The sequence below is a fragment of the Mesoplodon densirostris genome, chromosome 10, assembly GCF_025265405.1.
Source record: "Mesoplodon densirostris isolate mMesDen1 chromosome 10, mMesDen1 primary haplotype, whole genome shotgun sequence".
NCBI lineage: Eukaryota > Metazoa > Chordata > Mammalia > Artiodactyla > Ziphiidae > Mesoplodon > Mesoplodon densirostris.
Genome location: NC_082670.1, coordinates 68566212 through 68631023, shown reverse-complemented (window position 1 = coordinate 68631023; position 64812 = coordinate 68566212). Strand labels below are relative to the sequence as shown.

The 64812-nt window shown below is 42.8% G+C and overlaps 2 protein-coding genes across 2 annotated transcripts; both read right to left on the bottom strand.

Annotated features, from left to right (window-relative positions):
• Positions 1 to 11631: 11631 nt before the first annotated feature.
• Positions 11632 to 12690, bottom strand: LOC132497156 (C-C chemokine receptor type 5). The gene has a single exon (XM_060110133.1). It carries the CDS (start codon positions 12688 to 12690, stop codon positions 11632 to 11634), a length of 1059 nt encoding a protein of 352 aa, XP_059966116.1.
• A 10948-nt stretch (positions 12691 to 23638) lies between these two features.
• Positions 23639 to 24760, bottom strand: LOC132497112 (C-C chemokine receptor type 2-like). Its single transcript, XM_060110054.1, has one exon. The coding sequence runs from the start codon at positions 24758 to 24760 to the stop codon at positions 23639 to 23641; it is 1122 nt and encodes a 373-aa protein (XP_059966037.1).
• Positions 24761 to 64812: the final 40052 nt, after the last annotated feature.

Here is a 64812-nt window from a genome sequence, read left to right as displayed (position 1 = left end):
CTTGTCCTGCATCATCAGGTGTGGAAAGGCTGTGGAAGTGGTGGAGTGACAGGAATGGTTGCCTGTGGATAGCCTGAGTCTCCTGTGGCCATGCAGAGTGTCCAGAACGTTCCGTGAGTCTGGAGTTAGCTGCAGCAGTCTGTGCGGGGCCTGATCCAGGGTCCTCCTTGCTGAGGCTGGAGGAGGGTTCTCAGCCTTGGCACTGCTGACAGCTGGGGTGGATACAGTTTCGTTGTGGGGGTCATAGGGTGCTGGGCAGCACCCCTGGGCTCTTCCCAAGCTGTAACAACTGGAATGTCTCCAGATGTGGCTGGGTGGCCCCTGGAGGAAAGTCATCCCCTGGTTGAGATCCACTACACTAGAAGAATCAACCATGGGAGTCAGGGGAAAGGGGAAAAATTTTTGGCAACGGAGCACCGAGCAGAAAATGAATTGTATGCATCCTGAATTTAGCTGAAAAATCACGGAGTTGGATTGAACATGCTAGGAAGGATGGAATGGAACTTTGTGTTCTGAAACAAATGCAGCTCAGAATGAGGAAAAGTATGTCTGGTTATAAAATAGTTTCATTCATGCTTCTGAGCATGGGACCTGTTTTAACCCTGATTTGTCAGAAGGCCCTCCTTGGTTTTCAGGCTTTCGCTGAGCCATCATCACTGCCAGGAAGCCAACTCTGACAGCCCAGCACTGGGCTGGGAAGCCCTCCTCGGTGATGGAGCATGCCTCACTCTATGCTGTACAATTGTCTGTTTACTTCTCTGGCTCCTGTCTCTAGACTCTTATATCATTCCTTGAACACAGGAACTCACGCCCCATTGTGACCCTAGCACCAGCACACTAGCTTCTCTATAAGTATTTTTGGATATATAAATGATTAACTTAAAATGCAAATCCCCCGAATTAGTGACACTCTTCCACTGTAATCTGTTAGTTACCCTGTGCTGGGTGAAAAATGGGAGAGGAGGTTTTGATAGAGGAGGAAAACTATGCGGTGGGGGACAGCACTTTAAGAGGGGCAGAAGGGTTCACTTTCCAAAAATGATATTATTTTGTAATTAATATAGATCCCTTAAAAAAGCAGTTTCCAAAAGGACAGAGAAACACTTTGGGGTCTTCCCTGGTGGTCCAGTGGGTAAGGCTCCGCACTCCTAATGCAGGGGGTCCGGGTTCGATCCCTGGTTGGGGAACTAGATCCTGCATGCATGCTGCAACTAAGAGTGCACATGCTGCAACCAAGGAGTCTGCGTGCTGCAACTAAGAGTCTGCGTGCCACAACTAAGAGCCCGCATGCCACAACGAAGAGCCTGCCTGCTGCAACTAAGACCTGGCACAGCCAAAATAGATAGATAGATAGATAGATAGATAGATAGATAGATAGATAGATAGAAACACTTTGTAGTGAAATGCCTGGTGTCTTGGTCACCTTGGGTTGGCTGTAACCAATCACTGTAGACGGGGTGGCTTAAACAATAGGCATTTATTTCTCACACTTCTGGAGGCTGGGAAGTCCAAGATCAAGGTGCCAGCAGGTCTGGTGTCTGGTGAAAGCCTCCAGATGTCCATCTTCTCCTTGTGTCCTCACAGGGGAAGAGCAGAGAAAGAGCAAGCTCTCCTGTTTCTTTTATAAGGGCACTAATGCCAATCATGAGGGCTCCAACCTCATGACCTAATTACCTCCCAAAGGCCTCACCTCCAAATACATTGGAGTTAGGATTTCACATTGGGGTTACATTGGGGTTAGGATTTCAACAAATGAATGGGAGGGGGATGGTGGTGGTCACAGACATTCAGTTCACAATAGCTGGTGAACAAATATCTGTGCATCTGTGGATGAAACCTTCCACTCAACTGGAAAAAGAAGGGAGCCGCTGGAAAGTGTGGTGTGGAGAAGTGCTTCTGCTGCACGTGTTGGGGAAGCAGGGACTTTTATGACTGTATTGTCTGTATTCCTGAAGGCGCCCTATGTGCAAACAGAGAGCCACTCAGGCTTACCCAGCAATGAAGGGAAGTGCTGGCAGATTCTTGGGGGTTGATCACAGGAGAGGAGGAATTGCCAAGCATCTGGCCCTGGGAAAGATGTGACCTGGGGCAGTTCTGTCTTGGGACAGCCTCCCCCTGCACCCCCCACCAGGCAGTTATTGGTACTCTCTCCAGGTCACTGCCTGCTGCTCTGGGGCCCAGTCATGGTCATCATCTCTGGGAGCAGGATCTGACTGGCTCACCTGGGTATCATACACCCAGACTTCAGTGTAGGCAGGTCGCTTCTCTAATTTGTGTCCACTGCAGTGCCCTTGAAAGACCACCAAAGGCTGGCAGGGGGGCTCTCTAACTGATATGACTGCCCCGAGCCCAGTGCTCAACACTGACATCACAGTAATGGTGACAGTGCACCCCCTGTGTGGAGCGATGGAAGAGCTTGCCCCAGCCATGAGGTGTCTCCCCAGGGAATCACATCTGCAGCTCAAGAAGCCTCCAGATGTAACAACCAATTTGAAGAAAATACAGGGCACAGAGAAACGTGTTAAATGGCACCCCAGGATGCAGTCATTTAACTGAAAGTACAGAAGTAGAGCCAGACATTGAGGGGCATTTAAAATATTAGAGAGATGGCATTTTAAGTTAGTAGGAAAATTATTTAACAAATGGTCTTGGATGATTGTGTGCCCCCTGGGGGGCGGAAATGTCTTAGATCCCCTCATCACTCCATACTCCAAGATAAATCCCAGAGAGAGCAGTAAAAATTATATCTAAAAAAAAAAGGAAGCCAAGAAAACACAGAGTCTTTTGCAATCTCAGAGTGGGAAAGGCTTTTCTGAACATGCCACAAAACCCAGAATCCAAAGAAAAAGTAAGTTCACTTGCATACAAATAAAATCTTTCTGAATGGCAAACAACAACAATAGCTAAAATTCTCTGAGTGGCTGTCATGGGACAGTTAGTACATGTCACATATTGCCATATGCCAGTTAATATATTTATTTACTCCTTAGAACAATCTGTGGGGTTGGTATTATCCCTATTTCACAGATAGAGAAAGTGAGGCACAGAGAGCTTAAGTAAGTTTCCCAAGATCATAAAGTGAAAAGAACCAAGGTGTAGTATATTGTACTAGCATTTGTGTAAAAGTAGGAGATAGGGATGCAGAATTTGCTTATATATGCAGGAAATATCTCCTGAATGATAAGAATCTGGTAACTTCATTGCCTCTAGGATAGGAAACTGGGGAACTGGAGATAGGAGTGGGAAGGAGACTTTTAAATTATTCCCTTTGGTACCTGCAAACTAGAGCAAGAGGAGAGACAGGGAAGTTACAAAACCAGATCCAAGAATTTGGAGAGCCTGGGGCCTTGTCTGCAGGTGCAGACATGTCCCCACCCCTCCACGACCTGTGCTCAGGACAGTGATGCTGGACAGTAAGGAATAAGTACATTCTGTTCAGTGTAATCTACTTAAGGAGGCGTAGATACAAGCAGAAGGTGGTAGACAGGCTCTCCTTATAAAATGGCCATGATAAAAACACTGGCACTAAAAGCAGAGAGCTTTAGATGTCTGGAAATAACTCTGCTTCCATGGAAACCTCATTCCCTGGGGCCCATGTGATCCTTGGCTTTTCTCACCCTACCACCTCTAGTTTGTGACGTTCCCTGAGTCTCTCCTTTTGACCTACAGACAGACTTTTTCTGAAAAGCAAAGTTGGTGGGGTCTAATAGTGTCAGGGGTTTCCCGTGGCCAGCAGAAAGGAATCCACACCTGAGAGCTGGACACAGACATTTCGCAAGTAGGCACTCAGTAAAGTTGAATTAATGAGTAATTGGGGAATGTGGAATCATAAATAGCTAATGCACTTGGGTAGTATGTTGGGGAGACTCCCGGCTCCCCATCACCTTGTGTTTTGCTTCTGCTCAAAGGCAGGGCAGAGGGTTTGCCCAGGGGAAGCCTGGCGGGGACACTTCCTGGTCCTGCCCTCTCTGTACTGGCCACCACTCCTGACCTCCCTTGGGAGGAATGCCCACTCCCCCCACACTCACATAGTCTGTATATCTGTCTATCCATCTACCTATCTCATTGGCCGTGCCACTTGAGGCCCCTGGCCTGTGCCTTGCTCTCGGTCACCTCTGCGCACTTGTTCCCTCTCCCATGACCACCTAAGGAGCTTCTCAGCAGCCCTTGCTCAAGTACACATTGCCTCCTGCAGGCTCCCTTCCCCGGGCCCTTGTACTCGGGCTGGGAGAGCTCACTCTCCTCCCTGTACCTCGTTCACAGCGCTCTTCAAACACCAGGTCACTTTGTTTATTTGCCTGCCTTTCTCTCTTAACAGCGAATCTCGTGAGGACAGACTCCCTTTCATGGAATGGTTACTGTCTTGCACGTAGTAGGCCCTCCACAGATGTTTGTTGAATGAATGAATGAATGAATGAATGTTGAGCTGCAGACAGTTAATGCACAGCTGAACGGGACTAGAGAGACCTCCCTCACTTCCCATTTCCCCAGGTTTCTGCTTCTGCTCCACGGAGGGCAGAGCCTCTGCCCAAGTCCCCTCTCCCTCTCAGGGAAGGGCCGACGGGGACACTTATCATCCCTCTCCCACCCCTGACTGTCCCAGCTTCCATGGGAGGAGAGTGGGCCAAGGGTCTCTTGATTGCTCCCCTTTCCCCGGGCTCACCTGGGGGTGAGGTCCCAGATCTAGATGGAGGACAGTGGTGAGAAACCCCATTGCCTTCCTGTCTAAGCCACATCTGCCCATGTTACTTTGCCAGAGCTCATTGTACATTCAATATTTAACCTAGTTCTTGATTCTCCTTGTGTGTAAGCTTCTGTCAGAATCCCAGAGGCAGGGGAGGGGAGTTGGCCTGCCACCCACACCTCCATCTCCCATTTTGCTTTGAGCTACAGGGTCTGCATCCAGCCAGAATTACATTTTCAGGTTAATTACCCTTGAAAGGCTTTTCAAAGGAGATCCATAGGTCGAATGGATTGAACACAATGCCATAAAGTTGGGAGGCCATTTCCATCTATTACTGTAAATCCATGGTGTTTGATTTCACACTCAAAAGAGCCCTCTCAGGTCTGCAGTGCTTCTATTCCACTACAGAAAGTGAGCTGGATTGCCCACCATGTTGAAGAGCATTCTTTGGGGGTGGGTGGGTGGGGTCCTAGTGTAAAGAGCAAACAGCCATTATTAGGAAAGCAGCCGACAGTTACAAGAGAGTCTTTCTGTTTGCCAGGTACTGCGCTAAGCCATTAACGTGCAATTTCTGTTTAATCCTCTGAACCAATCTGTGAGGTAGGTATTATTATTAGCCACATATTACAGATGAGGAAACAGGCTTAGAAGCATTTAGTAATGTGCCTAGGAATTTAAACATAGGAATCCTTGATGCCAGTCCAAGTGTTACTGATATTTATGAGTATCTGTTGTATGCCAGACTTGCACTGTCCATTAATATAGCCATTGGCCATATTAAAATTAAATTAATTAAAATAAAATAAAAAACCTAGTTCCACAGTCACATTAGCCACATTTTGCACTAGTCTGGTGGCCGCTGTATTGGACAATGCAGATACAGAGCATTTCCATCATTACAGAAAATCCTACTGGATAGTGCTGGTCTAGACACCATATCCCAACATAATTCACTGGTGGATATTAACAGTACCCCAAATTACAGGAAAGGAATCTGAGATCCAGAGTCTTTAAAAAGTCACTTCCACAAGCTCCCACAGTCTCAAGGCTGGAGCTCAGGTCAGTCTGATTTTTTTTTTCCTTAAATATATATATATATATATATATATATTTATTTGGTTGCATTGGGTCTTTTTTTTTTTTTTTTTTTTTTTTTTTGCGGTACGCGGGCCTCTCACTGTTGTGGCCTCTCCCGTTGCGGAGCACAGGCTCCGGACGCGCAGGCTCAGAGGCCATGGCTCACGGGCCCAGCCCCTCTGCGGCATGTGGGATCTTCCCGGACCGGGGCACGAACCCGTGTCCCCTGCATCGGCAGGCGGACTCTCAACCACTGCGCCACCAGGGAAGCCCTGCATTGGGTCTTAGTTGCAGCAGGCAGGGTCCTTAGTTGTGGCTCGCTGGCTTCCTAATTGCATCATGTGGGCTCCTTAGTTGTGGCAGGTGGGCTCCTTACTTGTGGCATGGGAACTCTTAGTTGCAGCATGCATGTGGGATCTAGTTCCTGGACCATGGATCAAACCCGGGCCCCCTGCATTGGGAATGTGGAGTCTTAACCATTGTACCACCAGGGAAGTCCCAGTCTGATTTTTAAATACCTGCTCTTTCGTCTACCAGGGTCTACTTTGTACCCTGCATGAAGGAGTGAGTTAACCAATCAACAGAGCCCTGATTTGATTATATGTTAGAAAAAGTCATAATTTTCTTAAAAGGAATTTTTGAAGAATATTAGGTAAGTGGCAGTAAACACAAGTAGAGGAATTTTAGACTAAATAGGAACAACTGCTGTTTTAAAACTGTTGATTTCTCTGCAGAATTATCATTGCCTCACCCAGGGTTGACAGGGACTCCCAGAGTTATCTGGTTCTTTGGATATAATGCTTTTTACTGTTCATGGTTAAAGGTGGGGCTCACTGGAGGGAGGAGGAAATGAGGGGAGTATTCTTTTGCCAACAGAAGCAAAATCTATATTCACTTGTAAACCATCTCAGCCAGACCTTTTGTACATGATGGACTTGTTCTCTGTTGAAATTGAAGCCGTCAAGCTCAGCATGGGCACCAGACATCCCACTTTCATTTACTTTTCACTTGGAATGGATGGGTGAAAACATACTCCAAAACCAGAAATGAAAGCGAAATATTTGGAGCCTCAAATACAGATACTTTATATTGCCAATTAAGTCTAAATTTACATGCTTTTAAAACCAGCCTGGGGGAGGACAGAGTCAACGCGCCGTTATGAGAATTGAGGATCTGAATCCAGAGTCTACCGGGCCCACATGCCACCCACTTCCAGGCCAGGCAGCATCCTCCTCAGACATCAGCCATCTCTCGAACCTGCTTTCGGTTTGATGGGCTGTAAGCAAGTGGTTTTCAAACTTGGTGACACTTAGAATCACCTGGGGAATTTCTGAAAGTCAAAACCACAGGCCTCATTGCAGACTGATCAAATCAGAATCCCAGAGATTGGCCAGATCTGTAGGGATTGGCCCTGGGCAGCTGGGACCTTCCCTGCAGGCATCAGTGTGGCCTCCACTGATGCTCCTCTTGTTCTTCACAAATAACAAGAGTGAGTTGTGCATCATCCACCCCGAGCTGCTGTGGAAATACTTCTTGTCCACAACAGGAGTGGTGCCAGCAGAGACAGATTAAACGGCTGAGTGTAAAAATGCCCCCTGTCTACATTCTCTGTGGTCAAAGATGACTGCTGGCCGCCCTGTTTGTTTACTGAGTGGCCACAGGGGGGCAGTATAGCCCAAGGTTCTTAATGGCTTTGAAGGGCTTCCCATTGAATTTAATGTGAAAAACATGTTTAAGTGTGTGCTTTAAAAAACTAGTTAACCACTTTAAGAAAGGAGACAAAAAGAAGTTCCTGAAACATGACAGAATCACAGTGACACAACTTATTCTCAAAGTAGTAACAATATGGAGCCAAATATAAGTAAGACTTGTAAATATGCTTACAACAAATTAAGGAAAATGGAAAATGTGGCACAATTATGACATATACATAATGCAATATATTAAAGTTTGACAGTATTTTGGAAAAACACAAGCAAGACTTTTATAGTGAATTTTATTTAATTGCAAAGGAGCTATGGAAATGCCTCTTTTTGCCTCTTCTGTCCACCCTCGCCCCTGAGGGTTATAGGAGCTCTTTGCAAACCCTGAACTGTAGGTAAAAGATATGTTATCAGACTATGAGCCAGAGCAGTTAGGAAGTTCAGGACTTGTTCTCTGGCTCACATCTCACTTCAGTGGTGTCTGATGTCTTCATTAAAAGGGTTAACATTTGAATGTTGATGTTCATGTTGGGGAGTCTGTCCTTCCTTCAGATAGAAAGTAAATGACTTATTAATTTAATCAGTAGAAATGCCAGTACATTTTAGTTTAGTCAGAGCTGCTTCTACTGAGAACCCTTGGAATATAGATGTCAACAGAATCCTAGTTTATGAATTTGCACATTATTGCTCCCTGCTAAGGACGTTTACCTTTTCTTTGACTTTCTCCATGGCACATACAAAACCCCCTCCTTGATGGGGCCTCTGAGTTGAGGCAGTGAATGGAGTCAGAACCTGCAGGCCATAATGAGTTCACACTTGTTTGTGGATCTAAGGGATGGGCAGAGAAGAGGTGGACAGAGGAGGGGCCTGCAGAGCAAGGGGCATGGAGGATCCAGGCAAACGAGGGGTGAGCATGGGGTATGCACCCTGGAAAGGCTGCAGACACTTTGGGTAGCTTTTTCTTCATGTTAACGTTGGATTCATTTTTTCAGAGGGAAAGAGGATAAGAAGTGCATGCGTATCAGCCATAAAAACGGACACTTTCCAGTCTCCCTGTGGCAGCTGCCTTTGTCATATGGGGCAGGCCTGCCTTCTCCCTGGCCCTTCCCTCTGCTCTCAGCCCTCTTCCAGCCTTCATTGGTTCATGCCTCCTTGTATCCTATGAGTTGGAAGGAAGGGAGAAGGGAGAAGCTGTCCTAAGGACCAGCTCCAGCTGTCCTTGTCTGCTGCTCATTTCACAGACCTGCATGTAGGACGCTGGCCAACTCTAGAGTCCACTCTGGAAGGGGAAAGGAGAGCAGGGGGAAAACCAGTGTGAATGTGCCTGGCCAGGTCACCTCCACATGGAGCACCTGTCCTCCTTGAGGGTGAGAGACACGTTCACAGAAGTTCACGTGGGCACCGTTGCCATCGCTGAAATTACAGCCAAGCTTTGGGAAGAGATTTTAAATGAAAGAAAAGTAATCTTTATAGCCACCACCCTCTTCCTCCTGCATTATGTATCTGTAACTCAAGACTGCAGATAAATGACCAGGTTATGACATTATATGTCTTCTTCATTTTCAAGCATAGACAGCTGGCATATGCTGAATCACACATTGATTTTTTTAAAAAAATATGTCAGTTCTTTTGCTTGAGTAGAATTAAATTTGAAATTTAAAAGTTTTCAGGGTCAATTGTTCAGAATCACCACTCTGGGAAGTAGCATCTTTAAAAACAAATTATTCTGGCAATTTGAGCCACGGAGATGGTTAACTTTTAAAAATAATTAGAAAAATAATTCTCAATATATGTGTTTGTGTGTGTGTATGAAATTTTCCAAAACAGCTACACAAAATGCTCTCACAAGTTTATGTGCTATTTTCTAAATGTAAACTTGGCTGAAAAAACAAGAATACAGTCAGTTATTTTACAGGGTTTTTATTAGATACATATTTTCTTCTAAGCAGTTTGTAACTTTCTATATATGTAAGAATGTCATATACATGTATATGTATATGTGTATATATACATACATATGTTTATATGTATATACACACACAAAGATATCAGAATGTTTGAATTGACTCATAGGTGAGGGTCATGTGTCATATATGCACTCTCAACAACCTTAAGGGCAAAAGAAAAGGTCCTTCCAGTCACTTCCCATTGACAGCCACAACCCTCAAGATTCACATTTTAGAGCTGGAGAAAAATCAGTAGTACTTCTTATTTTGACACCTTAGTCTCCTGAGGGATTCTCACTCCTTTACATTTTCCCACCTAATCTTTACAACTATAGTCTTAGCTACCCCTGAATTCAAAACAATCTTAGGCATATACAAAATAACATAAGTAGCAACTGCAAAAAAATTTTAATTCTCCCTTTGAAATGAATAAGTCTCTTAGTGTTTGGATATGCTTTGTTTGGAGATGGTGCCTGGAAGGTGTATCTAAAGCCTCCACACTCAGCCTGAAACACAGAGATTAGTAAATTGCACGTTTTGTGGCTTATAAAGCTTGAGGCAGCCTGTTTCCAAATGAGTGTGTCCTTCTTCCCTTTGTCTATTGATAGTTAAATCCGGAAAACCGTAAATAGTGGTACGCCTGGCAGGCAGAAAGTCATTCAGTCTTCTTGCAGCTCTTGGGGACCTCTTTACTCAGTGCTTAGAAAGCTCTGGATTTTTATTAACTATGTAATCAGTCCTCACCTAGATGTCATATCTGACCTAAAAGTGTTCCTGGACCTCAGGCTCGTGCATTCGTAAATCTGGTGTTTCAAAGCCCCCTGGAGATGCCTCATGATTCAAGCCTGGATGGGACGGACTGCTCTGGGGGCAGGAGCAGTCAGTGACAGGCAGCCCAGGGTCTGTGTGCCTAGGGCTGTGTTCAGCTCACAGACCACCAACTTTCTCTTCCACCAACTCCTGTTTTGACCTAAACCACCTCCTCCTTCTTGGTGTCTCTTTTAGGGCATCTCTGATGCTCGCATGGAATCTAGGGGTTCACTCTGACTCTTCTCTGCTCCTCGCCGCCAAGCCAAATCTGCCCCAACTATTGCTGACTCTCATCCTAAATGCTGTGAGAATGCATCCTTCCTTCCCATCTCCTGCGCCTCGACCTGAGTGGAGCCTCCTCACTCGAGCAGATTGTTTTGGTCTCCTTGCCCTGAATGCTCACCTTTCCAGGCCATCCTTTGGCTGTGGAATGAGCCTTCTGCAACACTGGCAAGGGCTCCCTGCTCTGCTCTTGGACTTTGATGAGCAGCGCTGTCCAGGTTCCTCATGCTCTCACCTCATCCTTCCTCCCCTGGGGTTCCCCCAACCAGCGCACATCTCCCCACAGCCAGTCTTTGCCAGTGCGGTGCCTGCAGCCTGGACCTCATCTTCCCCTCCACCAACAGACCATCCACCTCCAATCCCTTCTCTGCGAAGAAGCCTTCCCAGCTCTTAACAGGCCACAGGGCTCTCCCCTGGTGTGAATGTCTGTGGGACTTATTAACCACACCTTGGAGGGGAGATCCCACATGGAAGTTGTCATTTCTTAACTTTTCTCCATGTCTTTTCTCCCCATGGCAAGAGAAAGATCTATTTTAAGCACATTTGCAACCTGGATGTTGCCCTACACCGATAAGAAACTATACAATACTTTCCTCAGTTCATTTTGTTATTCCCGTTCAGGTAACCAAACTCAGGAATTAGCAATTCTCTGAGGGTTTTTTGTTTTTTTAATATTGAACTTTTGCAATGAAGGGAGAGTTTGCCAATAAATTGATGTATGTGGAGGGGAGGTGAGAAGGTTGCTATTTCATCACGTGTTTTGATTTGGCTTTCTAGAACTGATGAGCTTGAAATATCTAATACACTTAGAGCTGATGCCAAATAAATGGATGAAACTTAGACCCTCTATGGCAGTAACTTCCTCTTTAAAAAAACCGCTCTCGGGCCTCCCTGGTGGCGCAGTGGTTGAGAGTCCGCCTGCCGATGCAGGGGACACGGGTTCGTGCCCCGATCCCGGAGGATCCCACATGCCGCGGAGCGGCTGGGCCCGCGAGCCATGGCCGCGGGGCCTGTGTGTCCGGAGCCTGTGCTCCGCAACGGGAGAGGCCACAGCAGTGAGAGGCCCGCGTACAGCAAAAAAAAAAAAAACCGCTCTCGCCCCTAGTCTGCATATAAAAACTGAGTCAGGTCACAAGCCAACAGAGATTTCCTGCTCCCCCGTGGATCTTGTATAAACGGAGGTCGTTCGCTCTGGAGCGTCTCCCTGGAAGACTGGACAGCCTTTGCAGAAGCGTCTGGCAACGTGCTTTCGGAAGAACTGTAAGAGATAGCTTCGGAACTTCTCCCCGACGAAGGCGTAGATGATGGGGTTGATGCAGCAGTGTGTCATCCCCAGGGTCTCTGTCACCTGCATGGCTTGGTCCAGCCTATTAGAGTCACTGCAGTTATTCAGACCAAAGGATTCCTGGAAGGTGCTCAGAAGAAGGACGATGTTGTAGGGAGCCCAGAAGAGAAAGTAGACAATCATGATGGCAAAGATGAGCCTCACGGCCTTGTGCCTCTTCTTCTCGTTGCGACACCGAAGCAGGGTTTTTAGGATTCCCGAGTAGCAGACGATCATGACAAGCAGTGGCAGCACCAGGCCCAAGATGACTGTCTTTAAAGTTTGGAAATTTTTCCAGAAATGATACTGACTGGATGGAAAATGAGGGCTGCATGTATAACGAGAACCCTCTTTTTGGGATTTGGTAAAGATGATTCCTGGGAGAGAGGCGAACACAGCCACCACCCAGGTGACCCCGCTTGTCACCACCCCAAAGGTGACTGTCCTGGCTTTCAAAGCAAACACAGCATGGACGATAGCCAGGTACCTATCAATTGTCAAGAGGATGATGAAGAAGATTCCAGAGAAAAAGCCAATGAAATAGAAGCCTGTGAAAAACTGGCACACTATAGTCCCAAAGACCCACTGGTCTGCAGCATAGTGAGCCCAGAATGGGATGGTGAGGATGAAAAGCAGGTCAGAGATGGCCAAGTTGAGCAGGTAGATGTCAGTCATGCTCTTCAGCTTTTTGCAGTTGATCAGGATGAGGACGACCAGAATGTTCCCCACAAAACCAAAGATGAACACTAGCGAGTAGAGCAGGGGCAGGAGCTGGGCTGCAGTTTGTCTCACATTGACTTTTTGGCAGGGCTCTGACATCCCATAATCAATGTCGTAGAGGGGACTTGATGTTTGATAATCCATTTTGCTCGACTCTGTGAATAAAGAAGAGATCTTTTATAAAGTCCTAGAATGTCCTTAACAGTCTGTCATGAATGCAAACTATCTTAAACACCAGTAGATTTTTTTTTTTTTTTTTTTTTTTTTTTGCGGTACGCGGGCTTCTCACTGTCGCGGCCTCTCCCGTTGCGGAGCACAGGCTCCGGACGCGCAGGCTCAGCGGCCATGGTGCATGTGCCCAGCCGCTCCGCGGCATGTGGGATCTTCCCGGACTGGGGCACGAACCCGTGTCCCCTGCATCGGCAGGCGGACTCTCAACCACTGCGCCACCAAGGAAGCCCACACCAGTAGATTTTAAAAGTTGATATATAGATTTCTACATTTAACTTAAGTCCCTTTTTTGGTCAAACAGTGAACTTCTGTAGTAAGGGATGTTTGTTGCCTGCTTCTCTGCTTACTAGATGGAGAGTATCATCTCACCAAATAAAATCTGATGTTGCATAGCCATGTGGAGTGAATGAAGCTGTGATAACAATGTCCAGAAACTGGGTCAGGCACCGTCCGACACTGTCTTACAATCTGTTCTGGAGCTGCCATTCCCAGGAGTTAGCTGACACACAGCATCACTACGAGCGTGCTGGTGGTAATGAACAGTTCCCCAGGGCGCTCTGCCTGCCAAACACCGTTCCAAGCTTCACTTCCATTCATTCAGTTAATCCTCAAGGTGACCCAGTGAGGCAGGTCAGGTTATTGTCCCCATTTTGCAAATAAGGACCTCAGAGCACAGAGAGGTTGAGTAACTTCGCCAAAGACACACAGTGAGGAAGCAACTAATTTTGAATGCAGGCAGCCTGTACTCTTATCCGTCATGGTCCCCTGTCTTTCACTCTTTGGTGAGAGAACTAAAAACAGGACTGTCAGCCTGGTGCCTCAGTGTAGTCAAAATGAAACAGGCTGATGCCGGAGTCCCCTGAGAAGGTCATAGGAACCAGCAGCCAGTTGTGAAATCCAGACTGCCATTCTCACATTTTCTCTGAAGTTTGTGTTTGTAGTTTCTGAGCTGCTATAATTAAGAGCTCCAACACATACATAAGAAACGGCCAAGGGGACAGTGTTTCATCTCCCATCATACATCCTGGGTTAGCTCAGTCCCTTCACAACCCACTGACTTGCCTGGTCTATTTAAGTTCCACTGCTTGATTGAGAGTTTTCCCTAATTAGTGCTTGTGAGTCTCAAGCTCCTGGTACCTCAGATTAGGCAGCTGAGAGAAGCACACAGAAAATCTCACCTTTAAATTCTGAGCCAGAAAAAGAATCATACACTGAATATGCGGTGAAACTTCATTTGATATTTGTAACTTGTTATTAATTTGGACAATTTTCAGGCTTCCTTCTTTTCTTGGCCAAAAAAAAAAAAAGAATAAGACTTAGACGCAACTTCTGGTTAGGCGTGTGTTCAGAGGGCATCTTGATAAGGAGGTTTTAGTTCTCCTTACCAGAAGATAATCTCTGTCAAGGTTTTGCCAATAATCATCATCTCTCTGAAAAATCTTTCTTATGAAAGGTGAGGGCTTTTTAAAGTAATATTGCTCCCTTTAAAGTCTTTCATTCATAATCATGTTTTGTATCTTTGATGTTATCACAGTCTGAAACCATTCTGAATTCTAACTTTTTCCTTAAAGATAATATTTTAAGATAGTTCAGCGAGCACCTGGTGTTTTTCTAATGTCTTCCATGGTTTCCTGCAAAGGCTTTTACTCATCACACAAGCTGAGCTAAGTAATAGGCAAAGTGGCTGAGAGATGACTTACCGAGAGAGATTCTCGCAGGGGGACAGATGTCTCAGTTCCTCTGACCAGTTGAGCTGTGCAGACCAAACATACAGCATAAAAGTAGGAAATGCACAGTTTCTTCTGACTTGGGGGCGGAGTTTTAATGAATAAGTATGTGGCAGTGCAGAAAATCATCAGAGAACAGTCCTTTTTTCTAAAAGAAAGAAAAATTGAGCTTGAAATAGACTAGAAAATAGACAGCTGGTCTGAAAGCTTATTCATGGGCTTCCCTGATTACACAGTTTCTTTTTGGTTCTCAGTTCATCCAACCACAGTCTGTTAGAAAGCAGAAAGAATTGAAGGGAAAACAGAAAGAATTGAAGGGTAATAGAACTAGAAGAACATTCATGTCCATCTAGTCAAAAGCCCTCATTTTACTGAAAGAAACTGCTCTCCAAGAAGCAAATGATTAGGAGGGCTTAAGACCACAGGGCTTATCAATAGGGAGGCTCAAAGGGTGAGAGATTCTGACCCCCTTGCCATTTGTTTTCCATGAAAGCCGTCTGAAACCAACTTTGAAGTGAAGGGAACATCACCTTAACCCCGTGCTCCCCTTTATCTGCTCTCCCCTCACCCCCCTTGCCTGCCACAACTCACACACATATGCTCACTACCCGATACTGTTTTCCTCTGCAAACTAAAATAACTGGTTGCTTAAGGGTTTTTACTATACCTTTACCTGTGAGCTAAATATGTTGCCCATCTTTCTCCAGATCAAGCATCTTGGGAGCATGTCATTATGCATTTTCGCTCTCCCTATCCACTGTTTTGCAGCCCTCCAAGCCAGCAGGCATTTGTGAGTGCCTGTATTCTGCCAGGGATGTAGGCAGCAGAGTTCCTCACTCCAAGATACAGTCTATCTGGAATTTCTGTGAGAATTTTTCAACACGAAACAGGCAACAAATGGCAGAAGAATAGGGTCAAGTTCAAGATTCTATTTCAATATTATATGCAGTCACCCCAGGCTTCCTTGGTGGTTGGTTACTTATCTATAAACCTTAATTGTAGACCACAAAACCAAGAACATAGTGGAGAGCCAGCGCCACAGAATAAGAAGCACTGGCTTGTGATCTGAGGAGACCCCAAACCTGTGAAAGTGGCCTCTACAGTCAGGTTGCCTGAGCTCGAAGCCTTGCCCTACCCTCAGCTTTCTTATCTGTGGAGTGGGCTGAATAATGGTAGTTGCTTCATGGGTTTGTTGGGAAGATTACATGAGGCATCCATGTCCAGAATTTAGCACATAATATACACTCAGTAAACATCAGACTCTTAGTTATCATTCAGTGATCCTTTCTTAGAGAGATTTATTATATAAAATTCTAAAAAAATTGGTTCCCTGTGGGGTCCTTGTCTAGAGCATATTAGTATCAGCAAAATAGAAGCTGAAAGGGAGAAGCTAATGGCTGGTGCTTACAGAATGGAAGGATATGACTGCTGGGAAAAGCCAGAAAAGCACAGAAGGACCCAGCAACTGGTAATCTCAACCAGGACAGTGAGTTATGAAGAAGATGTTCAAGTTCATACAAGAGGCAGCAATTGAGAACTGGACTCTAGTCATGAGGCTGGACTTAACACCCGGCTTCACTCTTTACTACTTGATTTGTACAAGTTACTGAAACTCTCCAGGCCTTAGTTTTCTTACCTGTAAAATGGGGGGGAAAAGCCCCAAACACAAACCTACTCGACAGATCTGTGGTTGAGATCAAACGACAGAACGAGTTGTAGTCTTTTGTAGGTACTGGCTCTCTGTGGGCTAGTTAAGCAGCGACGTACAAAGTATGCTTGAGAAAGCGTTCACAAAATGTGTAGCAAATAAATTAATACAGAATTTCACAGGAAATGGGGAATATAGTTTTGGCTGGTGGAAGAGAAGCCTTACGTTCACTGGTAATACACTGGGTAGAACTCTCAGATGCTGCCAGACAAATGTTGCTTTTCTGTGTGTGGCATTGGTTGCTTTGTATTGTATTGCTACTTCACCATGTGGAGCTGGGGCTTTGCCCTGTGTTCTGTGGGTCTTGTCATCGGGGTGGCCGTGGAGTTGAGGGCACACTCACCCGCAGAGGGCAGCATGGAGTAGTGGAGCAGGCTCGAAGTTGCCCATACTGTGCTTCTGGCTCACGGTGTACCCTTGGCAAGATACTTCCCTTCTCTGAGCTTCTATTTCCCCATTCCGTGAAATGATGTGCTAGACTTGGGGGCCCCAAGGGGCCTCTCCCCTTAAATACAAAATGACTCCATGGCCAAGTTGGTTTGGAAAATACCACATTTGGGCAATACAGGGTGAGGATTCACAGGCTGAAACAAGGAAGCACAGCTTAGCAGGGTGTGTGACCCCCTTTTAGGGGGACATTCAGGTCACCTCTTGGGGTAGGGGTTCATCCCAGGGATGCACAAGGAAGGGAGGACCCGTGGGAACGTCTTCAGCATTTAATCAATGAAACATTGCTCTGGATACAATAGCAACAGTAAACCAGCAGTTTATCATGCTGTGACTTAGTTTTGCCATCTCCGCTTCTTTTTTTACCTTGGCCCTCCCAGTTTCCCAGTTTGCAGGGCTCTGGTTCTGTTATGTATGTATGGCCTTCAGACTCTCCATGAGAAATGATCTTCTGACTGGTTTGCTACTCTGGACTTGATGCCCAGCCCTCCTTGTGGGGTGCTGGCTAGGCTTCCAGTAGCTGCTCCACTTTGAGTCATTACACCCGAGTTCCGAGGGCTGCTTCTCTCTCTGGACTCAGAGCTTCATCCACAAGATGGGGAGGACATTGAATCTCTTCCTTGGGTTCAAAGGGCCAACTGCATGAGCTCAATGAGCTGAAACCCTGCCACACAGCAGCTCACACAAACAGACGGTCTCACGCTGACTCTAGGTCAATGTCAACAGTGAGATGGACTGAAAAAATAGCAAATGAATCTTTTAGTTTTTAGAACAGGTGTCTGATTCTAAAACCAACACATACTTATTGTATCAAGTTAGGAAAAACAGAAAAATAGTAAGTATGGAAAAAATTAGACATTCTCACAATCTCAAAACAGTCCCTCTTAACACATGATGTGTTTTAATCCACACCTTTTCCCTTGCATACTTTCTGATTAATTGTTCTCACACACATTCCAGTTCTTTATGCTGCTTTTTTTTTTGCTAAAGATTACTGTATAGGCATGTCCTCATGTTATTAAAAATTCTTTATAAATGCAGCTCTTTAATTGTTATTTTTATTGAGGTATAACTTATGTGCAGCAAAGCGCACTAGACCTAGGTGTACATCTTGGTGAAGTTTTGATATGCATACACCCTGTAGCCAGATGATAGGGAGTAGCCTTGTCATCCCAGAAAGTGCCCTTGTACCCCACCCAGAGGCAGGGGCCACTCTGACTTCTGTGTATGGATTAGATGTGCCTCTTCTTTGACTTCATATAAATGGCATCACAGACTCTGTCCTCTTTCTGGTTTCTTTCGTTCAACAGAATGCAGTAACTATATGTGACAGAGCTCTGTTAATAGACGGTTGAGCCCTTTCCCTGGTTCACTCACATGGACAGCATGTTTTGAGTGTTGCTGTCAGTGCTCTGGTATCTCCACCAAGGAGGAAGCTCCCGGTGTCCCCAAAGCCCCCTTCACCAGGAGAGCCAGAGAATCCCCACGGTCCTCGAAGAAGTAGGAAGAATCCCTCGCTCCCCCAACCAGTGTTACATTTTGCACTCATGTGCCTCAGCAGTGATGCTGGGGTCCCATGACTCCCAGCGCCCCTTCACCTTCTACCCCAGACACCCTTCGTGGCGAGTGGGGCTGGGAGGCCACCATGCTGTTCTCTCCACTCCCACTGTGTCTGTTCACTAGACCCTTCCCAGTATGACCCCTTTTCCCAGCCCACGCACCATGTCCCCCTCACCCTGTGCAAATCATCAAACCAAGTAGACACTTACAGGCTGTCCACCTCATCACTTTATTAGATATGTCCAGACCTGGTGGAAACCCCTTAACTCTGCTGGGAAGTCTGCTGTATGCATTTTGGGTATTTGTTTCCGATCACTGCCCAGACATGGCGCTGATGTAACCTTATGTGCGGTAACAGAAGTCTAAGATGCTGATTAAGGTGTATACTAGACCCACTGTGGTCTTGAGTGGGTCAAGTCATACCTGCAGCTATGTGTTCAGCTCTCTACATAACAGAATATGTGGGACTTTTCCTGTTGTCCCAGAGCTGGCAACTATGGCCTGAGGCTGAGGGCCAAGAGGTGTTATGTACCCAGCAGTTCTACAAAAAACCACTGACACCTAGGATCACACACCTCCCCCAGGGCTTACTAAGAATAACAGAATCAGCCCTGTGCCCCTAATCACCATGACAACCCTTCTCACCCCATCCTGTGTAAGGAGACAAGTTTGGGCAGGAAAGGGTTATAGAAGTGGGTGGGGGTGTTGGGAAGGAGGGTGGGGTTCCTCTCCCCAAAGCCAAAGGAGGGGCCTCTGAAAGAACCATGTGAGGAATGGGGGCTTGCAGGAAGGGGAGGCCAGTGCCTCATTCCTGGGTGGGGCATCCACTGGGCAGCAAACCAGCTGAGTGGGAAGAGGAGATTCGAGACAGGTGATGGTGGAGATGGTGTGGCCGTGAGGCAGCAAGGATATCCCAAGGATGTCAAATTAAAAACATGGTGCTAGACGGGTGGCGTCTGAAGAAGTTTCCAATCTCAGTCACTCACCACACCCAGGGCCAGCCTTCCCCTGAATTCATGGGCTGCCTTGTAGAGGTCAGCTCACCAGCCCAGACACCTCTTCACTCGTGTTGAGTTTCCTCTTGGCAGCCTTTGGTGGCTTTTGCTGCTGGCTAATCTCACCTGAGGCCATTTCAGTTTGTCAGGGAAATTTTAAACTTTTTTTTTTTTTAATATTTATTTGGTTGCATCAGGTCTTAGTTGCAGCAGGCGGGCTCCTTAGTTGCAGCCTGAGGGCTCCTTAGTTGTGGCTCACAGGCTCCTTAGTTGGGCATGCAAACTCTTAGTTGTGGCATGCATGTGGGATCTAGTCCTCGGACCAGGGATCGAACCCAGGCCCCCTGCCTTGGGAGCGCGGAGTGTTAACCACTGCGCCACCAGGGAATTCCCAGGGAAATTTTAATAATGAGAAAAAGTGAAAGTGGAAAGATAGGGTCTTGATGGCTTACTCCCAGGAGGCTGCAGGGCCTCTCTGAAAAAGTGCTCCAACTGCCCCAGTTGCCACAGATGGAAGAGGATAGCATGGGGTGGACTGTGTCAAGCCCCAGCTCCACCAAAAGTCTTAAGATACCCATCCTCTGGAATGATCATCTTTCCTGACATTTGCTTAATTCAGCCCACTTCGAACGTTCTCCCTAGAATAAAGGAGACTTGAGGTTTCTTCCACTTCTAGATATGGAGATGGTTGGCAACTTTCAAGTGGCAGTTTCTTTGGAGACAATAAAATCCTACTGTAGCTATTATAACAGTGATGCAGGACTGTCACCGGGTTAGTCACCTCCTCGGGGCTTTCAACAAACTACACGTGCACCTCTGTTTCTGTGCTTTGCACAGTGCATTGTGATTATTAATACTCTGTTCTCCCCCGCGCCTCCCCATCAGCCATCCCTGGACTAGGAGGTCTAAGGGCGTGGGAATAACATATCCGTCGTTATGAACCCGCGCCAGTCTGGCACACGGTAGATCCTCAGGTGTGCTTGTCACATTGAATTCCATGATGGAAAAACAAATAGACACTTTTCCAAATTTTACCTCTGAGGGCACCAGCTGCCATATGTATCCATTACCTTTTCTGCTTCTTAGCAGGCAACCTCCACAAGTCAGGGGCGTACCACAGTGAACATGGACCTCTTACTCCTGTGACGTGGGGCCGCTGTATGGCCGGGGCCCTGGCTCTGCTCTCTGCGTCTTCCCACTCACTCACCAGGCACCTGGGCTGAACCTGTGTTCTGGGACGGGCCTTCCTGTGGCTGAGCAGAGAGAGCCAGAGGCTCCACCCAGTCACTCGACACTGTCAGTTCTGCTCACTTTCTGGCTGTGGCTTGGGGCAGGGGGGTCCCTCTTGTAGGGGCGCTGCAAGTCACACGGCAAGGACTGGCATGTGTAATGACGGGGAAGGGAGTGAAAAGCTGTGAATCATAAGACAGTCTGTCGCGCCACAGCATAACAAAGCAGGCAGTTTAAAGACTTTTTTATTGTGGTAGGAATACAGTATGAGATTTACCCTTTTAACAGATCTTTAAGTGTACAATACAGTATTGTAGGCACACTGTTGTAAAACAGATATTAAGAACTTATTCATCCTGTATAACTGAAATTCTATGCATGTTGATAAATGGATAAAGAAAATGTGGTCAATACATCTAAGGAATCTTATTTCATCTTAAAAAAGAGGGAAATCCTGCAATATGCAACAACATGGATGTACCTGGAGGACAGGATGCTAAGTGAAATAAGTCAATCACAGAAAGATAGGAACTGCATAATTCCACTTATATGAGGAATCTAAAATCATCAAACTCATAGATGGAAAGAATAGAATGGTGGTTGTCAGAGTTTTGGGAGAAGAAGGACAGGGTAGTTGGTAATCAGACAGTTTTTCTTTTAAAACAATATAGAGTATTGATTCATTTTCCAAGTCATAGTTTTTTCAAACAATATTTATGTTTCATCATCATCAAAACAAAGTTTAATGCATTCATTAGGATAATATAAATATCTGCAGGTAAAGCATCCCCCCCCAACCCCTGGCAACACACACACATCTTTCTGAAACCTTCTCTAGCCACGAGGCAAGAAAGTAAAACCTTAGTAACTTCCAGTGCCCCAGTTGCCAGGTTCCAGGAGCCTTGTGTTTCTTGCCTGCATCAGATAGGAAATGCACTAACATATTTGTATTCTTAGCTCAGCCAAGATGAAAATCTTTGCTTATTTAAGTGAGCTTCTCCAATTCCTCTCCTTTACAAATAGGATTTAAAAGCTTTGATTAGGAGTCAGCTTGAATTAGAAGTTCCCACCGGCCAAAGAGGGGACCATTTGAGCATCAATAAGGACACTGGCAAAGCATGAAGCATTCAAATAGGACTAAATCCACGACTTCCTAGACTTCCTAACGAGGCAAAAAGATTTTTGGTAGCAAGTCAGAATAAAGACAGTTGAGATGACAGTTGTGGGGTGTGTGCTGTGATCCGAATGAGATTATTTAGATGCTGCATCACCGTAAGCTAGTAAATCCACAGATCAGAGACCTCCAACTCCCTAATCGACATTTACTTATGAACTGGTGGTCTCCCAAACATACCACGTGCTCCACCAACACCAGAACTGTCTCTATGACTAATACAGTATTTTTAGGCATGGCATAATAGTAACTCTTAAAATGATACTTTACCACAATTGCAAGTTGCAGTTTTCAGCTTTTATTTAATTTTTACTTTACATTAAAAAAAATGTGTGTGTGTGTATATCTGAACTCTTTGCCTGTATGCAAAAATGAGGTGCTGGAAGGTAATTTGGAAGACATTTTTTCCCACCCTATCTAGCGTATTCCTCAGCTAGGCCTGCCCTGCCTGGTAATAGACCCTGAGGTTACAGGCCGATGTTTGATTTCCAAGACAGGCCCCTTCTCTGCTCTGAGCACACACCCCAGTATCCTCACCGATTGTCTTCCCTCTCCCGGGCCCAACAGGGGGTTCTTGTTGCACAGTTTCCTTCACATTCTCCCCAAAGCTACTCTCCTGGACCTCTACAAACTGGCTTTTGGAGTAGGGTAATCCTCCAGGCAGAGTTATGTGATAAAGGCTGCAGGGGGACAGGTGGGCACCGGCAGCAGGAAAGCAGGAAGAGCCACAAGGAAACAGACACCATCAGATCCAGAGACACGAGGCTTATTAAGTGTTCTGACGCATCCTTCCTGGCTTCTGCTCTTAGCTGATTCTGGAAACATTCCTGCACATCCTGCTGCGAGCTTGCCCCTCCACTTGGGATGGAGGAACTCACTAGTGCCTACCCCTTTCTCATAATCATGACCTCCAACCCTCCCGTTTCCAAGCGAGGGCTTTTATTTTTTCATCTCATTAAAGTTATGCATATTTTTATAAACAAACACTTCAGTAAAATTTTTTAAAAGATTTATTCATTTTATATTTTATTATTGCTGTGTTGGGTCTTTGTTGCTGCACATGGGCTTTCTGTAGTTGCAGTGAGCGGGGGCTACTCTTCGTTGCAGTGTGTGGACTTCACATCGCGGTGGCTTCTCTTGTTGCAGAGCATGGGCTTCAGTAGTTGTGGCACACGGGCTTAGTTGCTCCGCGGCATGTGGGATCTTCCCGGACCAGGGCTTGAACCCATGTCCCCTGCATTGGCAGGCGGATTCTTAACCACTGCGCCACCAGGGAAGTCCTTTAGTAAATTTTTGTATAGGGGAATGAGGCCTAAGAAGCATGTGAACAATGGAGCAAGATACTGAATAGATTTCAAATGTAGGGTGCGTGATTGTCATAGCTAAACCATAATAAAGCAGAAATGTGTCATGCACTTAGCAGAAGGGGGATCATGGACCCAACCAAAGCTTCTAGAAAGTTCTTACAGTTCCTAAGCTCTCCATGAGCTGGGGAAGCCTCCAAAGTTAAATACAGTAGGAGATGGCGCTAAGGGAGAGCGAAGCCCTTACCTGCATCCTCGTCCAGCCTGCATCCTCGTCCAGGCTCAGCCTTGTTGACACTTTCTCCTCCTCCTCCTTGGTCCTGACCGCACTCCCCCTTGTTCCATTCACCTGTGCCTATCTCGTTCTCTTCCCAACCTCTAGCTGATTAAAGAGATTAATAGAATAAGAGAGTGAGCAAAGTGGTGATGAGGGGGGAAAGAGCAAAAGCACAAAGCAAAGTGACATTTGCCAGGAACTGCGATGAGCTCATTGGAGAGTCCGGGTCTCTGCCCACAGTTGTTCTGGAATATCCCCTGAGCACATGTTGGCTCTACAAGGAATGACACAAGTCTGTCTTGGTTCACAAAACCCTGAGGTTCCTGGGCAGTTGCTTTAGAGACTTAAGAGTTCTCTATTCTTCAACAAACCGTGGAGGCTTATCATCCTATATAGATTGCTGTCTCCCTTTGAAAATAACAAGCAAATTGCTACTCCTCTACAAAACAGCTGAGACTTCCTGCTCCCCAGTGGAAGGGGTATATGTTGAACTCACTCGATCTCCTGTCTCCCCATAGAAGACTGGGCATTGTTTGCAGAGGTGTTTGGCAATGTGCTTTCGGAAAAACACAGAGAGATACCTTCTGAACTTCTCCCCGACGAAGGCATAGATGATGGGGTTGATGCAGCAGTGCATCAGCCCCAGGGTCTCAGTCACCTGCATTGCTTGGTCCAGCTGACTGCTGTTCTTACAGTTACTCAGGCCAAAGAATACCTGGAAGGTGCTTAGGAGAAGGACGACGTTGTAGGGAGCCCAGAAGAGAAAGTAGACAATCATGATCACGAAGATGAGCCTCACAGCCTTGTGCTTCTTCTTCTCGTTGCGACACCGAAGCAGGGTTTTTAGAATTCCTGAGTAGCAGACGATCATGACAAGCAGTGGCAGCACCAGGCCCAAGATGCTTCTCATTATTGTATGGAAATTCTTCCATCCTAGTGGAAAATAAGGGGCACAGGCATAACCAGAATGTTCTTCTTGGGATTTGATAAAGATGATTCCTGGGAGAGAGGCGAACACAGCCACCACCCAGGTGACCCCACTTGTCACCACCCCAAAGGTGACCGTCCTGGCTTTTAAAGCAAACACAGCATGGACGATAGCCAGGTACCTATCGATTGTCAAGAGGATGATGAAGAAGATTCCACCAAAATAACCAATGTGATACAGCCCTGTGAAAAATTTACACATCACGTCCCCAAAGACCCACTGGTCTGCAGCATAGTGAGCCCAGAACGGGATGGTGAGGAGGAACAGCAGGTCAGAGGTGGCCAAGTTGAGCAGGTAGATGTCAGTCATGCTTTTCAGCTTTTTGCAGTTGATCAGGATGAGGACGACCAGCAAGTTGCCCACAAAACCAAAGATGAACACCAGCGAGTAGAGCGGGGGCAGGAGCCGGGCTTCAATGTGTCCCACAGCGGTCTTTTGGCAGGGCTCACTGTAATCATAGTCATAACTGGTGGTGAGTTCTTCATCGTTCCCCTTGATATTCGTTGTGAACAGAGAATGAGATGTGGAAAGCACATCGTGGCTGAACTGGGGAAACGTATCATTGCCATCCATCTTCCTTTGTCCTGTAAACAAGAGGACTAGACGATGACACACAACACAACAGCTGCAATCCCCAGTCTTACCAAGGTCCCTGCTCCACTTAAGCAACGTCCTAGGCTTTGTCTTTGCTTCACAGCCATCTCCTTGAAAGCGTGTGTGCTAGTTCATCACTTCCCCTTATTCCTGGTTGCAGACACCAGTCATCTCCGCACAGCCATTTCCCAACACCCTTGGCCTTCCCAGAGAGCCTGACTTTCATGATAAAGGCTGACCATATTGGACACTTGCTTTCTCTAGCTCCTCTGCAGTGGCACAAGGCCTGTGACCCATTCCTGGATGATAGTATTTAAGGGGACTCCACTGGGGGCTTCTGGGGATGCTCATAATGAGCCACTATGAGTTGCATTTTCTGTTACCTGCCACCCAGAGTGTTCTGATATCTCTCTCAACTTTCTGTCTCCATCAGAAAACTGCTCTTGCCAGAGTTGCAATGACAACCCAGTTTTTAAACACGCTGGCTTTCAGTTTCTTTTTCATCAAGCATTTGATCCTTCTGCTGACTTTTTCCATGTAAAACTTTTGGCTTGGGAATTCCCTGGCTGTCCAGTGGTTAGGACTCCATGCTTTCACTGTTGAGGGCGTGGGTTCGATCCCTGGTCAGGGAACTAAGATCAAAATATCTTGATATTACAGTGAATATCAAGGCCAAAAAAAAAAAGTTAAAAAACAAACAAACAAAAAAACTTTTGGCTTCCAGGAGAAAAAGTGGCTCACCACTTCTTTTTCATTTTCTTTGTTGGTGTCTCTTCCCTCTGCCCACACTGTAAGAGTCCCAGGCACCATCCTTGGCTCCCACTTCTTTACCATTTACCTCTTTACCCTTGCTCCAAAGTTCTTCCTGAACTGTGTTGTCTAATCTCAAGGTTCTAAGTTTCCTGTAGGCTAATGCTTCCCAAAGCTCTGCCTTCCAGTCCCACCTCAGAGTTGAATTTTCCATTGCCGACTGCATATCTCCCCATGGATTTATTCATTTAACCAATATTTATTGAGCACCTGCCAGGAGCCATACTCTATTTTAGACACTGGAGATACAGCAGAGAGCAAAGTGGGTATCATATAGCTACCTCAAATTCAACCCACCCCAAACTGAACACCCCTGGGAAGTTGCTTCAACTTGTGGATTCTTTATCTTGGCTATTGTCATTTACTCCACTACTTAAGAAGTAAGTTTTGACATTGTCCTGGGTCCCCTCTTCTTCAGAAGATTAGGAGCTAGTCCTTTGGAGCCAAAAAGACCTAGATTTGAATTCTGCTTCCAAACTACAGTTGTGTAATTCGGGGCTAATTACTTCTTCAACTATCAGTTTCTTCATGTATAAAATAATAATAAGCTGAGTTGCTATGGAAACAAAGACGTAGTGCAGCATCTGATACAGAGAAATGCTTTGTATTATTATAACTAAGTCTTATGAATTCTCCCTCATAAACACCTCTGAGTCATCCCCTCTGCACCTCTTTCAACTGACACTCTCTTGCCTCCTATACTTCTCACTTCTGGCTTTGCTGAGCTTTTTCATTTGTTCATGCCTTATTCTTAGCCATGCTCCCATTCAGTCTGTCTTCTCTGAAGCTGAAATTGGATCATGCACTTCTCAGTTAAAAACTGGAGTAGCCCCACGATGTGTATGTGGCGGGGCCTCAAAGGCAATGCCCAGACTACACATCATGGCTTTTCTAAGCTCACTTCTTCTCAGCTTCATCTCTAATGACTTCTCAAATCCCAGATCCTGTGCTCCAGCCATACCCATCTTTTTTCCATTTCCCCCAGACTCATCATTTCCTTCAGGCTTTAGTGGTTTTGCACATGCTTGCCCCTCTGCTTAAAATGGCTAGTGAGCTCCTATTCATCCTGCAGTACATCCTGCTCAAATTCCCCTTCTCCGTGAAGCCCAACCCACCTCCTCCGTCAAATCATTCTTATCTCATAACACTGTGTGTACCTCTAAATAAGCACATTATCTTCTACACATTGTGTGCTCCTTGAGAGCAAGGACTAGGTCATGTTTCTGTCTTCAGCTCTTATGATGGCACCTGGCTAAAGGAGGCACCAATAAATGTTCATGGACAAAATACAGAAAACTCGTAATAAGTGTGACAGCTAACATCGTTAGAATTGGTTCTTAAGAATATTCATTTTTTCCTGGCAATGACTGTGACTTTGTTTTTATCTGTGTATACACCTTATTCTTCAGTTTCTCTTGTGATTGATACATTTCACAGATTTTGAATTTCATAGCACTGAACTAGATTCTTTAAATCAGCAGCAACTAAATAATACCTCTCATCAAACTTGGGGAAAAAATGTATCCACCTAAAGAATTAAAACTATAGTAATTAATTGAGTGTTCCTTAAGCTCCAAGTGCTGTGCTAAATACTTTGCATACATTAATTAATTTAATCCTTGCAACAGTTTTGTGAGATCAGTATACATTTTACAAGTGAAGAAATAGAAGCATGGGTGGATTAAATGATTTTTCCAAAACTCACAAAGCAAGTAATGGCGGAGCTGGAATTTGAACCTTGGACTATACAATTTCAAAGGCCCTCAGGGGTTTTCATCTTCAGGCTCTGAGAGCAGAGATGGATGTAGAAGAACAAGTAACAGATTTTCTAGTTATTCTTCCATGCCTTGAACAGAACTTCTTTGGCATTTTAGCCTTAAAATCCACACACTTTCCCATATAAGCGTGCCCCACCCATACATACACAAGCACACACACACACTCAGAGACATTTCCGCCAGAAGATAAGCTCCATGAAGGCAGAGAGATTTGTTTTGCAGTGAGCTATCTTGGTGCCCTAAAAGCCAGCCTAGCACATAGAAGCTGCTAAATAAATATCAGTTGAAAAAGTGAATAACAGCGAACTAGCAGGCTACGAGCTTCTGAGAAACAAAGGGCTACCCTGTGGACTAGGCTCCCAGGTAATCCAGTGGGAGCTCTTATAAAGACTAAAATATTGGAGATCCTTGCACACAGCCTTTTAGCTGCAGCAAGCCCTCTGGGCTGTTCTGTAGGTTAGTCTCATCTGTACAGGAAAGTGTGGACTGGATCAGTGATTCTGAAATGCTGGCTTTCAGTATCACACAGGAAGCCTGTCAGTCAGAAATATACAGCCCAGACCCTCACTCTGGTGATTCAGATTGTGGGTGAACTGCCCCAGCCACATCCACAATGTGTTTCCTATGCTTTGCTCTTCACCTGCCCTGGCCTCTCAAGTGCCAGCCACCTTCTCCTTTTTATTACCTATTCCCATGTCACCCCAGTACACCTAGCTCCTACCACAGCCGACACGTAGCAAGGGAACTGAAGGGCACTGGTTAGTGTGTCACTTTCAGATGTCAAGACACATCATCCAGAATTGATTAAAAGCTGCCTCCCAGAAAAGTGAATCCCTCACTTCAGCCTCTGAATTGAGGCAAGAGGTGCATTTTGGTGCAGGGCCTGGACTATCACATATATGGACTGGAGAGGGGGAAAATCTGAGGTAGAAAGCTCCAGCTCTTCACAGTCCTTGGCGGCTGGGAGGGGCAGAGTGAGAGGAGCAGTAGTTGAGAAACCTGATTGTCCTACTTTCTTAATTGTCTTCTTTTAGTCCACTCTATCCTACCACCTGAGCCCTAAGGGGGGTTTCCACTTTGCGCTTCCTCACTGCCATTGGGGTCTCTCTGACATTCCTGGTACAGATGCTGCCCTCCACCCGTTTGTCCTATCTTGATCATCTCCCAAGTTCCTCGGCTGTGGAGACCCTCAGGATGCTCCCAGTCCCTGCATCTCTAGCACTGAGGTGCTTTGAGCCTTTGGTTCATAAAGTGATAGAAAAAGCACCCCCAACTCACCGGTAGATGGCTTCTTCCAAGTGGCACTGGTGTGTCAGACTTCTCAGCAACTGAACCAAACAGATCTGGAGGTAGAAACTTGGTGTGCAGAAGTAGGAAATAAAGTTTCCTGCAGAAAGAGAAGGCGGAGATACAAGGGCAAGAGTAATGGTAAAGATTTGAAAAAAAGAATGATATAGTTCTTCTTTTCCAGCCAGGAACATTGTATACTAGGTTGAAGTCTCCAGAGTAGAATTAATTTTGAAATCTTGCTTATGCAACCTTGAGGGTAAGTTAGGCACACCCTGTGTCTGCTCCTGGGTCTAACAGCTCTGGGCTTCTTTATCTTGTGGGCCTCTATATCTGGAAATCTTCCACTCTCTTCTGCCAGTAATAATTTGCATGAAATGAGCACATCAGAATTTCATTTCCCGAGAAGATAAATGCTAATGGGGGCTGTTGGTGATGGTGGAGGAAATATAATTACATTTTGTGTGACCATATGCACTGATTTCAGTGGCATCAAGGATTTGGGACTTCGTTAGAAATGTTATTTAGATACAGCTTCTTAATGAAAAGGGAAGGCTAAGTGGTCTCTTGTGTCAGAGATGTCCTTAGTAAGAAAGTGCTTAGCTGTTATAGGTTCCACTTCTCAGAAAGAAGTTTTGCTAAAAGAAAACACCGTTGAGATTCTGCGAAGATGGTGTTGTAGGAAGTACCAGCAATCTCTCTCCTCACCTAGACAGCAATTCTACTCTGATCTAACTCTTTTGGAACTCTGGAGTCTATTTTTTTTTAATTAATTAATTTATTTTTGGTTGGGTCTTCGTTGCTGTGGGCGGACTTTCTCTAGTTGCGGGGAGTGGGGGCCACTCTTCCTTGCAGCGCATGGGCTTCTCATTGCAGTGGCTTCTCTTGTTGCGGAGCACAGGCTCTAGGCTCACGGGCTTCAGTAGCTGTGGCACGCGGGCTTCAGTAGTTGTGGCTCACGGGCTCCAGTAGTTGTGGCTCACGGGCCCTAGAGCGCAGGCTCAGTAGTTGTGGCACACAGGCTTAGTTGTTCCGTGGCTTGGGGGCTCAAACCCATGTCCCCTACATTGGCAGGTGGATTCTTTTTTTGTTTTTTGTTTTTTGTTTTTTGTTTTTGCGGTACACGGGCCTCTCACTGTTGTGGCCTCTCCTGTTGCGGAGCACAGGTTCCGGATGCGCAGGCTCAGCGGCCATGGCTCACGGGCCCAGCCACTCCGCGGCATGTGGGATCTTCCTGGACTGGGGCACGAACCCGTGTCCCCTGCATCAGCAGGCGGACTCTCAACCACTGCGCCACCAGGGAAGCCCCTGGCAGGTGGATTCTTAACCACTGTGCCACCAGGGAAGTCCTAGAACGCTGGAGTCTATTGAGGATCTGCAACTTTTAGGGGAAGGCTTGGATGAACAATTGCAGTAAACTTTGGCCAATTTCAGCTCTTAGCACAGTAGCAGCCACCCATCCCCCACCCCAGGCACCTTGGCAGGCAGCTGTGCACATGTTCCTGGAGCAGCTTGCACATAACTTGCAGGAGCCAGGGTGGGTACAAATTGAACCCTGTCCTCCAAATATCAGGGATCTGTGCTCTGATCACTGATGACTACTTCTAATCTTAGAAGTGCAGACAAAGAGAAGGGCAGCCATTGTTGTTGCATTTCCCTCCACTGTTGCAAGCCCCTACCCCTCTGGCTGAAGTGACTTTCAGGGGATTTAAAGAGCCAATGCCCTTTATTTTTCTCCCTTTCATTTTTCTCTTTTTCCTTTTTTGGAAGCCACACATTAAAGACTGGGACCTTCAAAAGCAGGTGCATTTCCAGGGAAAATTAGAAAGTGACCACACATACCCAGGGAAAAGCACAGGCTCAGAAACAACCTCCTGAGAAGACCTTAAGTTCACACTTCAGGCTGATGCTTGGCACAGAGAGAGATTATAGCAATCAAAACAAAAACAAACAAAAAACAATTATATAAGAAAAGCAGAAAACCCTGGAGAAGGGGGAGAATCTGATTTCCAGAATTATCATGTTATTAGATTCAAGTGTCGAGCAGGAAAGTATGGTCCGTTCAAAGGGAAAAAATAAATCAACAGAAACTGTTCCTGAAAAAGATGTGATGGCAGATTTATTAGATAAAGACTTAAAGATTCTCAAAGACTTAAGGGAGATGTGGAGAAAATCAAGAAAACCATCTATGATCAAAATGCAGATATCAGTAAAGAGATAGAAAACCTAAAAAGAAGCCAAAAATAAATTCTGGAACTGAAAAATACAATAACTGAAATGCAGAATTCAGTAAAGGGATTCAAAAGTAGATGTGAACAGGCAGGAGAAAGAATCAACAAACTTGAAAATAGAACAATGGAAGTTGTTGAGTCTGAGGAACAGAAAGAAAAGATTGAAGAAAAATGAGCAGAGCTTAAGGGACTTGTGGGAGTCCCAGCAGAAAAGAGAGAGAGGGGCAGAGAGAATAATTAAAGAAATAATATCTGAAAACTTCCCAAATTTGCACAAAGATGTTAATATATACATCCAAGAAGCTCAATGAACTCCAAGTAAGATAAATTCAAACCCACACCAGGCACATTATCAAACTTTCAAAAGGGAAAGACACAGAGAGGATCTTGAAAGCAGCAGGAGAGAAGCAAATTGTCACATACAAGGGATTCTCAATAAGATAAATGTTTTTCCTATAACCGGCAAAACTATCCTTCAAGAGTGAGTGAGAAATTAGGACATTCCCAGATAAAAGAGTTTTTGTATGTTATTGAAGTTAAGCTATATATTTAAATTAAAACTTCAGGAGGTTAAATGTGACCCTCATTGTACCCACAAAGAAAATAGCTATAGAACATATACAAAAGAAAATAAAAAACAATATAAACATTCCACTACAAAAAAAATCAACTAAACACAAAGACAGTAATGCAGGAAATGAAGGACAAAAAAGCTATAAGGGGGCTTCCCTGGTGGTGCAGCAGTTGAGAGTCCGCCTGCCGATGCAGGGAACACGGGTTCATGCCCCGGTCCGGGAAGATCCCACATGCCGCGGAGCGGCTGGGCCCGTGAGCCATGGCCGCTGAGCCTGCGCGTCCGGAGCCTGTGCTCTGCAACCGGAGAGGCCACAACAGTGAGAGGCCCGCGTACCGCAAAAAAAAAAAAAAAAAAAAAAAAGCTATAAGGCACACAGAAAACAAATACCAAAATGACAGAATGAAGTCCTTCCTTATCAGTAACTACTTGAAATGTAAGTGGATTAAACCCTCCAGTCAAAAGATAGAGAATGATAGAATGAATTGACAAAACAAAAACATGGTCTAATTATACACTGTCAGTAAGAGACTTTAGATCCAAAGACAAAAATAGATTGACAGTGAAGGATATTCCGTGCAAACCTTAACCAAAAGAGAGCAGAGGTAACTATGCTGATATCAGACAAAATAGACATTAAGTTTGCAAGAGATAATGTTTGCAAGCGATAATGAAGAAGGACACTATAAATAAAAGGTTCCATACAGCAAGAAGATATAACAATTATAAACATTTATACCTAATGACAGATCATCAAAATATATGAAGCCAAAACTGACAGAACTAAAGACAGTTGTACAGCAATCATTGGCAACTTCAGTACCCCACTTTCAGTAATGGATAAAACCACCATATAGAAGTAAGGGAATAGAGCACTTGAACAACACAATGAACCAACCAGATTTAACAGATGTGTATACACAACTCTACCAAACAACAGCATACGCGTTCTTCCCAAATGCACACGGGACATTTTCCAGGATAGGCCATATAGAAAGAAGGATCTCATGCTGTAGGCTAGGCAAATTTCTAAGCTTTGATTTCCCTAGCTATGAAACAAATAATAAGGCCTCTGGGGTCTGTGAGGTTTAAATAAATGTAAAGCAGCTAGTACAGTGCCTGGTGTGTGGTAGGCTCTCAGTAAATCGTAGTGAGTAACAATAAAACACTCAGGGAAGTTCAGGTGTCCTTTCTAGATTTCAGTAAGCTGTGACCATGTATCCTGCATAAGACCTGTTTTTCGTGCTAAGCAAAAGGGCCTCAGGTTGTTCCTTAGAAGCAATTCCTTGCTTGAACAGGAACAGGGAAAGTTCCCCAATTATCTCCTAATGTGGTCTCTGGGCAGGGATCAGAAGAGTCTTTCTGAGGTTTCAATAACAAAATGGGTGATACTCACCCCAGCATTACTGGGTCCACTTCCACTTAGGGACTCTCCTGATTCCAGCATCTCGCTCCTAGTTCCTTTGAGTCAGTCTGGGATGGGGAAGGTCAAGACCCAGGAATTTTGCTATTGCTGATTAGGACTACTCTACATTTCTGTCTACATACAAGACATCATTGATTCCAGCTCTGTAATTTTATAAACAGAGAGAAGCGTAGAGGTAGTTAGTGGTAGAGCCAGGATTCAAATCTTTGTCTTATCTCTAGGGCAGGGAACAGAAGACACACTCAGCTGAGACTTTGAAGACTCGATAAGGATGAGAATGTGTACAGAGGGGTTGGCGGGGTTTAAAGGACCAACAGGGATGTTGAGGTGCCCAGAGATGCTAGCAAAAGTGGGAGCTGTTAAGAGCCAAAAGAAAAAACAGTATCACCTGAGCCCTGTTGATAGCTGAAGATTGAAGGATACAGGCACTACTAGAAGTTACGCCAGGCAGGAGAGCAGGATCAGAAAGTATCCTAACCTCCTGCTGCCACTCTGACCTCCTGCCAGTGCTTCCTGGTGATTGAACACAACTAGAAGAGGGAGCAGCAGGGAGTCTAGGTGATGTAACCCATAGAAGTCAGCTTCCCAGGGCTCAGTGGATCTGGGGAGAATGGCAAATACCCACACAGCTATCGAGTCAAACATTTTTTTTCTTGTCACTTTGTTTTCACATGGTCCATATGGACAGTCATAAAACTGGAAACTGAAGTAAGTACACCTTAGAATTCTTTATGCACATGGAAAGAATTAGGAAAGATACTTTTCCTTGAGCTTGAGAACCCCACATCTACTTGTTGGCACTGGGTTCATGGTTTCTGAAGTTCTCAGTCTGGCAAAGTAGTATGACCTTTTGAGAAGACTTTGGGGAAAACACACCACCAGCCTCCTGTCTCTAGTGTGACTGCTGACTAAGCAGGGTCACATGGAAGGCATGGCCATGGTCATCTCAGGGTGACCTGAGCCAGCGATGAAGAGATGCTCAATTCTTCTGTAAACCAATGAAATAAAAATAGTTCGGGACTTCCCTGGTAGCACAGTGGTTAAGAATCCACCTGCCAATGCAGGGGACACGGGTTCTATCCCTGGTCTGGGAAGATCCCACGTGCCATGGAGCAACTAAGCCTGGGCACCACAACGATTGAGCCTGCGCTCTAGAGCCCACAAGCCATAACTATGGAGCCCGTGTGCCTAGAGCCCGTGCTCTGCAGTGAAGAGTAGCTCCCGCTCGCCGCAACTAGAGAAAGCCCATGTGCAGCAACGAAGACCCAATGCAACCAAAAATAAATAAATAAGTTTATTTTTTTAAAAAAAGTTCATGCTCTCTGAACGAAGAGGGAAGAACCAGACCAACACTGGCCATGAGAAGTTTAAGATTCTTGTTTATTCATACTCTGAAGGTCAGCAGCTGAGTTGGGGGTTAGACCATTGAAGCTGAAAGTTAGGTGTGTTCCAAGAACCTCTCTGCCCCTCCATGGATGGCATTACTCAACCAAATGAAAACATGGGGAAAAGCATGGCTGGAGAGAATGCTGCTGGGGCAAGGAGATAGGAAAGGTTTATCAACAACCTGAGGGAACTTTGAGGATGGCCCCTTGACATCGTCAGTTGGATTTGTTCAGTTGACACCTTTAGAAGATAAACTCTTGCTGGTTTTTCAACAACGATGCTTTTGGTTGATTTTGGTTTCTATAGTTTGCCTGCTTCCTGTGACCTACTAAAATAGATTAGTGAGTTCTAGGATTTTACATCTTCAGTTTTGGTTAAAAACAATGATCTGGACTAATAACCATAGCAGAAGCACAGTTATATGTTCCTACATGTTCTGATCATGTCTTCATAATAAAAACTGTGCAAACTTTTTCTACTGTTTTTGTTCCAAGTGACAAAGCAACACAACAGGGCATATAGTCACAGCAGGAAAGCCCAGAAACTACACACGATTTTTGGAAAGGAAAAGTGTCAAGTAACAGACAGAGGCGAGACATGAATTTCTCCTTTGTTCTTCAAGTTCACTACCATCTCCAAGTGAACCAAGAACAGACTAGAATATGTGATGAAAAATAGAAATAAAAATGTCATCAAAAATGGTAATTTAGGGCCTCCCTGGTGGCGCAAGTGGTTAAGAGTCCGCCTGCCGATGCAGGGGATACGGGTTCGTGCCCCGGTCTGGGAGGATCCCATATGCCGCGGAGCGGCTGGGCCCGTGAGCCATGGCCGCTGGGCCTGCGCATCCGGAGCCTGTGCTCCGCAACGGGAGAGGCCACAACAGTGAGAGGCCCACATACCGCAAAAAGAAAAAAAAAAAAAAAAAAAAAAAGGTAATTTAAGTATTTATTAATTTAAGAGTGTAAGGGTAGCAGATTGGATGTTTCCATACCTTCGGGCCAAATAAACTTTGGGGAAATAGATGTGAAGTCAGAATCTTGAATACATTCACTTGCTGTGAAGCCCCCTCAAGTGACTTAAGGTGATGTCACTTGAACCGTGTAGTAGGGAGATAATGCTGTGTTCTTCCGTAGCCCAGATACTTGGAACTACTCTGTGACTAGAATCAGATCTTAGTCTAGATGCCTCAGAAGTGGCCTGCTCTGGGGAGGAAGCCTTGGCTGGGGATGGGTCAGAACAGAGTACTTAGAAGGCATTTTTAGCTGCCTCTCAGTACATGACAGCAGTGGGTTGGGGGCTGGTTCTAGGGAATGAGAAGCTAGAATTCACTCTCACCACCATTACCTGCCCCCCACCCCAAGGCATGGTGAGTAGGAGGAGGATGGGGCGAGTACCTACAGAATGAGGTTTCATACATGGCATTAAGGGCCATAGCTACTCCTCTCCTACCGCTGACATCATCTACTATTTGCCTTTGTCTTCTGAGGTGTCCCAGGGAAGGGCATTATGCTGTACCCAACTGCAAGAAACCCAGATAATGCTCTTTGCAGGCACAAGTGGCATGAGAAGAAACCCATAAAGCTTGACGTGGCAGATTCTGATTGGAGGACATGACTGAGGCCTCATCCTGGGTTGCTGGGTGGGCAGTGGGTGACAGAAGGTAGTAAGAGAGACCCTGATCAAGTGTGGGCTAGTTGGAGATATATACATATCCATGCTTTCAGCAGATATATATATATCTCATGCTGAAAGCAAAAGTTGGTTCTTTGAAAAGATCAACAAAGTTGACAAACCTCTAGCAACACTGATTAAAAAGAAAAAATACAAATAACTAAAATCAGGTGAAAGTGTTTGTTACTACCAACTTTACAGAAATAAAAAAAGATTATAAGAGAAAACTATGAGCAACGTCCACCAATAAATTAAATAACCTAGATAAAATGGGAAAATTTCTAGAAACACATAAATTACCCAAGACTGACTCAAGAAGAAATAGAAAATCTGAAAAGATCTTTTAAAAAATAAAGAGATTGAATCAGAAATCAAAAACTTCCCAACAGAAAACATCCAGGACCAGGTGGCTTCACTGGTGATCTCTACCAAACGTTTCAAGAAAAATTAACATCAATCCTTCTCAAACTCTTCCTAAAAATAGAAGAGGAGGGAACATTTTCTAATTTATACTGTGAAACCGGTATTACCGTGATAGCAAAGCCAGACAGAGACACCACAAGGAAACTGCAAGTCAGTATCCCTTATGAATACAAATGCAAAACTCACAACGAAGTACTAGCAAACTGAATTCAACAGCACATTAAAAAGATTGTACTCTGTTGTCAACTGGGATTTATCCAAAGAATGCAAGCATGGTTCAATAAAAGAAAACCAGTGTAATACACAACATTAACAGAATGAAAGAAAAAAATATGATCATCTCAATTAACACAGAAAAAGCATTTGACAAAATCCAACGCCCTTTCATAACAAAAACACTCAAAAAAGTACAAATAATGAGGAAACTTCCTCAACATGATAAAGGGCATATGTGAAACCTCACAGTATCATACTCAGTGGTAAAAGACTAAAAGCTTTCTCTCCAAAGTCAAAAACAAGACAAGAATACCCACTTTCACCACTGCTATTCAGCACTATACTGAAAGTTCTAGCAGAGCAATCAGGCAAGAAAAGGAAATAAAAGTAATCCAAATTGGAAAGAAAGAAGTAAAACTATCTCTATTCACAGATGACATGATCCTATATGCAGAAAACCCTGAAGAATTCACAAAAACCCTGCTAGGGCTAATAAACAAATTTAACAAAGTTGCAGGAAACAAAATCAGTGCACAAAATCAGTTATGTTTTTATACACCAGCAGTGAACAATCCAAAAAGGAAATTAAGAAAACAGTTCTACTTATAATAGCATAAAAAAGAATAAAATATCTAGGAATAAGTGTAACTAAGGAGGTGAAAGATTTGTACACCCTAACTACAAAGCACTGTTGAAAGAAATTAAAGAAGATCTAAATAAATGGAAGGATGGCACATGTCCATGTATTGGAAGACTTAAATTGTTGAGATGGCAGTATTTCCCAAAGCTATCTAAAGATTTAATGCAATCCCTGTCAAAATTCCAGTGGCATTTTGCAGAAATGGAAAAACTGATCCTCAGGTTCATATGAAATTGCAAGGGACGCTGAATAGTCAAAACAATCGAAACAGCAACAGCAACAACAAAGCAACTTTGGAGGACTTCAACTTCCCAATTTCATAACTTACTGCAAAGCTACAGTAATTTATGCCAGTTCATCCTGGCATAAGAATAAACATATCAGTGGACTATAACTGAGAGTCTAGAAATAAACTTCTACACCTATTGCCAACTGATGTTCAACAGAGGTGCCAAGATCATGGAATGGAGAAAGAATATTCTCTTCAACAAATGGTGCTGGCACAACTGTATATCCACATGCAAAAGAATGAAGTTGGACCTCTTCCTCTCTTCATTTATAAAAACTAAATCAAATGAATCAATAATGTAAATATAAGAGCTAAAACAATAAAATTCTTAGAAGAAAATATAGAGGTAAATCTTTATGACCTTTGATTTTTGAATGAAATCTTAGATATGACACCAAAAGCAAGAGTAACAAATGAAAAAAATAGATACATTGGACTTCATCAAAATTGAAAACATTTGTGTGTCAAAAAGACATTACCAGTAAAGTGAAAAGACAGCCTATAGAAAAAGAGAAAATATTTGCAAATCATGTATCTGTTAAGGGTCTAGTGTCCAGAAAATATAAAAAGTGCCTACATCTCAACAACAAAGAGGCAAACAACCCAATTTAAAAATGGACAAAGCACTTGAAGACACATTTCTCCAAAGATATACAAATGCTCAACAAGCACATGAAAAGGTACTCAATATCATTAGTTATGAAGGAAATGCAAATCAAAACTACACTGAGATATCACTTTACACCTACTAAGATGGCTATAATTTTTTTAAAAGGAAATAATATATGTTGGTGAGGATGTGGAGAAATTGGAACTCTTAACGTTGCTGTTGTGAATGTGTAATGATACATATCAGATTTGGAAAGCAGTTTGACAATTCCTAAAAAAAAAAAACTAAACATAGAATTATCATATGACCTTGTGATTCCAGTCCTAGATATATACCCCACCCCGCAAATGAAAACATAATCAAATGCTAGTACATGAATGTTCATAGCAGCACTATTTACAATAACCAAAAGATGGAAACAACCCAAATGTTCATCAAAGGATGAATAGATAAATAAATTGTGGCTTATACATATAATTATCCATAAAAGGAATGAAGTACTGATACATGTTACAATGTAGATGGACCTCACTAGCATCATGCTAAGTGAAGGAAACCAGACATAACAAGTCCCATATTGTGTGACTTCATTTATATGGAATGTCCAGGATAAGTAAATCCATAGAGACAGAAAACAAATTGGTGGTAGCTGGGGCTGGGGGAGGGGAGAATTAGGAGTAACAACCTAATGGGCACAGGGTTTTATTTGGTGGTGCTGAAAATGTTTTGGAAGTAGATAAAGGTGGTGATTTCACAACAAAGTGAATGTACATCTCCCCTATTTTCCCCCAATTTATAGGTTTGTTTTTGTTGTTATTTGTATGGCATTGTAGTCATCATATTTATAATTTTGTACCTTTTAGTTTTTCCACTGAGCAAGCCAAAAGTTTTTCCGTGTTGTAAGTCCTTCATAAACATAATTTCAGTGGCTGCATACTGGTCAAATGATAAAATGATTCATGTATTTACTCATGTAACAAGTAGTCAGAATCTATACCGTTATTATTCATCGTCCAGCCTAGACTGGACAATGTATATAAAAAAGTGAATAAAACACACCCAGCCTTGGCCCTCAAGAACTTTTGTGTTCAAATGTGGTAGAGAGATGTTAAGCAAATTAAAACACATATAAATATGTAATTATAAATTCTAATAAGTGCATGGACAAAAAAGGACAGGGTCCTATGAAATCTAATTTATATTGTAGAGTAAGGGTAGACTTCTTTGAAAAGTAATATTTTAACTGATACCTAAAATATGAAGGACAAATGGGAGTTGACTAGACAAAGACATTTAATAGTGATGTGGTGATGATGGTGATGATGGTGATGATGATAGTAATGATGGTGATGGTGGTGATGGTAATGGCAGACATTTATTAAATGCTTGTAGGCACTGTTATAGTGCTTTACATATACTGGCCACATTTAATCCTTGTAACAACCCTATGAGGTCAATACTATTATTATACCCAATTTTCAAAAGAGAAATTGAGGAACTAAGAGGTTAAGAATCTCCCTAAATCAACTCAGCACTGGGACTCAAGCGCAGGCAATCTGACTCTTTCCTCCACTCTCAACCACCGCATAAAGAATTCAGGCAGAGGGAGCCATACTGGTAAAGGCCAGAAAGTAGAAAAGAGCTAGTTAAAAAAAATTACGTGTGTTCTTATTTTTTAAATGGACTTTAAATATACAGAAGTATTCAAAAAATGATAGAAATCTTGTGTACTTACTGCCCAAATTTAACAAATCTTATTTTGCCATATTCAGTCTGCTTTTAAAATGTAAAAATTTAGAGCTACCACTGAAATTACTTTATCTTCCCGTAGTCCCCATTTATCATTCTCCTCTTTCCCTTCCCAGTGTCAACACTGTTCTGAATTGGGTGATTATTATTCTCGTGCATAATTTATTTATTTTTACTATATATGTAGTATTGTTTTATACATTTTAAAATTAAAAAATAATATACTGCTTGTATTGTCTGCAGCTTACTTTATGATTTTAAGATTTATCTCACTTGTATAATTGTCTCTTTTGGGCAAATTGCCAAAAGTAGGGTTACGAGATCAAAGAATATGTTCACTTTAAATTTTCGTGCGTAATAGAGAAACTCAGTGTTCAGACCATGGTTGGAATGATTATAGTGTAGAAGGTTTTCATCTGGTGAAATAAAACACCAATTAATTCATGAAATATTCCATTGCATGAATAAACCACAATTTAAAAAAATCTTCTCCTGCTGTTGGATATATTAACTGAGTTCAGTTTTTCACTATTCAAGCAATACAACAATGAACCCTCTTTGGATATTTAGCAGAATTCTCTAGGCAACATGCCCAGGAATGGAATTGTTGGGCCAGCTCAGTACCAGGTGTTATCAGACTTAAATGTACTTGCCAGTCTGATGGGCCATAGTGTTTCACTGTGATTTTTATTTGCATTTCCCAGATTACTAGTAAAGTTTGTTGGAGATGTTTACAAATTCTGGATACTAATCTTTTTGTTTTTTATTATCAGTGGCAAATATATTCTTACAGTTTGTGGTTTGTTTTAATTTTATTTTTTATTTTTTATTTTTTTTATTTATTTATTTTTTTGCGGTATGCGGGCCTCTCACTGCTGTGGCCTCCCCCGTTGCGGAGCACAGGCTCCGGACGCGCAGGCTCCGGACGCGCAGGCTCAGCGGCCATGGCTCACGGGCCCAGCCGCTCCGCGGCATATGGGATCCTCCCAGACCGGGGCACGAACCCGTATCCCCTGCATCGGCAGGCGGACTCTCAACCACTTGCGCCACCAGGGAGGCCCTATTTTAATTTTATTCATGGTGTCTTTTGACGGACAGAGGTTTTTATTGTAATGCAACTTATTAAAATATTTCTTGGTGAGTAGTGTTTTTTGGTATCTTGTCAGAAAAATCCTTTTCTACCTTAAAGTCATAAAGCTTATCTTCAAAAAGCACTAAGTTTTTGCTTTTCACATTTAGGTATATGATTCACCTGAAATTTATTTTATTTTATTTTACTTTACTTTTACTTTATGTAACTTTACGCCGCGCTGCATGTGGGATCTTAGTTCCCCAGACCAGGGATCGAACTGGCAACCCCTGTGTTGGCAGCACAGGGTCTTAACCACTGGACTGCCAGGAAAGTCCCTGAAATTTATTTTTGTATATAGTGTGCAGTAAGGCTCTAATATTTTGTGTATGCTAATCAGTTAACTGTGTCATTAATGAATAGTCCATTTCCCCTGATTTTTAAAAACAGTTTTATTGAGATATAATTCATAAAATCTACCCATTTAAAGTGTAAATTTAATGTTTTTTTAGTATATTCACAGTTGTGCAACCATCATCATAAGCTAATTTTAAAATATTTTCATCACTCCAAAAAGAAACCCTGTACCCATTATCAGTCACTCTCCATTAGCTCTCCTACTCCCTGTCCCTCTGCCATGCCCAGAACTAGGCAAACACTATCCTACTTCTGTTTCTATAAACTTGTCTCTTCTGGACATTTCATATGAATGGGATCATACAATATGTGGTTTTTCATGACTGGCTTCTTTCATATAGCATAATGTTTTCAAGCTTCATCCATGTTATAGTATGTATCAGTACTTCATACCTTTTGTGGCTGAATAGTATTGTATAGATAAACCACATTTTATTTATCCACTCATTAGTTATTTGGGTTGTTTTCACTTTTTGGCTATTATGAATAAAGCTGTTATGAACATTTGTATACAAGTTTTTGTGTGGACATATGTTTTCATTTCCCTTGCATATATACCTAGGAGTTGGATGGCTAGCTCATAGAGCAAGTCTGTGTTTAAGTTTTTGAGAAGCTGCCAAACTGTTTTCAAAGCTGCTGCTGTACATGTTACATTCCTACCAACAATGTATTAGAGTTTCAATTTCTCTACATCCTTGCCGACAATAGTTATCTGTGTTTTTGATTATAACCACATGGGTAAGTGTGAATTGGCATCACATTGTGGTTGTGATTTGCATTTCCCCAATAGATAATGATATTGAGCATCTTTTCATGTGCTTATTGGCCATTTTTATATCTTCTTTGGAGGAATATCTATTCATATCCTTGGCCTACTTTTTGGTTGGGTTATTTATGTTTTCAGTATTGAGATGTAAGCATTCTTTGTATATTCTGGATACAAGTCTCTTATTAGATATATTTTGTGCTAATATTTTCTCCCATTCTCTGGGTTGTTTTTTCACTTTCTTGATGGTATCATTTGCAGCACAAAGGTTCTTTTAATTTTGATGAAGTCCAGTTCATCTGTTTTTTCTTTTGTTCTTGGTGCTTTTGGTGTCATATCTAAGAAACCATTGCCTAACCCAAGGTCATGAAGATTTACTCCTGTTTCCTTCTAGGAGTTTTATAGTTTTAGGTGTTACATTTAGTTTGGGTTAATTTTTGCATATAGTATGAGATAAGCATTCAAATTTATTTGTTTTTTGAGGGGAGATTTGTAAACTGTCACATTGCTGGCACAGCCCTGGGTAACAGAGCATCAGTAGTCTCACTGGACCCACAGGCCAGTTGGCTGCAGGTTGGGGCTCAGATTCATTCTTTTGCACATGGCTATTCAGTTATCCCAGCAGCATTTGTTGCAGAGACTATTCTTTCCCCCACTGAATCATCTTGGCACCCTTGTTGAAAATCAATTGACCATAAATAAAAAGTTTTATTTCTAGACTCTCAATTCCATTCCATAGATCTATATGTCTATTCTTATACCAGTAACTCACTGTCTTGATTACTGTAGCTTTGTAATAAGTTTTGAAATCAGCAAGTATGAATCTTCCAACTTCGTTTATTCTTTTCAAGATTGTCTTGGCCATTCTGGGTCCCTTGCATTTCCATATCGATTTTATGATCAGTGTGTCAGTTTCTGCAAAAACCAGCTGGAATTTAATAGGGATTGAGTTGAATCTGTAGATCGGTTTGGGGAATATTGCCATCTCAACAATATCGAGGCTTATTATTACCTCTGTTTTTGCTACCCCACCATCTCTAGTACAGAACTGCTATCCTCAAGATCAGTTGGTGGTCTAAAATGACCCCAGGGCTTCCCTGGTGGCGCAGGGGTTGGGAGTCCTCCTGCCGATGCAGGGGACGCGGGTTAGTGCCCCGGTGGCCCCTGAGCCATGGCCGCTGAGCCTGCACATCTGGAGCCTGTGCTCCACAACGGGAGAGGCCACAACAGTGAGAGGCCCATGTACCACAAAAAAAAAGTTTAAAATGACCGCAGCCATCTTGCCCACATTCAGACAGCAGAAAAGAGCAAGTGAGGAAGAAAAAAATAGGAACTCATCCCTTTGCTTTTAAGGTTAATTTGCAGAAATTCTTCGCAACAGTTCTGTTCACTTCTCATTGCCCAAAACTCAGTGATACTTAGTAGCAAGGGAAGCTGAGAAAAGTCATCTCTTGACTGGCTATAATTGCCTTCTGCAGGATTTTGTTACTCAGTAAGATAGGGTTACTATGAAAGAAGAGCTATTAGAAGGCAACCAATAGTCTCTATTAGAGTCAGACATTTGAATGTATTTCTGCCTCCTCCCCCATGCTTCTCTCAGGCATGGTAGAACCCTTTCCTCTGACTTAAGAGACTCTTAAGACAGAGAATCCTCTGACTTTAAGCTTTGAGCATTGGGTGTGTTAATTACCATTTGATTTCTTTACAAACTGTGGAATTTTGACTTGTAGTCTCATTTTGAATAAAAGAACATTTGGTCTTCTTCCTCCTTTTATGCTTCTCTCTCCCTATTCAGATATTTTGTGGTTGTCTTTGTCTAGTTCCCCAAGCCAGAACCAGGCTTCATGCGTTGGTTCAGAGTGCTTGCGCTGAGAGGATATTGGGGCTGTAACAGCAGGTGATGTGTTTTGCGCCCAGTTTCCAAGCGATGTCTGGGTCCTCTTGCCTCCGTAGGCCTGCCGCTCTGTATAAGCTGTACACCTGGGAAAGGGCGGCAACAGCTGCCAGCCTTCGTTCAGGAGTTGTAGAAACTCATCCTGCCTTTGATTTTAAGACTCAGCCTGGCTCCAATCTCCATCTCAAGCATGCATTTTTTTAGTACCTATTACCCATCAGATGCCATACTCCTGGCTGCCATCACCTACTTTTGGACCTGGGCTCATGGTTTAGCTCTACTCACCGCATTGGTTTTCTGCTCCACTTCTGGTTCCAAGATACTTGTTTTAGAACTGGGATTTGTCATATATATATATATTTTTTCTTTTTCTTTTGTTTCTCTCTCTTTTTTTTTAACCACTGCCATATCTTCACAACAGAAACAGCAAAACCAAAGATGAAGTTACTAAGCCATAGATGAAAAATCAGTGTTTTCAAGGAACTGAAAGAAGGCCAGTGTGGCCAGAGCACAGTCAGTCTGGTAGAAAGTGTGTGAATGTTTACGGGGTTAGAAGCAACCAGACTGTATAATGCTTTGTTAAGGAGTTTAAGTATAGTATAAGATAGTAAAGGCTTTGGATCAGGAGCGTATAGAAGGGAAGCAAGAAATTACATTTTCCAGAATCCCTCTCCTTGTATGGACTTTACATGGCTTCCCTTCTCTGTATGGTTAGAGGTCTCCAGTTGGAAGAATTTACCTATGGTTTGGAAGGCAGAAGGGAGGAAAGGCCATTATTCTCAGAAGTTTGTGGTCGCCATATACAAGGATCATTCAGACTTCTCTCTCATTTCTTGCTTTACTGTCAAGCACTTTTACTGTTCATGAAATATTATCATAGGGACTCAGTTTATTACCTGGGGCTCTAGGGATTGTGGGGGCTTTTCATTATATTTTACTGTCTTTTCCTCTAGACTCATTAACTTGGCCAATATTTAGCTGGCTTCAGGTAGATGAGCATTGCAATGTGTAATGATTAGCCCTTAGAATTTTTCAATAAATTGTCCTTAATGTTTGTTAATGAATTTGCACTGACCTTTATTATTTATTCTTTAGATCCCTATGAGGGGAAACTGATGGTTCACTTGAAATATATACAAATATGACTAGAAACAGAACATATGCGTTCATTCATCAAATGCTGACTGAGCATCAGAAGTGTTTTGGATACTGTGCTGATGAAATACAAAGATGCATAAAGCATAGTAAGGTGTCTGCCCTTAAGCGAATGACAGTGTGGCAAGATGGAGAAATTTTAATACAAGGCAACATAAGATAATGGCCACCAATGTAGACCTCTGTGTTTTGGAGACCTCAGAGGAGGAAGAACCTCCCGCTGGGGGTTTCCATGAAAGACTTCATAAAAGGAAGGTCATTTGAGATGAGTTCTGAAGAATTTAAATCTGGGGAGATGGGGAGGGAGAACATTTCAAGTATGCCATAAACAAAGTTACAGAGAGAGAAAGAGTGACAAAGCATGTGGTGAAGACATATCACTGGAGATAAAGCTAAAATGTTAGGTTGACTCATGGAAGTCATGGAAAACCTTAAATTATAAGTTCAGGAGTTTTAGGCCTTACATGAATTGATTGGTGCTCTGACAGGGTAAATCTGATGGAGGTGGGCAGTATGGATTGAGGCCAAAGAAACCTACTGGTTGGTGAGCTAGGAGGCCATTATAAGAGTTACCTGGTGTGAGGTAACTGGACAGAAGGCAATGGAAGGGAAAGGAGGGATGGATGTAGATGAGAAGCTAAAGGGAAAATGCATGGGATTGTGTGTACGTTACTGATTAGCACTGGCAGTGAAGCTATTAGATTCAGAACTTTGGTTCTTATTCATTTGCTGCATCAGCCTGATCATTCTTCAAGTTAGGGTGTCTAGAGCCTCTCTACTCAAAGTGTGGTCCACAGGGCTTCCCTGGTGGCGCAGTGGTTGAGAGTCCGCCTGCTGATGCAGGGGACACGGGTTCGTGCCCCGGTCCGGGAAGATCCCACATGCTGCGGAGCAGCTGGGCCCGTGAGCCATGGCCGCTGAGCCTGCGCGTCTGGAGACTGTGCTCCGCAACGGGAGAGGCCACAACAGTGAGAGGCCCGCGTACTGCAAAAAAAAAAAAAAAAAAAAAAAAAGTGTGGTCCACAGACTGGCAGCATCAGCATTACCTGGGAGCTTGTTAGAAGTGCAGATCCATTGGCCCCACTCCAGCCTATGCAATCAGAAGCTCTTGAGGTGGAGTAATCTGTGTTTGAACCAGCCTCACAGGTGATTCTTCTGATGGACGTTACGTTTGAAAGCCATTGGTCTAGGGAGAAGAGGTTTTCTGTAGGTAGACAGGGCGCTGTATATGCAGTTGAGAGCATTGAGTGCAGGGCCAGTGCTGCCCCCTAATTCTCTGGATGACCAAGTACAATCCCTGTGGCCTACGTGGGCAGGCAGGCTCTAGAGCCAAACACCTACATTCTGATGCCAGCTCCTCCAGGCCCACCTGGTGATCCGAGTGGACAATGTTGTCTCTCTGAGACCCTGCTTCCTACCTGACAGGATCCTATATAAGGCCTCAGAAAATGGGAGCACTTAGTATTATCATTTCTTCATCTGTATCATGACACAATTGACCTAGCATTCTATGTTTCTGAGAATGTTCTGAAAGGTGGCCATAGTTGACACCATTTTATCTAGAAGTGATAAGTAGTAAGTTTTATCTAGGAGTGCCTTGGGGCAACTGTGCTGATTTTTCAAGGCAGAAGACTCCCTTGCAGTTTTGGCCCTATCCTCTCTAGACCAGCCATCTCAGCACCACTTACCCTCCTTTAACTTCACCTTTGAGATCATAAAATAGGTGTGTCAGTACCTAACTTTCTATTGTCACAGAGATTTTTAAGAGGCCGATCTCTCCCGAAAACCAAAGTAAGAAAGAATGCATATTAAAAGCTCTTCTGTAAATTGTGAAGTACATGTTCATTATTATGCATATTATTATAATGAATAAAAGTGATTTATTTCTTGGACCAGCAGTTCTCAAACTGTAATGCATCAGAAATTCCCATTGGGCTTGCTGAGACTGGTCCCCACTCCCAGAGTTTCTGATTCCATAGGTGTGGATTGGGGCTGAGAATGTTCATTTCTGACAAGTTCTCAGGTGATGCTAGTGCTGCTGACAGGGGACCCTACTCTGAGAACCACAGACTTAGATGTAAACCTGGTCCTGAGGAAAAGTCAAGGGAGAGATTCCAGTTCAATGAGTACATCAAACTGCTATGGGTGTCCAGAGAAAAGAGCACAGGACAATGTCAGAAAATGACTTTCCAGCCTGTCTCTGACCCTAGTTAGTTAGCTCTGTGACCCTGGGAGAGATCAGAGGCTTCTCAGCCTCAGTTCCTTCTCTGAGGTGGGAGGGATGGATGTTTTTAAGAAAAGCCCTTTCAGTTCAAACACACCTTTAGCCAAGAAATTGCCTAACTCTTCAGTTCAGGTTGTTTGAATTCTCAACTGTAATGGTGCAGAGACTTATTTTTCTCAGAGCTGTTTCCATTGACTATTTTTTCCCCTTTTTTGATGGAGTAGTCAGGGAAGAGGGGGAAGCTTCTGGACTTTCTTTGTAAGAAAATTCAATTTCCATTCCTCTTTTTTTGTAAGTAGAATTTTACCTTCCTCTTTTTGTTTCTTGCTCCTGAGCCCTGCCTTCTCTGAAATGTTTCATTTCCCTCTCTTGTATTTTTAGACAAACTTACCATCTGTCAGTAAATGTGGCCGGGGTTGTTTATGCATAGCTTGTTAGGGGCCAGGACCCCAGAGGGAGACCCCTTCCGGCCCTTCTGGAATAGACACGGAGTGGTCCCCCAATTCCTTCTTCATTCTTTCAAGGCTTCTGGTTTTAGGTGCTGGGTTTGTTATTGTTGTCTGTTTGTTTGTTTAGCTTACAATCAAGGCTGGAGTCTTCTTGGGAAGTCATTCATGGAAATAAAGGCAAAGCCATTTCATTTAGTGATGCTTAGTCAACTTTAAGACTTTTGCCTCTCCTACTACGTTGCTTCATTTTTCATTCTTTCTTTTGCAATCTGTTTAATACCTATAGAAAATTAGAAGTATATGCAGCCCACTCAACCCTTTATACTCACCAGATACTTCTCACCCTTTCTCTTTCTTTTCTGATCTCTCAGCATTGTTGCCCATTGGGTTAATAAAGTGGTCTCTTACTTAGCAAACTTTTGAAGTTCTTTAACCCCAAGAATAGATTAAGGGCAGTGGTGCAGTGGATAAGAATCTGCCTGCCAATGAAGGGGACACGGGTTCGAGCCCTGGTCTGGGAAGATCCCACATGCCACGGAGCAACTAAGCCCGTGTGCCACAACTACTGAGCCTGCACTCTACAGCCCGCGAGCCACAACTACTGAGCCCGTGTGCCACAACTACTGAAGCCCGCGTGCCTAGAGACGGTGCTCCGCAACAAGAGAAGCCACTGCAATGAGAAGCCCGCGCACCACAACAAAGAGTAGCCCGCACTCGCCGCAACTAGAGAAAGCCTGCGCGCAGCAAGGAAGACCCAGTGCAGCTAAAAAAAAAAAAAACTCTTTCAGACCATGAAAGACCAAAATCTTTCCCTCCAGGATCAGGGATGAGACAAGGAAGTCTGTTTTCACCACTTCTATTCAACATGTAGTGGAAGACCTAGCCAGGGAAATTAGACAAGGAAAAGAAATAAAAGCATCAAAACTGGAAAGAAAGAAGTAAAATTATCTCTGTTTGCAGATGACATGATCTTATAGGTGGAAAATCCCAAAGATTCTACAAAAAATCTGTTGGAACTAATAAATGAATTCAGCAAAGTTGCAGGATACAAAATCAATACGTGAAAATCAGTTGCATTTCTATACACTAACAATGAGGAAACCAGAAAGGAAATTAAGAAAATAATTCCATTTAAAATAGCATCAGAAAGAATAAAATACTTAGGAGTGAACTTAACCAAGGAGGTGAAAAACTTGTACACTGAAAGTACAAAACATTGCTGAAAGAAATTAAAGAAGACAAAAATAAATGAACGATTCTATATTCATGGATTGGATGACTTAATTTTGTTAAGATGTCAGTATTTACTAAAGTGATCTGCAGATTCAATGCAATCCTTATAAAAATCCCAGCAACATTTTTTTTTTTTTGCAGAAAAAGAAAAAATCCATCCTAAAATTCATATGGACTTTCAGAGGATCCTAAATAGTCAATCTTAAAAGAGAACAAAATTAAAGGTCTCACATTTCCTGATTTCAAACTTATATAAAGCTACAGTAATCAAAACAGTGGTTCTGGCATAAAGACAAATAAATGGCATAAAATAGAGAGCTCAAAAATAAACCCTCACATATGTGGTCAAATGATTTTTGACAAGGGCTCCAAGATCACTCAGTAGGGAAAGGACACTTTTCAGCATGGTGTTGGGAAAACTGGATATCCAAATGCAAAAGAATTAAGTTGGACCCTTATGGTACCCCATATACACAGATTAACTCAAAATGGATCAAAGACCCAAATGTAAGAGCTAAAACTGTAAAAATCTTGGAGGAAAACATTAGGGGGAAAGCCTCATGACATTGGATTTGGCAGTGACTTCTTGGATCTGACATCAAAGAAACAGGCGACAAAAGTAAAAACAGATTAGACTTCATCAAAATTAAAAACACCTGTTCATCAAAGGATACTATCAACAGAATGAAAAAGCACCCCATTGAATGGAAAACAATTTGTAAATCATGTATGTGATAAGGGATTAATATCTAAAATATATAAAGAACTCCTATAGCTGAACAATGAAAAAGCAAACAACCCAATTCAAAAATGGGCAAAGGGCTTGAATAGCTTAAAAGTCCAAAGAAGAAAATGGCCAATAAGCACATGAAAAGCTGTTCTACATTACTCATCATTAGGGAAATATAAATCAAAATCACAATGAGATACCACTCCACACCCATTAGGATGGTATTATCAGAAAGCCAGAAAATAACAGGTGTTGATGAAGTTTGGGGAAATTGGAACCCTTGTGCATTGCTTGTGAGAATGTAAAATGCTGTAGTAGCCACTGTGGAAAACAGTTTTGGCAGTGCCTCAAAAAATTAAATATAGAATTACCATATGATCCAGTGGTTCTTCTTCTAGGTATATTCTCAAAAGAATTGAAAGCAGGACTTTCCCTAAACATATGTTTGTACACTCATCTTTATAGTAGCATTATTCTCAATAGCCAAAAGGTAGACGCAACCGAAGTGTTTGTCAAGAGATGGATAGATGAACAAAATGTGGTATATACATTCAATAGCAGGAAATTCTGACACAAGCTTCAGTAAGGATGAACCTTGAAGGCATTATGTTAAGTGAAATAAGCCAGTCACAAATGAATAAATACTCTATGATTCCACTTGTATGAGGTACTAGAACAGTCAAATTCATAGAGCCAGAAAGCAGAATAGTGGTTGCCAGGGGCTAGGAGGAGGAGGAAATGGGGAGTTAGTGTTTAATGGGTGCAGAGTTTCAGCTGAGGAAGATAAAAATGTTCTGAAGATGGATCGTGGCGATGGTGGTTGCACAACAATGTGGATGTACTTCATAACACTGAACTGTATACTTAAAAATGTTGATGTCAACACTCTACTGAGTACCGCACCTCCCACCTCATGCTGTCATTGCCTTCACACCCTGCTTGGCTGGGCCATGAGTGTCCAGAAGACAGGGGTCATGTCTCTGATCTTGTTAACAAGTGTTTCTCAGTCATGGCTGTGCATCAGCTTTACAAAAATACGTTGCTCAGGCCTCTTCCTAGACCTGCTGAAACAGATTCCAGGAGCAAAGCGCTTGGCACATTTAAAGGACAGTCCAGCTTCAGGGGTTGGTAGGTCTATATAGGAAAATTCTGGGAGATAGGCCAGCAAATAAAGAAGGTTGGCACCCTAAGAGCATCTGGTCCAAGGGAGTGACACTGAAATACATATTCTGAGGTTAGTCTGGTGCAGCAGGCAGTGTGAACTGGGAGGACGAGAGGCTGTGGGCAGAGGCTTGAGCAACAATCTTGAAGCGTTGTTTCACATTTGTATTTGTGGTGCCTGCTACAAAATCGATGCTCAATGAATGAATGAGTGAATGAATGAACTAGAGTCATGATAGCAGGAATGGAGCAGAAAACTGTCCTGGATGTATCTCAGCTGCAGAGAGTGAGCTCAAAGGTCTGTACAAAATTTCCTTCAGCATCTTTTAGAATTTTGACTGTTTTTCTTTTTTTAAACATCTAAGATAGCGTCCATTACGCTCTGGCTCAATGGTGCTCTGACAGGACTGGAACAACATGTGCACTACCCCCTCATCCCCCACCCGCTGTCCTCAAGTGTAAATAGTGGTTGTAGCTGAGCTCAGCAGATTTCTGCCCCACTTCCCCTGCTTCTCTGAGTCAACCACAGGGAGGGAAGAGTCATGCCTTTTCCTGGACACACATAGGTTTTGTTTAGGTCAGAGAGGAGTTGGAGTTCAAGGTTAGGGTTGTTAAAACTACTGTTTCTCAGTCTTTCATTGGCAGACAAATCTTCTGGAGATCTTGTTAGAATGCTGCTTCAGGGGTCTGGGGAGGGCCTGAGATATGCATTTTTAACAAGCTCTTGGTTGATGCTGAAGCTGTTTGTCCCCAGACCACTGTTTGAATATCAGGGTTCTGCAGCGTGTTCCAACTGGTGTTTCCAGTGAATGAAAAGATCATCAGTGGGCCAAGAGTTTGAGTCCCCTGGCTACAAGTAGCTTCATCTTGTTTACTCCAATATGCTCAATACGTATCATGCTCTGTGATGGTTCAACATGAAAAAGGTTGATAAGCACTGCACAAAAGCGTGAGTTCTCCAGTTTGGGTTGGTATTAGAATCACCTGGGGGACTTAGTAAAACTACAAAGGCCTAACTTAGTAAAACTACAAAGGCCTAGGCCCTCTGGTACATCAAAGAACCTGGGCCTCTAGGTGATTCTGATACACACCAATTTGAGAACCACCGCACTAATAGATAACTTCAGATGCCCTAGGCGTTGAGCTCTAGGCTGCGGGAAAATAGCAAAGCAGCTGATCCACTGTCAGAAACAGGGAGGCTCATTCCCCCCCTCCCCAGCTTTATTGAGGTATAATTGATAAATAAAATTTAGGGAGGCTTTTGTTGTTCATTCATGCACATGTGCATTCAAGTCATTCAGCAAACTCATACTGAGTGCTTACTCTGTTTTGAATACAGGGAGCAGGGGGGACCAAGAAAAATCAGACACGGATTTCACTCTCAGGAAGTTCACAGTTCAGTGAGGGAGGCAGGTGCTCAACAGATCATAGGAATACTGTTATCCGTACCTGGAGCTTATACTCTGGAAGAAATAGGATGAGACATGCATGTTTATAATTCACCAAACTTTGAGGGAACAGCTCTTCCGGGTCAGTTGCTAAGGTTACAGAATGAATAGGACAGAGTCTTGCCACCCCCCACCGCCTTCCAGAAACTCCTAGGCTAGTGGCAAAAAAAGGAATCCAGAAAGGTTAATGTGTTGGGGTTCCCTGGAGTCCTGGACAATAACTTGGAGAAGACAAGGACTCTTCTGACTCATGGATTTTTAGAATCAATACCCAGTGGGTCACCATGGAAATAGGATGGGTTCTCATTCAGAGAAGCTAGCTCTCACAAACATTTTAAAATGCCTAGTTGATAATATTTTCTCCAGCTCCATCCCAGTTATGCTCCATCAATGATTGTAATCCACATCCCACAGGAAACTGGAAGAGGGGAGGGTTTTGATGTTTAATCTTACCAGGGTTTCACCTTTTGACATTCCATGGCCTACCATACCACCAGAGTTGTCCCCAACCACTCCAGCTCCAATGCTTGATATTTCAAATCCATATAGGTCCTAAGTCCTAAATTACACAGACTTTACATACTAGGAGAGGGAGATGTGCATCTTGCTTTTCCTCATTAGAAGCTTGCAACTTGCATCAAGCGGAAATGAGTCACTTCCTCTGGCCGCCCTCTGCTTTGATGTTAAGGTCCAGAACTACAAAGCCAAAGTCAAGACTGTGAGAAAAATTCTGCTGGTAGGACCTGGTGTCTTCAGCTGTAATCACTCTTGTGTTGAGCCCAGGAGAAAGGTCATGCACCTGAAATAGAATGTGTTTGCATCTCAGCCTTTGAATTGTTTCACCAAATATAATCAGATGAAAAGAGGAAATTATCATCCCCAGCCTTAGGAATGAGGAGCCAGTGTATAGTTTGCATTCAATAAAGCATCACCATTAAAAATTAGAATAGTTGTCATTTTCAAAAAAAGAATGAAATTATTGCATTTGTGTGTACCAACGACACTATTTCACATACTCCTTCTTTTCACATGTGTAATTTCCCCTTGGCCCCATCTGTACAAAACCCACAAGAATTTCCTCTCTCTTCTCTTGTACAAAAATCCCTTTCTCCTCTTGCTTTTTCTCTAAAATAATTTGTGGATGTACTCAATGTCTTATCTGTGTAGTGATGGGTCAGCAAGTGCTGAGGACCGTGGGAGGTGCTATGAGGAGACAAATGCTGAGGCTTCTGTCCTCAAGAAGGATGCCTTCTGATGAAAAAGGCAGGACTTAACAGACCTGGAAGGGCAGCCAACAATGCTGAGTTGCTTGTATTTGTAAGACAGTGTGAAGTCTTAATTTATGCATGGGTAGCTTGTATCTTATTTATGTTCATGGAGGATATGGACCTGTTGTTTTCTTACACTGTCTTTGTATGATTTTGGTGTCAGGGTAATGCTAGTCTCATAAAATGAGTTGGGAAGTATTTTTTCCTTTCAGCTTTTTTTCCAATTTTATAAAAGAGTTTGTTAGAGATGGTATTGTTTCTTCTTTAAATGTCTAGTAGAATTGAAGCCTTCTGGAGTTTTCTTTATGGGTTCTTTTTTTTTTAACCTACAATTTCAATTTCTCTAATAGCTCTTGGGCTATTCAGTTTATCTGTTTCTTTTGGGGGTGATCTTGGTTGTGTCTTTCAAGTAATTTGTTTTATTTTAACTGCCTAATTTATTTGTATAAAATTGTGCATAGTATTCCCTTAGTATCTTTAGGGTCTGTAGTGATGTTATCTTCCTCACTTTTGGTAATTTGTGTGTCTTCTCCTTTTTTTGACTTTTTGACAGTCTGGCTAGATTTTATTAATTTTATTGATCTCCAAGAACTAGCTTTTCATTGATTTTTCTCTATTTTTTTTTAGTTTGTTCTTTTCTGTTGTATTGATTTATGCTCTTTATTATTTTCTTAGGTTTACTTTGGGTTTAGGTTGTCCTACTTTTTCTAGTTTTCTAAAGCATAGGCTGAGGTCATTGATTTGTGACTTTTCTTCTTTTTTAATATAGGAATTTAGGGCTATCAACTTCCCTCTAAGCATTGTTAGCTGCATCCCACAAATAGATTGCAATGTAGAGCAAAGCAAAATCTAAATAAAAGCAAAAAAATATTATTGAAAATCCTTAGAAAGACTAAAAAGAAAAACTCCTGTTTTTCCTGTACTCTGCTCATAACACTTCAACTAAAGGAAAACCCTGTTTCCTCCCCCCACAGAATACTTCTGATGCCAAATAATGTGGGAGTTTTCCCCACATCAACCAATCATCAATATATATATTCTCATCATATCACAATATTGTGGAAGACAAACGTAGGAGACTGACGACTTGTTGGTAAGTACAGCACAGCCATTCAGGACCCGTGAGAATGGTGTGATTGGGGTGCTGTTGGGTGCTGAGATGCAGCCCAGCCTCTGCTCTAACTGAATATGCCAAATGTGGCTCCTTAGAAGGAATACATTTTTCTCATTTTTCTGAAGGTGCCCTGTAGCTGCTCCGCCAGTGTTTCCCTTCACTGTTGGAACAGGTCAGCGGTTTGTTTGTTTGTCTTAGGTTGGCTTAAGATGAAGTATTTGTCTTGCTTTGAGGAGCCATGTGGTGTCAAATAAAGAGATACCTTTATGTGGAGGTGCTCTTATCATATGAAGCTAAATGATAATCCTTGGCCTGCAAAATGTAGTAACTATTTACTTCTGCTTTGTTGCCTGTATTTTTTAACTTGGTTTATTGTGTCCAGCTGTTTTCATTTATTGTTGTGATTTTTGTATTTTATTTAGTAAGGGCTTCCCTATCCCAAAGGAATAAAAATATCCTCCTATATTTTCTTCTAGTCCGTATGGAGGTTTTTTATTTTGTTTTTTGGGTTTTTTTTTGCATTTATATATTTAATCCATCTGAAGTCTATTTTTTATATATAGTATGAAGAGTTTATTTTTTTCCAATGTAGAATCAATTTTTCCAACAGCATTTATTGAATAACCCATCTTTTCTCACCTGATCTGAAATGCCACCTTTATTATATACTAAATCCCTATATACACATGAATTTGTTTTGACTATTTCATTTCATTTGTTTCCCTACTTCTGCACCAGTATCCCACATTTTAATTACAGTTGCTTCATAATATGTTTTGATCTCTGAATGGATGAGACTTTATTCTTCTGTTTCAGATATTGTTTGGGTTCTCACATTTTCTTTGTAAACTTGGAATCGCTTCGTCCAGTTTAAAAAAAAAAACTATTAAATTGTACTGAATTTCTAGTTTAACTTGAGGAAAATGGGCATCTTTACAACAGTAGTCTCTCTATCCGGGAAGGCGTTAGGACTCTACACTTACTCAAGCCCTGTTTTGTGTCCTTCATGTAGGAAGCATTTCAGATATACTGTGGCATTTTGAGTTTTTGCAACAACCCTATGAGGTTAAGTGATGGTATTCCCATTTTAAAGATGAGGAACTCAAGGCTCAAATCGTTTATGTAATTGGTCTGAGGCCAGATACTATCAGAAGCAAGGTACCAATACACTTTCCATTATCAGTCATTTCTTCATACTAAAAATATTAATCAGATACTTTACTGAATGTAGGTTTTGATCTGGGGAGAAGGAAGAGAATGTGACCTCATTTGAGCCTTTAAGAGAAAGGAGAATGTGTAATTGGTGGGGTAAAATGAGCATGTATTATTTTGGCTGCCCGGTATGAAAACACTCTTCCTATTTTCAGAAATAACCCAGATAAGGAGGGGGCAGCTCTGCTTTCCACTTTGGAAGCCAAAGCAGGGGAGAAATGCCCCTGTCTCACTTTCTGACACCTTGTGGCTGAGCATGTGATCTAGGCCTGACCATTTGCTGCCCTCTGGAAATTTTCATCTGGAGGGAGTGGTGGTCAGGTTAGAGCTCATTCACAGTGGCTGTGGTGTCGTTGATTGACCAGTGTTGGGTGACAGGGTCTTCAGCAATAGCAGAAGTAGAACATTTATGTCACCAGGGTAATGGATGTGCCTTAGTTTATGCCCAAAACTAGATCCTTAGTCTCCTCATCAATTATGGCAGCTACTGATACCCTTCCAATAAAATTATTTGCTCATATATCAATTAGAATTGTTTCTATTGCTCACCCTAAGAACCTTGACCAAGTAGAAGTTGGTATCTAGAGGAGCACAGACCACAAACCCTCAGGGAAATGAGGGGACTGGGATTGATTCCCTGGCCTGGTTGGGGCTGATGAAAATCCAGCTGGTATTAAGGTATGGGCTTTTGAAACAGCTAATGAAAGTACCACCTGTGGTCACCTGTAATAAAATGCTGTTGTGTTGTCTGGCATTTAATTTAAAACACTTCAGTTTTAAACATGTAATATAGAGGTGTTATTTAGTTTTAATCCATATCCTGGGGGCACTAGTTAACATTTGAAATACCTCAATCAAGAATATACCCTCCTGTATGACGAAGTGAGAGAGTGGCATGGACTTATATATACTACCAAATGTAAGATAGATAGCTAGTGGGAAGCAGCCACATAGCACAGGGAGATCAGGTCCGTGCTTTGTGACCACCTAGAGGGATGGGATAAGGAGGGTGGGAGGGAGGGAGACGCAAGAGGGAGGAGATATGGGGACATATGAGTATGTATAGCTGATTAACTTTGTTATAAAGCAGAAACTAACACACCATTGTAAAGCAATTCTACTCCAATAAAGATGTTAAAAAAAAAAAAAAAAAAAGGGCCTCCCTGGTGGCGCAAGTGGTTGAGAGTCCGCCTGCCGATGCAGGGGATACGGGTTCGTGCCCCGGTCTGGGAGGATCCCATGTGCCGCGGAGCGGCTGGGCCCGTGAGCCATGGCCGCTGAGCCTGCGCGTCCGGAGCCTGCGCGTCCGGAGCCTGTGCTCCGCGACGGGGGAGGCCGCAACAGTGAGAGGCCCGCATACCGCAAAAAAAAAAAAAAAAAAAAAAAGAATATACCCTCCTGGGGTTAGTTAGTTAACTTGAGAAGACTTTAGTTAAGAGCCTCATTCCAAGAAGGTATCCGTCTTTCCCCCACTGCTTTGCAATGCCACGTTTATCATATATTAAATTTTCTTATATTTATGAATTTGTTACTGTACTTTTTATTCTGTTCTATAGATATACTTGTCCACTTTTGTACCAGCACCACAGTTTAAAAAAAATAACTGTGGTGTTTCGATATAAAGTAGAAAAATATCCTTGTACTGTTTTAATTTGGGGTGGACCGAACTGGTCCTGGCAGTCACATTCTGGTTCCAGAGTGGGCAGAAGAGAGAAGCCACACCTATTATGGAATGTCATCAAGGATTAGTCCTGTAGAGATGTGCTCCATCTTATGATGACCCCTAGACTTCCATAAAATATTCCAGACATTCCAGTAGAAGGAGATTTTTTTTACCTCATTTGCTCAAAGTTCTGATCTCTGTGTAGATTTCTGGTTAACTCTTTCTTTGGGGACATAACTCTTCTTCCATTTAAACATGTGCTTTGGTGCTGATAGGTGGGCAGAGCAGAGTTGATGAGACCCTGCCTGCCCTGCCTAGGGCTGAAGACAGGAGGTGGGGTGGGTACGCTGGGATCTGCCGGGGTGGGCTGGGGTGGGTGAGGGTTGTTGAACATCCAGGTGGGGAGAGGCCTCACTAGAGTACCCTGGCTGACCTGGGTGGCGGCTGGCCTCGTGCCCTCCCTGCCCGGTGCAGCATTTATTGCTAAATTATTGTCCACGAGGGGCAGCACTGGGCCGGGCCCTGGGTATTTATTGCTGTACATAGTGTATGTTTGTGATATATAAGGTTTTCTTTATTTTGTATATGATCAATAAACACCTTTTAAAGAGAAAAGAACAAACCAACAAACATGTGCTTTGCCCCTAATAAAAACTATTAGGTATCTTATGAGCATAAACTGATAACAGGTTAGATCTCTCATCCTGTCTTGTGCAGCTAAAAATTCATTAACTTATACACTACTGAAACAATAGATATTAGAGGAGAAAAAAAAATCACAATATTCTAACAGATTGCCTTCATTTTCTGTTTTTATGCTGTTCTTGTTCATAATTCTTGTTGAAAGTATACATAAGCACATATAATTTTGCAATTGTATTCATAGAATGGGAAATAATTTTGTTTTAATCACATACTGTAAGATTTATTTCTGGTGCTGTATTGTCTTCAGAATAATACCTCTTCCTTTAAAAATCTCCTCCCTTTTTTAAGGTACATAATGTGGTTGATATATATCAAATTACTAAGCATTATCAATATTATTGTACATTTGTCTCCAGGTTTTTACTATTATAAGTAGTGCTGTAATGAGCTTCTTTTTGCATGTGGCATTTTCTTCTTTTTAGATTACTTTTTTCAGTATAAATCCTGAGGAATGGAGTTACTGTGTCAAAGAGAAAAAAGTAGTTTATGACTGTTGAAACATTTGCCCCATTACTTTCCAACAATATTATGACAATTTATAAAGTATAAATGGATCATGTTCACTATAAACTTGCATACTTTAGCTCTTATCATTATTTGACATTTTCGAGAGGTTAGTTTTTAATGCATCTAAAAATGAGACTTTATACTTATTCCTATTAAATTTTATCCTCTTAGTTTTAACCAAGCACAAGCTGTCAAAATGTTTTTGAAATCTGGTTCTGTTATTTCATTAGCTGTCATTCCCAACTTTGTGCCAGTTGTCATTCCAGTAAGCCACAGCTTTAATGCCCTCATTCAAGTAACTGCTACATCATTGACTAGAAAATAGTTCACTGTGATAGATTTAGCTTATCTCTAAAGATCTTCTTTGAGGGTGATATTAACCCATTAATCACCTCTTGTTAGATACCATTATTGAACTGGTCTTCATTTCTCCTTTGACTAAGCTATGCCATAGGTCTCTATTCAATCCAGTCCAATCCAATTAAATCTGTTTCTCATTATTTGAACTCCAAATGCCAAGATATGTATTAGGCAGTAGAGAGCCTGCCAAATATCTTGTTGTCAGTGGGGTTCATTGGCATTCCTCGATTTACCAATTGAGTAACTTCATTGAAAAGGGAAATGTTGTTGGTATGGCATGAATTGTTATTAGTGGATGTATGTTGTCCTATAGTGGAAGAGTTGGTTGCTCTGCCAGGGGGGTAGGGTGGCACTAGGCCAAGGGATTAAGCAACAAAAAATGACAGGGTGGGCAGGTAGGGTGGAACTGAGAAGTGTTGCTTAAGCATGCACAAGAGGGGCTAAACCAGAAGTCCATAAGCATGGTGGACTAACTGCAGGGAAATTTAGGTCAGAAGTTGGGGATGGAAATGAAAGAGTGATATTCAAGAAGTTCATGAACTTTGGACATTGAGTTTACCAGAGGGAATGAGTAAGTATTTGTTTTGTAAATTCCCCTCCATTTCTCCACCCCTACCTCTCATTCCTATCATGTCTGGGGGCTTAACCTTACCACCTTCCCTTGGCAGGCTCCTCATAATTAGTGTCTTTTAATATCTATGAACTAGCATCTAATTATTCTGCCCAGCATTTGTGAAGTTTCAGTACCAGTCTCACTTAAGTAAATACTCAACAATCTCTCCTTTTATATAAGTGAAGCAAGGATATCTTCCCAACTCCATCCAGGCTTTTGCCTCCTTTCTTACTCTCTGAGTACTACTGACAATAGTTTTCTAGTTATACCTGCAAATTCTTTCCATACCTGTAATGTGACTTATCTGAATCTGGAGAATAAACCTCTTTTGGAAAAAATGGATGCTCTCAATATATCTTCACCTATCTTGGGCTTCAATTTCTTCTGTTAAAAAGCTCATTTCTTCCATTATAAAGGTGATACATGCTAATTTTAGAAAAATTGTTCGATGTATAGAGAGAGAGGGGGAAAATCACTATTGTTCTACCATCAAAAGCCTACACTGTAGGAGATCAGCTCAGTGGTTTGTGACCACCTAGAGGGGTAGGATAGGGAGGGTGGGAGGGAGGGAGACACAAGAGGGAAGAGATATGGGAATATATTTATATGTATAACTGATTCACTTTGTTACAAAGCAGAAACTAACACACCATTGTAAAGCAATTATACTCCAATAAAGATGTTAAAAAAAAAGTCTACACTGTAAAGATTTAATTCTATTTCCTTTTAGTACTTTTCATGCATTCATTATCAAACACCCACAATCACCTGGACATTGTACCGGTTCCTGGAATTGCTATGGTAGACAAAACAGACACGGCTCTTACAGTCTAGCTGTGGGACAAGGACATAAAATTAAACAGGAACTTCCAGGAAGATGGAGTAAAAGTACTTTTCCTTATTCTTCCCACTGAATACAACTAAAACCCCTGATCATCGTATATAAAACCAACATAAGAAAACTCTGAGGGACTTTCCTGGTGGTGCAGTGGTTAAGAATCCACCTGCCAACCAATGCAGGGGACATGGATTCAATCCCTGGTCCAGGAAGATCCCACATGCCGCAGAGCAGCTAAGCCTGTGTGCCACAACTACTGAGCCTGTGCTCTAGAGTCAGTGAGCCACAACTGCTGAGCCTGTGTGCCACAACTACTGAAGCCCATGCGCCTAGAGCCTGTGCTCTGCAGCAAGAGAAGCCACTGTAATGAGAAGCCCATGCACTGCACTGAAGAGTAGCCCCTGCTCGCCACAACTAGAGAAAGGCTGCACAGCAACGAAGACCCAACACAGCCAAAAATAATAAATAAATAATCATAAGTTTAATAAAAACAGAAAACTCTGAAAGGTGGAGAGAAGAAGGCAAACCAGCTAGAGACCTCAGTACCCAAGGTACAACACAGTGATGAGTTCATTGGGTTTTCTTTGCATCTCTTATATCCTAGGCTGGGTGCTGGAAAAGCTAGGAACCTAGAACTGACAACAGATACAGACAAAAAATAGCTCCAATGAATTTCTACTCTCTCTGGCCCAAGGACTAGAAAGACAGAAAGCTTTCAGACATTATACACTCTATTCCAGCCAAATGCCTCAGAGAGAACTGTGACCCCAACCCCACCCAGGCTGTCAAAGACCAGTGGTGAGCATAGGCTTTAATGAGACTGCCCAAACTTCTCCCCTCCTCTCATGGCAGAATGGTGTCAAGAAAGCCAGGTGGGGGGCTTCCCTGGTGGTGCAGTGGTTGAGAGTCAGCTTGCTGATGCAGGGGATGCGGGTTCGTGCCCCGGTCCGGGAGGATCCCACGTGCCGCAGAGCGGCTGGGCCTGTGAGCCGTGGCTGCTGGGCCTGCGTGTCCGGAGCCTGTGCTCCGCAGTGGGAGAGGCCACAGCAGTGAGAGGCCCGCGTACCACAAAACCAAAAACCAAAAACCAAAAACAACAAAAAAAGAAAGCCAGGTGGGGAGCAGGGACTTTCATCCCCACCAGGGAATGAGGCTCATCCCCACCACCCTTCAGTGTCAGTGGAGACTATGTGAGGAGCCTGGATTTCAGTTCCCACCCAGCAGTAAAAAAGGATCCCTCCCACTCCCCAGTAGGGTGGTGTCAGAGGAAAACTAGTGGGAAGACAGGACTTTTACCACCACTCATTAACAAGGTCCAGTGGTAATGTGGTGTCAGTGGAGGCCACATGGAGGAACAATAATGAGGCACTCTCACCCCTCCCATCCAGAATGGTATTAGCGGAAACCTAGTGGGTACTCTCACTTCCACCTAGCAGTAACAAGCCCCTCCTCCCCCTTGGGTGTCAGTGAAGACCAAGTGGGAAAACCCAGACATTTACCCCTACATGGCACTAACAAGGCAGTACCACCCTTTCCCCTGCTAGAGCAGTGTTAAAGGAAGCCAACTAAAACAGAGGGTTTAAATAAGATCCAGAGTCCTATATTACGCTACTCAAAATGTCCAGGTTTCAGTGGAAAGTCACTTGTCATACCAAGAAGCAATAAAATCTCAACTTGAAAGAATAGAGACAATCAACATCTTCCAACACCGAGATGATACAGATGTTAGAAATACAAGTAATTCAAAGCAGCCATCATATAAAAGGCTTCAATGAGCAATTATAAACACACTTGAAACATATGAATAAATTGAACATCTCAGCAAAGAAATAGAAAGTCTCAGGAAAGAAATAGAGGATATAAAGAAGAAGCACATGGAGATTATAGAACTGAAAAATACAACAATAAAAACAACAAAAAATTGCTGCATGGGCTCAACAGCAGAAGTGGAAGTGACAGAGAAAAAAAAATCAGTGAACTTAATATTTGAACAATAGAAATAACAGAAAGAAAAAAGACTGAGGAAAAAGAAAAGAACAGAGCCTCAGGAATCTGAGGGACTATAACAAAAGAATCCAGCATTCATTCGTCAGACTTCCAGAAGGGGAGGAGAAAGAGAATGAGTCTGAAAAAGTACTCAAACAAATAATGGATGAAACTTTATAAGCTTAGCAAAAGATACAATCAAGACACATCATTGTCAAACTTTGGAAAACTGAAGACAAATTTAAAAACCTTGAAAGCAGTTTGAAACACATTACCTATAGAGGGCAAACAAAAACAGTATGACAGTGAATTTCTCATCAGAAATCATAAAGGCTCAGAGTTAGTGGCACAATATTTTAAGTGCTGAAAAAAAAGAACTATTTGATCCAGAAACCTATATCCAGTGAAAATATCCAGCAGCAGTGAAGGGAAAATCAAGACATCAGATGAGAGAAAAGAAGAGAGCATTTGCTACCTCTCTTTTCTCATAAGGGAATGGCTAAAGGAAATTCCCTAAACAGAAAGGAAATAATAAGATTAAGAGTTCTTAGAACATCAGGAAGAGGGCAAGAACAATGGAAAGAGTAAAAATATGGGTCAGAACAACACATCTTCCTGCTGATATGAAGTTTCATAAATGACTTTCGATGACTGAAGCAGAACTTGTAATGCTGTTTGATGTGGTTTGAGATATATGTAGAGGAAATATTTTAAGAGAATTAAAATATAAATGAGGAAGGATAAAGGGAAGTAGAAGGAGGTAGGGTTTCTGTACATCATTTGAACTGGTGAAATGTCAGTACCAGTAAACTGTGATGTTATATATCATGTAATATCTAGAATGACCACCACCAAAAACAAAAACAAAAAACAAAAAAGTGTACAAAGAGATACACTCAAAAACACAACGGATAGATCAAAATTGAATTCTAGGGCTTCCCTGGTGGCGCAGCAGTTGAGAGTCCACCTGCTGATGCAGGGGACGCGGGTTCGTGCCCCGGTCTGGGAGGATCTCACATGCCGCAGAGCGGCTGGGTCCGTGAGCCATGGCCACTGAGCCTGTGCGTCCGGAGCCTGTGCTCCGCAACGGGAGAGGCCACAGCAGTGAGAGGCCCGCGTACCGCCAAAAAAAAAAAAAAAAAAAAAAAATTGAATTCTAAAAAAAAATGTTCAAATAACCCACAGAAAGGCAAGAAAAGAAAATTGATAAATGAAAAACAGAACAAATAGAGACTAAAAAGTAAATGGCAGACATAAGCCCTGACACAGTCAATAATAACATTAAATATAAATGGTCTAAATATACCTTTTAAAACACAAATATAGGCGGGATGGATTTTTTTAAAATGACCCAACTGTATGCTGTCTACAAGAATCTCAATTCAAATATAATAACACATGTAGATTGAAAGTAAAAAAATGGAAATACATATATCATGCCAACAGCAGTCAAAAGAAACAATAGTGGCTCTTAACATCAGAATTCAGAGCAAAGAAAATTAACAGGGACAGAGAGGGACATTAACCAGGATAGAAAGGGACAGAGAGAACATAATGATAAAAGGGACACTCTACCAAGAAGACATAGAGATCCTAAATGTGTGTGCACCAAGCATCAGAACTGCAAAGTAAGTGAAGCAAAGACTGAAAGAACTGAAAGAAATAGTTAAATTTACAATTATAGTCGGAGACCTCAGCATCCTACTGTCAACAACTGATAGAACAATCAGACAGAAAATCATCAAGGTTATAGAAGAGCTTAATAACCCCACCCATTAACAGGATCTGACATTTAAAGAACACTCCACTGTACAGAGGTAGAACACACATTCTTTTTAAGCACCACAGGGCACAGATGAAGGTAGACTATGTCCTAGGCCATAAAACAAACCTCAACAAATTTAAGAGTTGAAATAATACAGAGTGTGTTCTCAGACCACAGTGGAATCAAATAGAAATTAATAATAGATAACAGGAAAACCAAACATTTGGAAATTAAGCAACATACTTCTAAATAATCCATGCATCAAAAAGGAAGTCTTAAAGGAAATAAAAAATACATTCAGGGGCTTCCCTGGTGGCGCAGTGGTTAAGAATCAGCCTGCCAATGCAGGGGACACGGGTTCGAG

Coding starts and splice junctions, on each gene's coding strand:
- LOC132497112 (XM_060110054.1), bottom strand. CDS start 24,760: ATGGATGGCAATGATACGTTTCCCCAGTTCAGCCACGATGTGCTTTCC.
- LOC132497156 (XM_060110133.1), bottom strand. CDS start 12,690: ATGGATTATCAAACATCAAGTCCCCTCTACGACATTGATTATGGGATG.